Here is a 72,089-nt window from a genome sequence, read left to right as displayed (position 1 = left end):
CTTCGAATGGGTGCGCTTTGACTCTTCTCCTTCATCATCACTTATATTAATGACGGGAAGATTCACTGGGGCTGGGGTAGCTTCTTCTTCTTCCACCACACGAACCTTAGGTGCCAACTGGTAGCGAGGGACAAAAAGAGCTCTCTTCCTTGCGGTAAGACGAACCCTGGCCTTCTGCGGTGGTGCTTCTCCCTTCAATGCGGCTAATTCCTTCTCCAAACGATCCACCTTGTCCTCCAGCTTGCAAATCTTACCACGATTCCGGTCTTCGTGATCTTGGGCTGCTAACACAATCTCAGCGCGGGTCTCATCCATGGCCCACAGCATCTCAACCAAATGCCTTGTGGTAGCATCATTCTCAATTCCTGCAAGTTCAAGGTAGCTGCCACGACCACTTCCCTGGGGTTGACAAGGATGGTAGCGATACTCGGTGTCGGCCAACTGATCATTGTAGCGTTCGCGGAGCTCTCCTATGGTAATCCTTGCCACCTCCTGACAAGCATGAATACAGTTTCCCCCTCCAGCCTCGAACATCACTGATGGGATATCTTCACGATTACTGTTCAAGGTGACCTTGACCCGACACTTCTCTTCATCACGATCATGAGGAATCTGGGCATACAAAGGGGCAGTCCCGAATCCTATGAGGAAAGACATCGTACGCAACTCCAGGACAAATCCCTCAGTACCGAACAAGTACTCAGGCTTGAAGCGTGGCATCTAAAGACAAGTGAAAGGAGGGAGTTAAGATATTTATCCAATTAATAGCACAAGTTTTTGGATTAATTTGAATAAAGTTAGAAAATCAAAGTAAAAGGTAAATAAATAAAGTAAACCAATCTTTGCAAGATAAGATGAAACAGTTGAAAACAAGAGTACAAATTTTGGACTTTTGAATAACAGGTTTCAAAAGAAATGAAATAAAAGAGAGTTATAATATCAACATGCTAAGTTTATTGCAACAAGATTAATTAAAACAATGTTTTAAAACCTTTGCTCGTAATTGGGCCATCAGTACAGTAATAGATGTATAGTACTAATAAGACAGGAATAATAAATAAATTTTGAATGAGAACAATTAAAGGGACTATAACTGCATGTGCCATTAGCTTGGTTTAATTAAAAGAGAGAGAGGAGAACAGTTCTACTTTTTCAATATTTTTAGAGGGCTTCTATGGGTAACCATTTGGCATAACCTAGGGTCAAGGAGGCTCTCATACCAACTTGTCACGCCCGGAATTTCTATCCAAAATTCCAAATGCTTACATGTGTGTAAACCCTCGTCTAGGAATCAGCCGAGGCACACAATAACAAATTGATAATAGAGTACAATTATTACTCTAATTAATAAAGCGAATATAATGTCATTACAGAGGTAGATAGTTCCTCTCAACCAATAAAGATCTAAGCAATGGAAAATAAAATAAACGGCGCAGACGACTCCATCCCACAAGCAGCTTGACCAGGGCTACGCCTAATCATCCACACCTTCAGCATCACTGTAGAACTCCTCCTCCGATGAATGATTGCAAGGTGAGTATATGACATACTCAGCAAGCCACGCAGCAAATATGCAAGTGCAATGGATAACAAAGGATGGCATAACATAGGCTCATTTGCATAAACAACATTTAATAAACATTTGAGAGAATAGTAAAACAGTTGAGTAATTAAGCAATATTAAATCCACACTATACAACACACCCGTGTTGCATAGGCCCAACCATTCTGAACAACCAATCTCGGCTGTAAAGTTCTATCTCCAAACCAGGAATATACCATTCCAAACCAGGAGCTAAACAAGTTATTAACAAGTACAGCATCATTTTTTTTATGATGAGAAGTGTGAAACTAATCACGATAGACATTGTTAGACCCACCCATAACCGCGGGCACGGCTATTCGAATAGTTTTACTCTGGCCAGAGGTGTACCACTGTACCCACAAGACACAACCTCAACATCATGTCAACCATGCGTCGTGATACTTAACAAGTACCCGAATAGAGATTGTGACAATACCCTCTACATAACACAATTCAAAGTAGTGCACCGCTCCTGGATCATAATCACCCCCTTGTAAACAAGGCATGAACTCCCCAACGACCCTCGTGGGCTTATCTCAGCCACTTCACAGTCTCGTGCTCTACTATGAACCATACTATACAGAAAGTAAAGTCGTTGCCCATGCTGGCTTGTGGTTGGCACGGTTAATGTTTTACAACCGAAAATCGTGAACCGGTCCTTAATTGTCATGAGCACGACCATCAAAACCATGCGCTCACAACCCACCATTATCATGTTTTAGTTGGCACATGAATTAATTAACCAATCACGATTGACCATCGTGAACTATAATTAAGCCATCATTAAATAATAGTGAATCATAAGTATCCCCTTTATATGAGCTAGTGTCTCTAAGCATGGCTAAGCATCCTATTCACTTTAGCTAAAACCATATAATGTTCTAGCTAATCCAATTATTAACCAAGTGACAAAGAATAGATAATCAATATCAAAAGGGCTATACAAAGGCAATAGGTTATTCCCACCCAGTGACAATCAAAAATAAATGCAATAGTTGAATAGAAACAATAGCTTTAAACGGGATCAACATGCTCAAAGGGTTGTTTGGGATCTATGTGACTTGCCTTGCTGGCCTTGGAACTCTTCAAAGTCTTCTCCTGCAAAATCGGACTCTCCGGGAACGTCAGAATCTAAGCAGAAAAGAGCAAAATCACCAAAACAGCACATAAACAAGCATGAACAGTACATGTGGATATTTTTAACATGTAGATCTCAATTTTAGAAAAATTTAGAAACTTAAACCAACTAAAACCGAGCTAAGATGAATTAGTTATGAATTTTTAAAGATTAAATCAGATTAAATCATTTATATAGATTTTAATTGAATTATGACGCAATAATGAATTATTTTTGAAAAGAAAAAAGGTATTGCGTCAGCGGCGCGGGTTCACGGTGGACCAGGTGCACGGCGACGGTCTACAAAAACGAACGGCCGAGATCTAATCGATTCAAAACGAACGGCCGAGATCGATCTAATCCATCGCGGTCCACGGGAAACGGCGTCGATGACGTCAGCGGTGACGTCACCACCGGCGGCGGCTCAACCTCGCACGCTCGCCGGTGAACGACGGTGCGGCGGCGCAAACGGAGGGCACCTACGGGTTGCGGGCGACGCGGCGAATCTTACCGAGGCACGAACGGCGGCGGACGACAACCGGACGACGACGACGGCGGTGCTCCGGCAATCCTCGGCAGAAACGGAGAGGTGGACGAGGACGGCGATGGCTTGGCGATCTCGATGGCGGCCTTCCCGAGCGATGACGACGACCGGAGCGATGGCGGCGCACGGCTGGACAAACGGCGGCGACGGCGGCGCAAGAGCTCACGCGGAGGCGGCGCTACAGACGGCGGCGGGCTAAGGCGAGGGTGGCGGCGGAGAGAGGAGGTCTCGGGTGTCCTTAAATAGGGGCTAGAGGGCGGCGACGAAGGCCCACGGCGGCCGGCGACGGGAAGGAAAGATTAGGGTTCGGAGGGGAAAAACGAATCCGATTCGAGATCGAATTCGGCGATTTCCAAAGGAGAATAGACGATGCTTCCAAAAGAGAAAAGATAGAGGAGATCGAGAAGATCGTTTCCCCTCAATCAATTCGACCGGAGATGGAAAGGCGCGGCTGAATTGGAAGGGCGGCGGCGGCGGCTAGGGCGCGGCCGTGCGGTGGGAGGAAGACGACGACCCCGACTGGTGGGCCCCACCTGTCAGCGGGAGGGAGCGCGCGCGAGCGGCGGCTCGGCTACGGGCTGACTTGGGCCGGGGAGAGAGAAAGGGCGGTTTTGGGCCGACTTTCGGCCCAAAGTCAAAAGGAGGAATTTAAAAACCTTTTTCAATTTAAATTATTCATGAAATGCAATTCCATTTATTAAAAATACTTCCTTGGCTCAAATAAATCCTAGAAAAATCTAGGAACTATAGAATCAAGAGAAGTATTTAATAAAATTTTATCTGGGCCACTTTTATATTGGAATTTATTATTTAAAATTAGATCTTTGCTTCTAGGCTTTTAAAATTATTTCTAATAATTCCAATTAAACAATAATTTATATTTTTGGGATTTTTAGGGTGTGACAATTATGGCTGAGAATTATGATCTTTGGAGAAAAGTTTCTCATCCTTATGTGATTCCTGAAGCTATTAATACTGCTGCTGAAAAAACTGCTTTTGAACAAAATTGCAAAGCTCGCAACATTCTTTTGAGTGGTATTTCTCGTTCTGATTATGATCGTGTTGCGCATCTTCGAACTGCTCATGAGATTTGGAATGCTTTGAGTAACTTTCATGAAGGAACAAATAACATAAAACAACTTCGTCGTGATATTTTCAAAAAGGAGTACATTAAATTTGAGATGAAACCTGGAGAAGCTTTCGATGACTATCTTTCTAGGTTTAATAAAATTTTGAGTGATCTTATTGATTCTTCTTATGATACTAATTATCCGCAATCAGAGATTTCTCGTCACTTTTTGAATGGTCTTAATATGTCTATTTGGGAGATGAAAGTTACATCTATTCAGGAGTCTGTTGACATGTCTACTTTGACTTTGGATTCACTTTACACAAAATTGAAAACACATGAGATGAATGTTCTTTCTCGAAAAGTTGATTCTAAGTCGACTGCTTTGGTTTCTTCTACTTCTTCTTTGGATGTTGATGCTTCTTCATCTATGCCTTCTTTTCTTGCTGCTTTTAATGCCATATCCGATGATCAACTCGAACAAATCGAGGAGGAGGATTTGGCTTTGGTCGCTAACCGTATTGCTCGAGCTATGAATAATGCCAGGAACAGGAAAAGATGTGGTCCAAATCGGTGCTTTGAATGTGGTTCAATTGATCATCTTCGTTCGCATTGTCCTAAGCTTGGGAGAGGCAAAAGAGAAGACAAAGATGGTGAGAAGACGAACAACAACAAGCCCAACAACAACAAGTCGAAGGGTACATCCCAAGGGAGGAAGATGGAGAATCTTAGGAAGGCTTTTCAACAAGTTTGGGCTGCCTTCGAGCCACTAAGTGATGTAGATGGTGAAAGTGGAGATGATGATAAGGGGAAGAACATCTCCGATGTTTGCTTCATGGCACGTGGTGAATCTGACATAGAGTTTGAACATAATGAGGTAAGTGCGTTTGAGGAAGCTATTAATATTTTGAGTGAAAAAAAAAGAAGTGTGAGAAGATGTATAGAAAACAGGAATTTATCATTGAATCTCTTAAATCTGAAGTTGCAAGATTAAAATCTCTTATTCCTAATGATGATGATTGCTCAAATTGTGAGGTTTTAATGAATGAGATTTCAAAAATTAGAGATATTAATGCTGCACATGATTTGAAAAATAGATCTTCTCTTGCTCGTAGTTTTGCCTTGCGTACACGCACTTTGGATGAGTTGTTTTTAACTAAAAAGTTGTTGCAAAAATATCAAATTACTTTTCATGCTAGTTTGATGTTTAACATGATTTCTGCTAAAAAGTGAAAACAACCTCATGATGTTTTGGATTGCTCAACATGTAATTTGAATAAGATGAAACTAAAAGATGCTTCAGGTCATGTTGAGTACATGGAAGATGTTGTGAAAAACAACAAAGTGCTTTCTTGCCCCATATGTCGTGAAAGCAAATGTGTCATGGTAGATTGTGAAAATTGTGCTAGTTTGGAAAAAGAGGTTTCTTATTTGAAAAATTCTTTGCAAAGATTTTCTGATAGTAAAAAGAACCTCAACACGATTTTGGATCAATCAAAGGTTAGTACACATAACTGTGGTTTAGGTTTTAATCCTTATGCTCATAATTCTAGATATCCTCCTGTTGTGTTAGGTGTTGGTGCTAGAAGTGGTGAGGTTTTGGTTAAACCTGATGCTAATAAAACTGTGTTTAAATCTGCTGGTATCATGTCTACTATGAATGAATCTTCTTCAAAATCCAATGTTGTGCATGCAAAACCTCCTATTAGTACTATTGTTGCTAAATCTTCTAATGTTACCAATGTGTCTAATCATCGTGAAAAATATATTTGTTCTTTTTGTGGCAAAGATGGCATATTGTTGGTTTTTGTTTCAGATTAGCTCATAAACAGAAAAAGAAGAGAGAGATTGCTTTTGCAAAATCAAAGTGGCAAAAATTTGGTTTTCCCTCGAGGACACCGGTCAGACGGGCGGTGCAGTGGCGGTCAGACCGGCCACTGTACCTCGGTCAGACCGGCCTCGGAGGAATTTTTCTGAAAATTCTAAAATTGATTTTGCACGTGGATATATGCCTATTGGATCTTCTGGTCATGTGTCTCAGTACTGGATTCCTAAATTTTTATTATTGTCTAACCCCGGTACTGAGGCTTCGACTTCTGATTGTGTGTAGGCCTTGGTGGAAAGGAAGGAGAACGTGTGGATCGTGGATTCCGGTTGTTCGCGGCACATGACCGGCGATAAAAATTGGTTCTCCTCCCTCAAAAACTCTTAACTGAGTTTCATTATTACATTATAACTGAAAGCTCTTACACCACTAACTCACAAGCTTCCTAACACTCGAAAGCAAACAAACGCATGCATTTATATCCCACCAATGATGTAAACTACAAGCGAGACCCACGCACACAACCAAACTTAAACAAGCAAACTAACACAACGATCTAAGGCAAAGACTTAACAAGGCGTTCTAGGTCTTCCGGGCATCGGAGTTGATTGAAGGCTCGATCTCATCATCTTGGGTAGCTCCCCACTCAACCTTCGAATGGGTGCGCTTTGACTCTTCTCCTTCATCATCACTTACATTAATGACGGGAAGATTCACTGGGGCTGGGGCAGCTTCTTCTTCTTCCACCACACGAACCTTAGATGCCAACTGGTAGCGAGGGACAAAAAGAGCTCTCTTCCTTGCGGTAAGACGAACCCTGGCCTTCTGCGGTGGTGCTTCTCCCTTCAATGCGGCTAATTCCTTCTCCAAACGATCCACCTTGTCCTCCAGCTTGCAAATCTTACCACGATTCCGGTCTTCGCGATCTTGGGCTGCTAACACAATCTCAGCGCGGGTCTCATCCATGGCCCACAGCATCTCAACCAAATGCCTTGTGGTAGCATCATTCTCAATTCCTGCAAGTTCAAGGTAGCTGCCACGACCACTTCCCTGGGGTTGACGAGGATGGTAGCGATACTCGGTGTCGGCCAACTGATCATTGTAGCGTTCGCGGAGCTCTCCTATGGTAATCCTTGCCACCTCCTGACAAGCATGAATACAGTTTCCCCCTCCAGCCTCGAACATCACTGATGGGATATCTTCACGATTACTGTTCAAGGTGACCTTGACCCGACACTTCTCTTCATCACGATCATGAGGAATCTGGGCATACAAAGGGGCAGTCCCGAATCCTATGAGGAAAGACATCGTACGCAACTCCAGGACAAATCCCTCAGTACCGAACAAGTACTCAGGCTTGAAGCGTGGCATCTAAAGACAAGTGAAAGGAGGGAGTTAAGATATTTATCCAATTAATAGCACAAGTTTTTAGATTAATTTGAATAAAGTTAGAAAATCAAAGTAAAAGGTAAATAAATAAAGTAAACCAATCTTTGCAAGATAAGATGAAACAGTTGAAAACAAGAGTACAAATTTTGGACTTTTGAATAACAGGTTTCAAAAGAAATGAAATAAAAGAGAGTTATAATATCAACATGCTAAGTTTATTGCAACAAGATTAATTAAAACAATGTTTTAAAACCTTTGCTCGTAATTGGGCCATCAGTACAGTAATAGATGTATAGTACTAATAAGACAGGAATAATAAATAAATTTTGAATGAGAACAATTAAAGGGACTATAACTGCATGTGCCATTAGCTTGGTTTAATTAAAAGAGAGAGAGGAGAACAGTTCTACTTTTTCAATATTTTTAGAGGGCTTCTATGGGTAACCATTTGGCATAACCTAGGGTCAAGGAGGCTCTCATACCAACTTGTCACGCCCGGAATTTCTATCCAAAATTCCAAATGCTTATATGTGTGTAAACCCTCGTCCAGGAATCAGCCGAGGCACACAATAACAAATTGATAATAGAGTAAAATTATTACTCTAATTAATAAAGCGAATATAATGTCATTACAGAGGTAGATAGTTCCTCTCAACCAATAAAGATCTAAGCAACGGAAAATAAAATAAACGGCGCAGACGACTCCATCCCACAAGCAGCTTGACCAGGGCTACGCCTAATCATCCACACCTTCAGCATCACTGTAGAACTCCTCCTCCGATGAATGATTGCAAGGTGAGTATATGACATACTCAGCAAGCCACGCAGCAAATATGCAAGTGCAATGGATAACAAAGGATGGCATAACATAGGCTCATTTGCATAAACAACATTTAATAAACATTTGAGAGAATAGTAAAACAGTTGAGTAATTAAGCAATATTAAATCCACACTATACAACACACCCGTGTTGCATAGGCCCAACCATTCTGAACAACCAATCTCGGCTGTAAAGTTCTATCTCCAAACCAGGAATATACCATTCCAAACCAGGAGCTAAACAAGTTATTAACAAGTACAGCATCATTTTTTTTATGATGAGAAGTGTGAAACTAATCACGATAGACATTGTTAGACCCACCCATAACCGCGGGCACGGCTATTCGAATAGTTTTACTCTGGCCAGAGGTGTACCACTGTACCCACAAGACACAACCTCAACATCATGTCAACCATGCGTCGTGATACTTAACAAGTACCCGAATAGAGATTGTGACAATACCCTCTACATAACACAATTCAAAGTAGTGCACCGCTCCTGGATCATAATCACCCCCTTGTAAACAAGGCATGAACTCCCCAACGACCCTCGTGGGCTTATCTCAGCCACTTCACAGTCTCGTGCTCTACTATCAACCATACTATACAGAAAGTAAAGTCGTTGCCCATGCTGGCTTGTGGTTGGCACGGTTAATGTTTTACAACCGAAAATCGTGAACCGGTCCTTAATTGTCATGAGCACGACCATCAAAACCATGCGCTCACAACCCACCATTATCATGTTTTAGTTGGCACATGAATTAATTAACCAATCACGATTGACCATCGTGAACTATAATTAAGCCATCATTAAATAATAGTGAATCATAAGTATCCCCTTTATATGAGCTAGTGTCTCTAAGCATGGCTAAGCATCCTATTCACTTTAGCTAAAACCATATAATGTTCTAGCTAATCCAATTATTAACCAAGTGACAAAGAATAGATAATCAATATCAAAAGGGCTATACAAAGGCAATAGGTTATTCCCACCCAGTGACAATCAAAAATAAATGCAATAGTTGAATAGAAACAATAGCTTTAAACGGGATCAACATGCTCAAAGGGTTGTTTGGGATCTATGTGACTTGCCTTGCTGGCCTTGGAACTCTTCAAAGTCTTCTCCTGCAAAATCGGACTCTCCGAGAACGTCGGAATCTAAGCAGAAAAGAGCAAAATCACCAAAACAGCACATAAACAAGCATGAACAGTACATGTGGATATTTTTAACATGTAGATCTCAATTTTAGAAAAATTTAGAAACTTAAACCAACTAAAACCGAGCTAAGATGAATTAGTTATGAATTTTTAAAGATTAAATCGGATTAAATCATTTATATAGATTTTAATTGAATTATGACGCAATAATGAATTATTTTTGAAAAGAAAAAAGGTATTGCGTCAGCGGCGCGGGTTCACGGTGGACCGGGTGCACGGCGACGGTCTACAAAAACGAACGGCCGAGATCTAATCGATTCAAAACGAACGGCCGAGATCGATCTAATCCATCGCGGTCCACGGGAAACGGCGTCGATGACGTCAGCGGTGACGTCACCACTGGCGGCGGCTCAACCTCGCACGCTCGCCGGTGAACGACGGCGCGGCGGCGCAAACGGAGGGCACCTACGGGTTGCGGGCGACGCGGCGAATCTTACCGAGGCACGAACGGCGGCGGACGGCAACCGGACGACGACGACGGCGGTGCTCCGGCAATCCTCGGCAGAAACGGAGAGGTGGACGAGGACGGCGATGGCTTGGCGATCTCGATGGCGGCCTTCCCGAGCGATGACGACGACCGGAGCGATGGCGGTGCACGGCTGGACAAACGGCGGCGACGGCGGCGCAAGAGCTCACGCGGAGGCGGCGCTACAGACGGCGGCGGGCTAAGGCGAGGGTGGCGGCGGAGAGAGGAGGTCTCGGGTGTCCTTAAATAGGGGCTAGAGGGCGGCGACGAAGGCCCACGGCGGCCGGCGACGGGAAGGAAAGATTAGGGTTCGGAGGGGAAAAACGAATCCGATTCGAGATCGAATTCGGCGATTTCCAAAGGAGAATAGACGATGCTTCCAAAAGAGAAAAGATAGAGGAGATCGAGAAGATCGTTTCCCCTCAATCAATTCGACCGGAGATGGAAAGGCGCGGCTGAATTGGAAGGGCGGCGGCGGCGGCTAGGGCGCGGCCGTGCGGTGGGAGGAAGACGACGACCCCGACTGGTGGGCCCCACCTGTCAGCGGGAGGGAGCGCGCGCGAGCGGCGGCTCGGCTACGGGCTGACTTGGGCCGGGGAGAGAGAAAGGGCGGTTTTGGGCCGACTTTCGGCCCAAAGTCAAAAGGAGGAATTTAAAAACCTTTTTCAATTTAAATTATTCATGAAATGCAATTCCATTTATTAAAAATACTTCCTTGGCTCAAATAAATCCTAGAAAAATCTAGGAACTATAGAATCAAGAGAAGTATTTAATAAAATTTTATCTGGGCCACTTTTATATTGGAATTTATTATTTAAAATTAGATCTTTGCTTCTAGGCTTTTAAAATTATTTCTAATAATTCCAATTAAACAATAATTTATATTTTTGGGATTTTTAGGGTGTGACAATTATGGCTGAGAATTATGATCTTTGGAGAAAAGTTTCTCATCCTTATGTGATTCCTGAAGCTATTAATACTGCTGCTGAAAAAACTGCTTTTGAACAAAATTGCAAAGCTCGCAACATTCTTTTGAGTGGTATTTCTCGTTCTGATTATGATCGTGTTGCGCATCTTCGAACTGCTCATGAGATTTGGAATGCTTTGAGTAACTTTCATGAAGGAACAAATAACATAAAACAACTTCATCGTGATATTTTCAAAAAGGAGTACATTAAATTTGAGATGAAACCTGGAGAAGCTTTCGATGACTATCTTTCTAGGTTTAATAAAATTTTGAGTGATCTTATTGATTCTTCTTATGATACTAATTATCCGCAATCAGAGATTTCTCGTCACTTTTTGAATGGTCTTAATATGTCTATTTGGGAGATGAAAGTTACATCTATTCAGGAGTCTGTTGACATGTCTACTTTGACTTTGGATTCACTTTACACAAAATTGAAAACACATGAGATGAATGTTCTTTCTCGAAAAGTTGATTCTAAGTCGACTGCTTTGGTTTCTTCTACTTCTTCTTTGGATGTTGATGCTTCTTCATCTATGCCTTCTTTTCTTGCTGCTTTTAATGCCATATCCGATGATCAACTCGAACAAATCGAGGAGGAGGATTTGGCTTTGGTCGCTAACCGTATTGCTCGAGCTATGAATAATGCCAGGAACAGGAAAAGATGTGGTCCAAATCGGTGCTTTGAATGTGGTTCAATTGATCATCTTCGTTCGCATTGTCCTAAGCTTGGGAGAGGCAAAAGAGAAGACAAAGATGGTGAGAAGACGAACAACAACAAGCCCAACAACAACAAGTCGAAGGGTACATCCCAAGGGAGGAAGATGGAGAATCTTAGGAAGGCTTTTCAACAAGTTTGGGCTGCCTTCGAGCCACTAAGTGATGTAGATGGTGAAAGTGGAGATGATGATAAGGGGAAGAACATCTCCGATGTTTGCTTCATGGCACGTGGTGAATCTGACATAGAGTTTGAACATAATGAGGTAAGTGCGTTTGAGGAAGCTATTAATATTTTGAGTGAAAAAAAAAGAAGTGTGAGAAGATGTATAGAAAACAGGAATTTATCATTGAATCTCTTAAATCTGAAGTTGCAAGATTAAAATCTCTTATTCCTAATGATGATGATTGCTCAAATTGTGAGGTTTTAATGAATGAGATTTCAAAAATTAGAGATATTAATGCTGCACATGATTTGAAAAATAGATCTTCTCTTGCTCGTAGTTTTGCCTTGCGTACACGCACTTTGGATGAGTTGTTTTTAACTAAAAAGTTGTTGCAAAAATATCAAATTACTTTTCATGCTAGTTTGATGTTTAACATGATTTCTGCTAAAAAGTGAAAACAACCTCATGATGTTTTGGATTGCTCAACATGTAATTTGAATAAGATGAAACTAAAAGATGCTTCAGGTCATGTTGAGTACATGGAAGATGTTGTGAAAAACAACAAAGTGCTTTCTTGCCCCATATGTCGTGAAAGCAAATGTGTCATGGTAGATTGTGAAAATTGTGCTAGTTTGGAAAAAGAGGTTTCTTATTTGAAAAATTCTTTGCAAAGATTTTCTGATAGTAAAAAGAACCTCAACACGATTTTGGATCAATCAAAGGTTAGTACACATAACTGTGGTTTAGGTTTTAATCCTTATGCTCATAATTCTAGATATCCTCCTGTTGTGTTAGGTGTTGGTGCTAGAAGTGGTGAGGTTTTGGTTAAACCTGATGCTAATAAAACTGTGTTTAAATCTGCTGGTATCATGTCTACTATGAATGAATCTTCTTCAAAATCCAATGTTGTGCATGCAAAACCTCCTATTAGTACTATTGTTGCTAAATCTTCTAATGTTACCAATGTGTCTAATCATCGTGAAAAATATATTTGTTCTTTTTGTGGCAAAGATGGCATATTGTTGGTTTTTGTTTCAGATTAGCTCATAAACAGAAAAAGAAGAGAGAGATTGCTTTTGCAAAATCAAAGTGGCAAAAATTTGGTTTTCCCTCGAGGACACCGGTCAGACGGGCGGTGCAGTGGCGGTCAGACCGGCCACTGTACCTCGGTCAGACCGGCCTCGGAGGAATTTTTCTGAAAATTCTAAAATTGATTTTGCACGTGGATATATGCCTATTGGATCTTCTGGTCATGTGTCTCAGTACTGGATTCCTAAATTTTTATTATTGTCTAACCCCGGTACTGAGGCTTCGACTTCTGATTGTGTGTAGGCCTTGGTGGAAAGGAAGGAGAACGTGTGGATCGTGGATTCCGGTTGTTCGCGGCACATGACCGGCGATAAAAATTGGTTCTCCTCCCTCAAAAACTCTTAACTGAGTTTCATTATTACATTATAACTGAAAGCTCTTACACCACTAACTCACAAGCTTCCTAACACTCGAAAGCAAACAAACGCATGCATTTATATCCCACCAATGATGTAAACTACAAGCGAGACCCACGCACACAACCAAACTTAAACAAGCAAACTAACACAACGATCTAAGGCAAAGACTTAACAAGGCGTTCTAGGTCTTCCGGGCATCGGAGTTGATTGAAGGCTCGATCTCATCATCTTGGGTAGCTCCCCACTCAACCTTCGAATGGGTGCGCTTTGACTCTTCTCCTTCATCATCACTTACATTAATGACGGGAAGATTCACTGGGGCTGGGGCAGCTTCTTCTTCTTCCACCACACGAACCTTAGATGCCAACTGGTAGCGAGGGACAAAAAGAGCTCTCTTCCTTGCGGTAAGACGAACCCTGGCCTTCTGCGGTGGTGCTTCTCCCTTCAATGCGGCTAATTCCTTCTCCAAACGATCCACCTTGTCCTCCAGCTTGCAAATCTTACCACGATTCCGGTCTTCGCGATCTTGGGCTGCTAACACAATCTCAGCGCGGGTCTCATCCATGGCCCACAGCATCTCAACCAAATGCCTTGTGGTAGCATCATTCTCAATTCCTGCAAGTTCAAGGTAGCTGCCACGACCACTTCCCTGGGGTTGACGAGGATGGTAGCGATACTCGGTGTCGGCCAACTGATCATTGTAGCGTTCGCGGAGCTCTCCTATGGTAATCCTTGCCACCTCCTGACAAGCATGAATACAGTTTCCCCCTCCAGCCTCGAACATCACTGATGGGATATCTTCAGGATTACTGTTCAAGGTGACCTTGACCCGACACTTCTCTTCATCACGATCATGAGGAATCTGGGCATACAAAGGGGCAGTCCCGAATCCTATGAGGAAAGACATCGTACGCAACTCCAGGACAAATCCCTCAGTACCGAACAAGTACTCAGGCTTGAAGCGTGGCATCTAAAGACAAGTGAAAGGAGGGAGTTAAGATATTTATCCAATTAATAGCACAAGTTTTTAGATTAATTTGAATAAAGTTAGAAAATCAAAGTAAAAGGTAAATAAATAAAGTAAACCAATCTTTGCAAGATAAGATGAAACAGTTGAAAACAAGAGTACAAATTTTGGACTTTTGAATAACAGGTTTCAAAAGAAATGAAATAAAAGAGAGTTATAATATCAACATGCTAAGTTTATTGCAACAAGATTAATTAAAACAATGTTTTAAAACCTTTGCTCGTAATTGGGCCATCAGTACAGTAATAGATGTATAGTACTAATAAGACAGGAATAATAAATAAATTTTGAATGAGAACAATTAAAGGGACTATAACTGCATGTGCCATTAGCTTGGTTTAATTAAAAGAGAGAGAGGAGAACAGTTCTACTTTTTCAATATTTTTAGAGGGCTTCTATGGGTAACCATTTGGCATAACCTAGGGTCAAGGAGGCTCTCATACCAACTTGTCACGCCCGGAATTTCTATCCAAAATTCCAAATGCTTATATGTGTGTAAACCCTCGTCCAGGAATCAGCCGAGGCACACAATAACAAATTGATAATAGAGTAAAATTATTACTCTAATTAATAAAGCGAATATAATGTCATTACAGAGGTAGATAGTTCCTCTCAACCAATAAAGATCTAAGCAACGGAAAATAAAATAAACGGCGCAGACGACTCCATCCCACAAGCAGCTTGACCAGTGCTACGCCTAATCATCCACACCTTCAGCATCACTGTAGAACTCCTCCTCCGATGAATGATTGCAAGGTGAGTATATGACATACTCAGCAAGCCACGCAGCAAATATGCAAGTGCAATGGATAACAAAGGATGGCATAACATAGGCTCATTTGCATAAACAACATTTAATAAACATTTGAGAGAATAGTAAAACAGTTGAGTAATTAAGCAATATTAAATCCACACTATACAACACACCCGTGTTGCATAGGCCCAACCATTCTGAACAACCAATCTCGGCTGTAAAGTTCTATCTCCAAACCAGGAATATACCATTCCAAACCAGGAGCTAAACAAGTTATTAACAAGTACAGCATCATTTTTTTTATGATGAGAAGTGTGAAACTAATCACGATAGACATTGTTAGACCCACCCATAACCGCGGGCACGGCTATTCGAATAGTTTTACTCTGGCCAGAGGTGTACCACTGTACCCACAAGACACAACCTCAACATCATGTCAACCATGCGTCGTGATACTTAACAAGTACCCGAATAGAGATTGTGACAATACCCTCTACATAACACAATTCAAAGTAGTGCACCGCTCCTGGATCATAATCACCCCCTTGTAAACAAGGCATGAACTCCCCAACGACCCTCGTGGGCTTATCTCAGCCACTTCACAGTCTCGTGCTCTACTATCAACCATACTATACAGAAAGTAAAGTCGTTGCCCATGCTGGCTTGTGGTTGGCACGGTTAATGTTTTACAACCGAAAATCGTGAACCGGTCCTTAATTGTCATGAGCACGACCATCAAAACCATGCGCTCACAACCCACCATTATCATGTTTTAGTTGGCACATGAATTAATTAACCAATCACGATTGACCATCGTGAACTATAATTAAGCCATCATTAAATAATAGTGAATCATAAGTATCCCCTTTATATGAGCTAGTGTCTCTAAGCATGGCTAAGCATCCTATTCACTTTAGCTAAAACCATATAATGTTCTAGCTAATCCAATTATTAACCAAGTGACAAAGAATAGATAATCAATATCAAAAGGGCTATACAAAGGCAATAGGTTATTCCCACCCAGTGACAATCAAAAATAAATGCAATAGTTGAATAGAAACAATAGCTTTAAACGGGATCAACATGCTCAAAGGGTTGTTTGGGATCTATGTGACTTGCCTTGCTGGCCTTGGAACTCTTCAAAGTCTTCTCCTGCAAAATCGGACTCTCCGAGAACGTCGGAATCTAAGCAGAAAAGAGCAAAATCACCAAAACAGCACATAAACAAGCATGAACAGTACATGTGGATATTTTTAACATGTAGATCTCAATTTTAGAAAAATTTAGAAACTTAAACCAACTAAAACCGAGCTAAGATGAATTAGTTATGAATTTTTAAAGATTAAATCGGATTAAATCATTTATATAGATTTTAATTGAATTATGACGCAATAATGAATTATTTTTGAAAAGAAAAAAGGTATTGCGTCAGCGGCGCGGGTTCACGGTGGACCGGGTGCACGGCGACGGTCTACAAAAACGAACGGCCGAGATCTAATCGATTCAAAACGAACGGCCGAGATCGATCTAATCCATCGCGGTCCACGGGAAACGGCGTCGATGACGTCAGCGGTGACGTCACCACTGGCGGCGGCTCAACCTCGCACGCTCGCCGGTGAACGACGGCGCGGCGGCGCAAACGGAGGGCACCTACGGGTTGCGGGCGACGCGGCGAATCTTACCGAGGCACGAACGGCGGCGGACGGCAACCGGACGACGACGACGGCGGTGCTCCGGCAATCCTCGGCAGAAACGGAGAGGTGGACGAGGACGGCGATGGCTTGGCGATCTCGATGGCGGCCTTCCCGAGCGATGACGACGACCGGAGCGATGGCGGTGCACGGCTGGACAAACGGCGGCGACGGCGGCGCAAGAGCTCACGCGGAGGCGGCGCTACAGACGGCGGCGGGCTAAGGCGAGGGTGGCGGCGGAGAGAGGAGGTCTCGGGTGTCCTTAAATAGGGGCTAGAGGGCGGCGACGAAGGCCCACGGCGGCCGGCGACGGGAAGGAAAGATTAGGGTTCGGAGGGGAAAAACGAATCCGATTCGAGATCGAATTCGGCGATTTCCAAAGGAGAATAGACGATGCTTCCAAAAGAGAAAAGATAGAGGAGATCGAGAAGATCGTTTCCCCTCAATCAATTCGACCGGAGATGGAAAGGCGCGGCTGAATTGGAAGGGCGGCGGCGGCGGCTAGGGCGCGGCCGTGCGGTGGGAGGAAGACGACGACCCCGACTGGTGGGCCCCACCTGTCAGCGGGAGGGAGCGCGCGCGAGCGGCGGCTCGGCTACGGGCTGACTTGGGCCGGGGAGAGAGAAAGGGCGGTTTTGGGCCGACTTTCGGCCCAAAGTCAAAAGGAGGAATTTAAAAACCTTTTTCAATTTAAATTATTCATGAAATGCAATTCCATTTATTAAAAATACTTCCTTGGCTCAAATAAATCCTAGAAAAATCTAGGAACTATAGAATCAAGAGAAGTATTTAATAAAATTTTATCTGGGCCACTTTTATATTGGAATTTATTATTTAAAATTAGATCTTTGCTTCTAGGCTTTTAAAATTATTTCTAATAATTCCAATTAAACAATAATTTATATTTTTGGGATTTTTAGGGTGTGACAATTATGGCTGAGAATTATGATCTTTGGAGAAAAGTTTCTCATCCTTATGTGATTCCTGAAGCTATTAATACTGCTGCTGAAAAAACTGCTTTTGAACAAAATTGCAAAGCTCGCAACATTCTTTTGAGTGGTATTTCTCGTTCTGATTATGATCGTGTTGCGCATCTTCGAACTGCTCATGAGATTTGGAATGCTTTGAGTAACTTTCATGAAGGAACAAATAACATAAAACAACTTCGTCGTGATATTTTCAAAAAGGAGTACATTAAATTTGAGATGAAACCTGGAGAAGCTTTCGATGACTATCTTTCTAGGTTTAATAAAATTTTGAGTGATCTTATTGATTCTTCTTATGATACTAATTATCCGCAATCAGAGATTTCTCGTCACTTTTTGAATGGTCTTAATATGTCTATTTGGGAGATGAAAGTTACATCTATTCAGGAGTCTGTTGACATGTCTACTTTGACTTTGGATTCACTTTACACAAAATTGAAAACACATGAGATGAATGTTCTTTCTCGAAAAGTTGATTCTAAGTCGACTGCTTTGGTTTCTTCTACTTCTTCTTTGGATGTTGATGCTTCTTCATCTATGCCTTCTTTTCTTGCTGCTTTTAATGCCATATCCGATGATCAACTCGAACAAATCGAGGAGGAGGATTTGGCTTTGGTCGCTAACCGTATTGCTCGAGCTATGAATAATGCCAGGAACAGGAAAAGATGTGGTCCAAATCGGTGCTTTGAATGTGGTTCAATTGATCATCTTCGTTCGCATTGTCCTAAGCTTGGGAGAGGCAAAAGAGAAGACAAAGATGGTGAGAAGACGAACAACAACAAGCCCAACAACAACAAGTCGAAGGGTACATCCCAAGGGAGGAAGATGGAGAATCTTAGGAAGGCTTTTCAACAAGTTTGGGCTGCCTTCGAGCCACTAAGTGATGTAGATGGTGAAAGTGGAGATGATGATAAGGGGAAGAACATCTCCGATGTTTGCTTCATGGCACGTGGTGAATCTGACATAGAGTTTGAACATAATGAGGTAAGTGCGTTTGAGGAAGCTATTAATATTTTGAGTGAAAAAAAAAGAAGTGTGAGAAGATGTATAGAAAACAGGAATTTATCATTGAATCTCTTAAATATGAAGTTGCAAGATTAAAATCTCTTATTCCTAATGATGATGATTGCTCAAATTGTGAGGTTTTAATGAATGAGATTTCAAAAATTAGAGATATTAATGCTGCACATGATTTGAAAAATAGATCTTCTCTTGCTCGTAGTTTTGCCTTGCGTACACGCACTTTGGATGAGTTGTTTTTAACTAAAAAGTTGTTGCAAAAATATCAAATTACTTTTCATGCTAGTTTGATGTTTAACATGATTTCTGCTAAAAAGTGAAAACAACCTCATGATGTTTTGGATTGCTCAACATGTAATTTGAATAAGATGAAACTAAAAGATGCTTCAGGTCATGTTGAGTACATGGAAGATGTTGTGAAAAACAACAAAGTGCTTTCTTGCCCCATATGTCGTGAAAGCAAATGTGTCATGGTAGATTGTGAAAATTGTGCTAGTTTGGAAAAAGAGGTTTCTTATTTGAAAAATTCTTTGCAAAGATTTTCTGATAGTAAAAAGAACCTCAACACGATTTTGGATCAATCAAAGGTTAGTACACATAACTGTGGTTTAGGTTTTAATCCTTATGCTCATAATTCTAGATATCCTCCTGTTGTGTTAGGTGTTGGTGCTAGAAGTGGTGAGGTTTTGGTTAAACCTGATGCTAATAAAACTGTGTTTAAATCTGCTGGTATCATGTCTACTATGAATGAATCTTCTTCAAAATCCAATGTTGTGCATGCAAAACCTCCTATTAGTACTATTGTTGCTAAATCTTCTAATGTTACCAATGTGTCTAATCATCGTGAAAAATATATTTGTTCTTTTTGTGGCAAAGATGGCATATTGTTGGTTTTTGTTTCAGATTAGCTCATAAACAGAAAAAGAAGAGAGAGATTGCTTTTGCAAAATCAAAGTGGCAAAAATTTGGTTTTCCCTCGAGGACACCGGTCAGACGGGCGGTGCAGTGGCGGTCAGACCGGCCACTGTACCTCGGTCAGACCGGCCTCGGAGGAATTTTTCTGAAAATTCTAAAATTGATTTTGCACGTGGATATATGCCTATTGGATCTTCTGGTCATGTGTCTCAGTACTGGATTCCTAAATTTTTATTATTGTCTAACCCCGGTACTGAGGCTTCGACTTCTGATTGTGTGTAGGCCTTGGTGGAAAGGAAGGAGAACGTGTGGATCGTGGATTCCGGTTGTTCGCGGCACATGACCGGCGATAAAAATTGGTTCTCCTCCCTCAAAAACTCTTAACTGAGTTTCATTATTACATTATAACTGAAAGCTCTTACACCACTAACTCACAAGCTTCCTAACACTCGAAAGCAAACAAACGCATGCATTTATATCCCACCAATGATGTAAACTACAAGCGAGACCCACGCACACAACCAAACTTAAACAAGCAAACTAACACAACGATCTAAGGCAAAGACTTAACAAGGCGTTCTAGGTCTTCCGGGCATCGGAGTTGATTGAAGGCTCGATCTCATCATCTTGGGTAGCTCCCCACTCAACCTTCGAATGGGTGCGCTTTGACTCTTCTCCTTCATCATCACTTACATTAATGACGGGAAGATTCACTGGGGCTGGGGCAGCTTCTTCTTCTTCCACCACACGAACCTTAGATGCCAACTGGTAGCGAGGGACAAAAAGAGCTCTCTTCCTTGCGGTAAGACGAACCCTGGCCTTCTGCGGTGGTGCTTCTCCCTTCAATGCGGCTAATTCCTTCTCCAAACGATCCACCTTGTCCTCCAGCTTGCAAATCTTACCACGATTCCGGTCTTCGCGATCTTGGGCTGCTAACACAATCTCAGCGCGGGTCTCATCCATGGCCCACAGCATCTCAACCAAATGCCTTGTGGTAGCATCATTCTCAATTCCTGCAAGTTCAAGGTAGCTGCCACGACCACTTCCCTGGGGTTGACGAGGATGGTAGCGATACTCGGTGTCGGCCAACTGATCATTGTAGCGTTCGCGGAGCTCTCCTATGGTAATCCTTGCCACCTCCTGACAAGCATGAATACAGTTTCCCCCTCCAGCCTCGAACATCACTGATGGGATATCTTCACGATTACTGTTCAAGGTGACCTTGACCCGACACTTCTCTTCATCACGATCATGAGGAATCTGGGCATACAAAGGGGCAGTCCCGAATCCTATGAGGAAAGACATCGTACGCAACTCCAGGACAAATCCCTCAGTACCGAACAAGTACTCAGGCTTGAAGCGTGGCATCTAAAGACAAGTGAAAGGAGGGAGTTAAGATATTTATCCAATTAATAGCACAAGTTTTTAGATTAATTTGAATAAAGTTAGAAAATCAAAGTAAAAGGTAAATAAATAAAGTAAACCAATCTTTGCAAGATAAGATGAAACAGTTGAAAACAAGAGTACAAATTTTGGACTTTTGAATAACAGGTTTCAAAAGAAATGAAATAAAAGAGAGTTATAATATCAACATGCTAAGTTTATTGCAACAAGATTAATTAAAACAATGTTTTAAAACCTTTGCTCGTAATTGGGCCATCAGTACAGTAATAGATGTATAGTACTAATAAGACAGGAATAATAAATAAATTTTGAATGAGAACAATTAAAGGGACTATAACTGCATGTGCCATTAGCTTGGTTTAATTAAAAGAGAGAGAGGAGAACAGTTCTACTTTTTCAATATTTTTAGAGGGCTTCTATGGGTAACCATTTGGCATAACCTAGGGTCAAGGAGGCTCTCATACCAACTTGTCACGCCCGGAATTTCTATCCAAAATTCCAAATGCTTATATGTGTGTAAACCCTCGTCCAGGAATCAGCCGAGGCACACAATAACAAATTGATAATAGAGTAAAATTATTACTCTAATTAATAAAGCGAATATAATGTCATTACAGAGGTAGATAGTTCCTCTCAACCAATAAAGATCTAAGCAACGGAAAATAAAATAAACGGCGCAGACGACTCCATCCCAAATTGTTGAGGATTCACAAATTTGCTTTGGTTGAGGATTTAAAGTACAATTTGCTTTCGGTTTCACAAATTGTTGATGAAAAGTTTGAGGTTCATTTTAAGAAAACTGGAAGTAAAGTTTTTGATTCTCGTGGTGATTCTATGCCGAATATTTCTCGTTATGCAAGAGTGTTTAAAGCTGATTTTGAAAATCCTGTTTCACCTGTGATAACATGTTTGGTTGCTAAGTTTGATAAAGATGTGATGTTTTGGCATCGTAGACTTGGACATGTTGGTTTTGATCATCTCACTAGGTTAAGTGGTTTGGATCTTGTTCGTGGTTTGCCTAAACTTAAGAAAGATCTTGATTTGGTTTGTACACCGTGTCGTCATGCTAAGATGGTTTCTACTTCACATGCTCCTATTGTTTCTGTGATGACGGATGCACCGAGACAGCTGTTACACATGGACACTGTTGGTTCGGCTAGAGTGCAATCCATTGGAGGAAAGTGGTATGTGTTTGTTATTGTTGACGTTTTTTCTAGATATTCTTGGGTTTTCTTTATGGCAACTAAGTACGAAGCTTTTCAACACTTTCGTGGTTTGTTTCTTCGATTGAATCTTGAATTTCCTGGTTCTTTGAAAAGAATTCGAAGTGATAATGGTGGTGAGTTTAAAAATACTTCTTTTGAACAATTTTGCAATGAAAGAGGTCTTGAACATGAATTTTCTTCTCCTCGTGTTCCTCAACAAAACAGTGTTGTTGAAAGGAAAAATCGTGTTTTGGTTGAGATGGCTAGAACGATATTTGATGAATATAAAACTCCTAGAAAATTTTGGGCTGAGGCTATTAACACCGCTTGTTACATTTCAAATCGAGTTATCTTGCGTTCTAAACTTGGCAAAACTTCTTATGAACTTCGATTTGGTCATCAATCCAAAGTTTCACATTTGCGTGTTTTTGGTTGCAAATGCTTTGTCTTGAAATCTGGAAATTTGGACAAGTTTGAGGCACGCTCTATCGATGGATTGTTTCTTGGTTACCCCGCACATACTCGTCGCTACCGTGTACTTATTTTGGAGACTAACAAAATCGTTGAGACTTGCGAAGATTCTTTTGATAAGGCTAGTCCAGGTACTAGACCCGAAATTTCAGGTACATTGTCACAGGTTCAAGGGGAGGATGGTCGTATTTTTGAAGACGAGAGCGACGACGACAACGACGACGACGACGAGGTCGGCTCGGCCGGTCAGACCGGGCGCCAGGCCGGTCAGACCGGCGCAGGACGTGCGGTCAGACCGGCCAGGGTCGTCGGCTGAGGGTTCTGTTGATGCTGATCGAGATGGTCCTCCGGAAATTCCTACTTCGACCAGTACTGATACAGAACGAGGATCAACTTCAGAAGTCACTGCTCCTTTGCACATTCAACGACGACATCCGCCGGAACAAATTATTGGTAATATAGGTGAGCGGACTACAAGTTCTAAGGTAACGACTCATGATGTTTGTGCAAATTCTACATTTGTTGCTTCTTTTGAACCCAAAGATGTGTCTCATGCATTAACTGATGAATCGTGGATTAACGCCATGCATGAAGAACTTGAAAATTTTGAGAGAAATAAAGTTTGGACTTTAGTTGAACCACCTTCTGGACATAATATTATTGGAACCAAGTGGGTTTTCAAAAATAAACAAAGTGAGGATGGTTTGATTGTGAGAAATAAAGCTAGACTTATTGCTCAAGGTTTTACCCAGGTGGAGGGTTTGGATTTTGATAAAACTTTTGCTCCTGTTGCTAGAATTGAGGCAATTAGACTTTTGTTAGCTTTTGCTGCTTCAAAAGGTTTTAAATTGTATCAAATGGATGTTAAAAGTATTTTTCTAAATGGTTTTATACAGGAGGAAGTTTATGTGAAACGACCACCAGGTTTTGAAAATTCTGATTTTCCCAACCATGTTTTTAGATTGTCTAAAGCTTTGTATGGTTTGAAACAAGCTCCTAGGGCATGGTATGATAGGCTTAAGAACTTTTTGCTTGCGAAAGGTTTTACAATGGGAAAGGTTGACAAAACGCTTTTTGTTCTTAAGCATGGTGATAATCAATTGTTCGTTCAGATTTATGTGGATGATATCATCTTTGATTGTTCAACTCACGCTTTGGTTGTAGATTTTGCTGAGACTATGTGCAGGGAATTTGAGATGAGCATGATGGGTAAGTTATCGTACTTTTTGGGATTGCAAATTAAGCAAACACCTCAAGGTACTTTTGTGCATCAAACGAAGTATACGAAGGATCTTTTGAGACGGTTCAAGATGGAGAATTGCAAGCCAATTTCAACACCAATTGGGTCTACAGCTGTGTTGGATCCTGATGAAGATGGTGAAGCTGTTGATCAAAAGGAATATAGAAGTATGATTGGATCTTTTTTGTATCTAACTGCTTCTAGGCCAGACATACACTTTGCTGTGTGTTTGTGCGCACGCTTTCAAGCTTCTCCTCGTGCTTCACATCGTCAAGCGGTCAAGCGAATAATGAGGTATTTGAATCATACACTTGAGTTTGGAATTTGGTATTCTACTTCATCTTCTATATGCTTAAGTGGATATTCCGATGCTGAATTTGGTGGTTGTAGAATTAATAGGAAAAGTACTAGTGGAACATGTCATTTTCTTGGTACATCATTGATTGCATGGTCTTCTAAGAAACAATCTAATATTGCTCCATCAACTGTTGAATCTGAATATGTTGCTGCTGCTAGTTGTTGTTCACAGATTCTTTAGCTTTTATCTACTTTGAAAGATTATGGTCTTACTTTTGAGTAAGTACCTCTCTTTTGTGATAACACAAGTGCTACTAATATTGCTAAGAATCCTGTTCAACACTCACGCACAAAGCACATTGATATTCGCTTTCACTTTCTGAGGGATTATGTTGAGAAGGGAGATGTTGAATTGCAGTTTTTGGACAGAAAGTTGCAAATTACTGATATTTTCACTAAACCTTTGGATTCTAATCGCTTTGCTTTTCTTCGTGGTGAATTGGGTATAATTCATCCTTTTGGCATGGTTTGAGGGGGTGTTTGTACCTCATGGTTTTATCAAGCAAAAATATGACAATGAGAAAAATTGATAAAAGATAGCTTTGTTTATGCATATGGTATTTTCTTGTGCATGCTAGCAATACTTTGAAGGTTTATTTGTCTCTAGCATAGCTTGTATGTATTATAGTCTTTTCATGAGATTTAGATTTTGCTTTTAAGGGAGATGATGCATGACACTTAAATTCTACTTGAATTAAGCAAATATGCAATGTTGATGCTAGTATATGGTTTGATTTATAAATGCTATATATATATATATATATATATATATATATATATATATATATATATATATATGCTTTATTGACTTGTTATTCCTCAAATAGTTTTAATTGCTCATTGTGAAAAGAGAATAAAAAATATGAAAAAAATGAATACCGAATCCTTGGAAACAGTCTTGACGACAAGGACGTATTCGATGTGAGCAAAATAATGGGTGCCGAATCCCTGGAAACAGTCTTGACGACAGGGACGTACCCGGAATAAGAAAGAGAAAAATATGAGAACAAAGGCTCAAGAAAAGAAAAAGTTAAAAAAATTTCTCTTTGTTAGTTTTGTGCAGAATGCTTATTTGAGAAAGAGTGATAAATGCAATAGGTATATGTGTTTAGTGTTTATTCTTTAACCTATGTGCTTGTTAAGATGTTGCATTATAAATCCAATGAAATCATGAATTTTGATTGTTGATTCAAGCTTAATTGTAAAATCTTTGGTTCATGACTATACTTTAATGCATGTTTGTTATGTTATAGATGGGTTCATCTTCTTTTTATTGCAACACATGACTTGATATGCTATATGTATGCTAAGCTCTTGAACATTAATGAATATAATTCTTATGCTTGATGAAAATTTTTGGATATTTTGGAGAAGCAAGATGAATTTTTGAAGAGTTGTTGAGAAGAGCATGTTTTTGGTTCAATTGAGAATTTCTTTCTTTTAAAAAGGGGGAGAAGTTTTCTTTTAGATTTTTGAGAACGATGTGTACGTTTGTACGAAGTGTGCTTTTTACCACTTTTGTTTTTAATTTTCCAAACACTAAAACATTTTTATGGATTTGCCAATGTGTTCATCAAGGGGGAGATTGTAAAATCAAAGGTGTTTTTTATTATTATTCTGTGATGAACAATTGGGCATTGGAGATTATTGGTTTTGTTATTTGGAATTTATTCACGAAGTGGTTTTGGAGATGATTGGATTTCACAGGTGAATCTATAGGTTATCATTTTATATGGACAGGTCAGACCGGGCAGGTGTTGCCGGTCAGACCGGCGGTGATCGAGTGGTCGGACCGGCCAGCCCGCGGTCTGACCGACCGACTCTGTGTCGGTTTCGGTTTCGGGTTGTTTATTTGGATATCCGTGATTATTTCATGATTATGACTTCTAGATGGATACTATACATATGTAATACTGTTGTTTGCTACTAATGAGTCAAGTTGGAGATAGCTTGGTCTCGGAATATGGTTTCTTTGTTTGTTTCATGTGTAGGTGACTCGATGTCTCGGGAGAGTATTTGCGGTGATGGACCGGGAGTCGGCTTGGGGATAAGACGACGTCCGTGGTAGTCAGAGATCATGCGGGATACTAAGGCTAGAGTTGATGCACGTGGTTGATGGAGATTCCATATGGCATACGATGGAGTTATTGTGTGCGTATGGGATGCGGAGTCGAATTTGGAAGGAGTCCAAATTCGGACGATTGATTATGTAAAGTTTCTTTCTTGTACTAGAGGGTTTTCTAAGGTGCTTAGGACTCCTAGTATGAGTTTGGTTTGTCGCTTTAGGCTGCCTACCTCGGGTATAAATAGAGGGGGAGCGTGAGGCTTCCCAGTATCGCTTTTGAGAGCAATTGAGTTGAGTTTTGAGTTAGGGTTTCGAGTTTAGTCGAAATTTTTGGAAGGAGTGCTGTTGGTGCACTTTGTAAAGACAGAGAGAAGTAATAAAGTCGTCATCCACTTTAAGAGTTATTCTATTTGTGTTTCACTAGGTTTCGGCGGTTCAACCGGCGACGTACCGGCGGTTAGACCGGCGGTATCGCGGCGGTCCAACCGGCGAGAGTACGGCTGTTGTCACATCCTGATTTTTGTTTCAGGATTTATAAATTATTTAATAAATTAATAATATAATTTATATTAAATGATCTTTAATTTACAAGTGAAGTAAAATGTGGGAAATAAAATTTCCTAAATCTAAAGCATGGATGGATTTAATTTTTATTAAATTCTCCATGGTTAATTATACTCTCTGAAATTTTCTCGGATTTTTCAGAGCTCAATTCCTAAATGAAACAAAGAACAGTTCAGTAATTATTTGATCATTAATGATCTAACTATAATTGTTAAGAGCTTTTCTTGTTTAAAAATCCTTAAATTATAAATTGTTGTTTAAAAGGAATTATTAGAAATGATTTTAAAAGTCTAAAAGAGAAGATCTAATTTTAATTTGTTAAATCTCAATATAAAATTGGGCTAGATAAAATTTTGTTAAATACTTTGCTTAATTCTAGAATTCCTAGATTTTTCTGGGATTTTTTTGAGCTAAGGAAGTATTTTTAATAAATGGAATTGCATTTAAGAAATAATTTAAATTGAAAAAGGTTTTTAAAAGTCTTCTTTTGGCTTTGGGCCGAAAGCCGGCCCAAAACCCCTCTCTTTCCCTCTCTCTCTTTCCCTCGGCCCAGCCGGCCCAATCCGCCGAGCCGCCGCTCTCCTCTCTCTCGCTGTCGCTGACAGGTGGGGCCCGCTTGTCAGGGTCGTCGTCCTCCTCGCGCCGCCGCCGCCCGCAAACCCTAGCCGAGAGCCGCCGCCGTCTCCTTCCAAATTCGGCCATGTCTTTCCTTCTCCGGCCGAATTGGTTGAGGGCAAATGATCTTCTCGATCTCCTCTTCCTTTTCTCCTTTGGAATCTTCGCCTAATTCGGTTTGGAAACTTGTGGATTCGAGGTCGAATCGGATTCCTCTCTTTCCTCCGAATCTTCAACCTTTCCTTCTCGTCGCCGGCAGCCGTGGGCCTCCGCCGCCGCCTTCCAACCCCTTTATAAGGACCCCCGATGTCTCCTCTACCCGTCGCCCCCTTCGCCTTCGCCTCTCGTCGTTGGAAAAGCCCTAGCACCGTGTACCCTAGCTTTGCCGTCGCCGCCGCCGCTCCAGCCGTGCGCCGCCGCCGCTCCAGCCGTCGCTGTCGCTCGGGAAGACCGCCGTCGGGTTCGCAAGGTCGTCGCCGTCCTCGTCCGCCCCTTCGCCGCCGCCGAAGACCGCCGGAGCGCCGTCGCCGTCGTCGACCCGAAGGTTTCCGCCGCTTCTTCTTCGTCGCCGGCGCCGTCCTTTGCTCCTCCGCCGTTGTTTTGGTCACCGGTGAGTTCGCCGCGTCGCGCTCTACCCGTTGGTGCCCTCCGTTCGCGTCGTCGAGCCGTCGTTCGCCGGCGAGCGTGCGCCGCCCGAGCCGTCTGCTCCGCCGAGCCGCCGCCGCTGTCGGTGACGTCATTGCTGACATCATCAGGGTCGTCCGCCGTGAGCCGGTCGTGGACCGTTCGATCTCGGCCGTCCGTTTTGGATAGGGTTGATCTCGGCCGTCCGTTCCCGTGAACTGTTGCCGTGCACCCGGTCCACCGCAAACCCTAGCCGCTGACGCAATAAACCTTCTTTTCCTTTTCAAAAATAATTCATTATTGCGTCATAATTCAATTAAAATCCATATAAAGGTTTTAATCCGATTTAATCTTTAAAAATTCATAACTAATTCATTTGAACTCAGTTTAATGTGGTTCAAGTTGCAAAAATTATATAAAATAAAGATCTACATATTAAAATTGTCCATAAATTGAATTAAATTTATTTAATTCTTTTTAAATGGGCTTTAATTAGATTATAATCTTGTAAAATTTATAATAAATTCATTTGAAATCGGAATGAGGCCGTTCAAGTCTCATAATTCATCTAAATTTATGATCTACATGTTTGTTTACTTTTTATGTACTGTTTATTTGGTTTTTATTAGTCTTTTTCTTCGTTTTGCGTGTTAGCTTGTCGTTTCCGTCGTTGCGAAGGTTCGCAAGTGCGCCGGAAGTATTCAAGAAGATTAATTGAAGACCGATTATTGCAAGGCAAGTCACACAGATCCTAAACACAATCCTTTGAGCATGTTGATCCTATATTTAAATTCTCTATTTATTTCAACTGTGCATTTATTTTCAAATGTCACTGGATGGTGTGAACCTATTCCTTTGTTATGGCCTGTTTGCATTGATTACCTTATTCCTTGATACCTTGGGTTATTATAACTTGACTAGTTGGGCTTTATATATTGGTTCAGCTAGATATTAGATATGATTGCTTAGCCATGCTTAGAAACATTAGCACACAATTGGGATAACTAATGTTTCACTATCACTTATGGTTATATTTAATGGTAGCTCACCATGGTCAATCGTGATTGGTTAATTAATTACTTGCCAACTAAAACTTGATAATGGTGGGTTGTGAGCACATGGTTTTGAGAGTCGTGCTCATGACAATTAAGGACCGGTTCGCGAGCTACTGTTGTGAAAAATTAACCGTGCCAACCACAAGCCAGCGTGGGCAACGGCTTTACCTTTTGTATAACATGATTCATTGCGGAGCACCAGGTTGAGAAGTGGCGGAGATAAGCCCACGGGGGTCGCTGGGGAGTCCATACCTTGTTTTATAAGGGGGTGATTATGATCCAGGAATGGTGCGCTGCGGTGGATTGTGTTATGCAAGGGGTATTGTCACAGCCCCTTTCCGAGGTACCGTGGTGGTACTGAGGCACATGGTGACATGATGTGGGGCCGTGTCTTGTGGGTACAGTGGTACACCTCTGGCCAGAGTAAAACTATTCGAATAGCCGTGGCCGCGGTTATGGGCGAGTTGAGCAATGTTTTTCGTGATTAGTCCCACACCTCTCACCATAACTATGGATGTTACCTGGTAATAATTTGCTTAGCTCCTGGTTTGGAATGGATAATTCCTGGTTTAGAGATTAGATCTGTACAGCCGGGTATGGTTGTTCAGGATGGTCGGGCCTGTGCAGCATGGGTGTGCTGTTCAGTGTTGATTAAAATTTCTGATTAACTACTCTACTGTTTTATTTCTCTTAAATATTTTGCTAAACGCTGCTTTTGCAAATGAGCCTATATTATGCCATCCTTTGGTATCCTTGTGCACTTGCATATTTGCTGTGTGGCTTGCTGAGTATGTCATATGCTCACCTTGCAATAATCAATCAACCTCAGTTGAAGAAAAAGGATCCGGAAGGAGAAGACGTTTGGCTTATACCCCAGTTGAGCTGCCTGTGGGAGTGGAGCCGGAGCTTCGCTAGGTTTTATTTTCCGCTGCAGTTTTCTTCATGGTGAGGACTAAGTGCCTCTTAAGTAAGTATATATTTGTTTAGTTAATTTGATGAATCTGTATATTAAATTGTCAGTTTGTGTACCTCGGCTGATTCCTGGACGAGGATTTTATGCACAAATAAGTTCGGAAATTACTAGTGAATTTCCGGGCGTGACAGCTGTCAGACCGGCGGCGACAGGAGTCGGCGACAGGCGATCTCGGCGGTTCGACCGGAGTTCGATCTCGGTCAGACCGAGGTTCATTAGGCGGTTAGACCGGCGCAACACCTTTGGTCAGACCGTGATCCGTCGAATTCGAGTGTAACTTTTCTTTTCCGCTAAAAGTTTTCGGTTTTTGGGTATACCAACCATTCAACCCCCTCTGGGTGGCTTAGTTCTTGCTATTCGATCCTACAAGACATTGATGCTCGACACATGTTTTTATTTTCCAAAAGTTACTTTTGACTCTTAATAGTTAGTACATTGAAAGGTCACCAATAAATAAGAAAAAAAATATCAGTCATCGCTTAACAAGTTAACAAAGTTTGGTCAGGCCGCCGCTAGACTTCAACGAAGTAATTAACAGCAATCAGCAAGTGGCCTAATTGCCAACCTAGATGATGCGACATTCCAGCAGCAATTAAGTGGCCTCATCCTCCCAGCAGTAAGGATATGATTGGAGCAGTTTTTGCGAATTAGTCTTTTTATTCAAAACAAATTCTAGAAATGGACCACTAGCAAAACATTTTGCTGAAATGCATCATTCAAAATAGCACGAAGACGTGTATTTGGGAAGTTGGGAATATTAAAATAAAATCATTGTGGTCTGTCTGTAAGATTCGTTGAAAAAGAGGCACACTAACTAGTACAAAGGATTATGCGTGACGAGCTGGATTATAATAAGCTGACATAAAATAAGCTGTGAGTTGATTATATTTTTTATTATTGAAGGTATTTAGGGGTAGTGGGTCTTTAGTCACCCAATAATATAAAGAAATCTCCTCTAGAGGAGATTATTAGATTATATTAATCTGGCTTATCTATTATAATAACCTATCATAATAATCTACTTGTTTATTACAGTTACTCTTAACAATCCAGATTATAATAATGCTAATCTGAGTCTAGCTAACTCTCAGCCTCATGTATAGATATATCTATCTCCTAACTCAACATTTCCATTCGGCTCTCGCTCCTTTTCTTGGCGCTTATATTTTTCTTTTCACATCAAACTAGCTTCTCAAGCTGTTTAGCTACATAGAATTTTTTTTCCTCTGTACTCTCGGATTACTGATTTTCAGCTTGGACAAGTACTGCTTTTCTTGATCTTTTGCTTTACATGGAGGAATTATAGTTTTTCTCCATACTATCCCTAATAATCATATCTCATCTTCCAATAGGAGGGTATTACTATTGATTCTGCATCTCTCTTCTACCCGCTCCAACAATTTGAAGCTAGTAAACTTGTCGAAACTAGATTTCGGCAATAATAAAAGGGGGTGGCTATCAAGCTGGAAAAGTGTATGGGTTTGGAGACAAAGGATTTATACAGGTTCAGGCCTTCTTATAAAAGAAGTAATACCCTACTCCTGTCCGGGGATGAATCCGCCGAGTGTGTTATTGATTGTATGATTTGAAGAAAATCAACATCTGCCCCTAGAGGCACCCGAACCCCCCTTATATATGGGAAGGAGTCCGTGTTACAAAAGATAATCTATATCCCTAACGGAATATACAAATACAGGTAAAATACAGTCGTAACCGACTAAGTCTCAAGGTGTTTCCTTGATGTACAAGTTAAGAAACAAACCCGAGATACAAATAAGATATTCTATATATATTCGGTATCCTATATCCAGTCCAAATATCATCGCCATGTAGATATGGGATATCCATAATCTCCACAGTAGCCCCCGAGACCTTTGCAGTCAACCATCATAGCCTTCTCAAAGATAATAATCCGAGTGCTTCAAACTTTTCATGCCAAGGCCTGCCGAGTAGCGAAGACGAAGACTGTAAAGGGCGAAAAGATAAAGAATATGGTGCATCGAATAGATGCACCTAATTAGGTGTAGCCCCCAACTATGTGATTAGTTAACAAACTAAACATATAGTTGAGAACAAAATAATAGCATAATCATGCATCATATGACAAAAGCATATGCGGCGCCTAAAGAGGCATTCTAGCCGACTGCTTTTTAGCCATAACAAAAGAAATCCGAGTGGTTAACACTCTAAAAGGTTCACGAATGAACACACTTGACAGGCATCCGAATAAAAACTCTAAAGATTACCCACCAAGTATTATAAAAATTATGGTAATAAATAAGTCTAATAGCCTAGGCCATGACTATTTACCATAATGAAAACAGGCATATAACATACCAGGGAAACGACTATGGTAAAAACAAGTCATTCCAAGTTAACCCAGACAGCTTTTGTAGCCTAAAAAAGCTTACAAAAACAGCATAACGCCTTTCTGTCGGGCACCTTTTAATTTGCATTGCAATAATTCCAAAGAATTATATGACCGCGTAAAAAGGATTTTATCAGCATCGGGCAACACTATTGTGCACATAAATTGCCAAAGCAAAAAATGCCTAAGTCCCTAAGGAACACAATGGGCCACGCTGTTAAAAGTATTGGGCTGAGGTACTGTTCAGGCCTAGGCCCATTTGCACCTCCGATACCCTTAACAAGAAATCCGAGATCCAAGCGACGCTTCGTCTTCCCCGCCGGAACGCTCGCCATTTTCCCCACTCCCCGCTACAGTAAAGAGCTGCGCCGGCGAACTAGGGTTCACCAATCCACCCAAATCCACCTTCAAAACGTGATCAAAATCCTTCTCGTGATCCACCGCCTCAATTCCTCATCTCTCCCAAGCCATCCCTCGAATCAAATCAGCGCATTTGAGAAAAATCGATGGCGGAAGAGAGAGAAAGCTTCGAAAGCCAATGGGCGCCGTCCGACGTGACGGAAGAGAACCTGAAGGAGATGGTGGCACACGGCGTTCTCCCTGTCAAGGATATCATCGGGTGGCGGCCAGCGTGCGGTGAGGCCTTTCCAACCCCCGATACACACGAGGTCGTGGTCTTCTCTCATTTCTTTTATGGCGGATTTGCTCTTCCAACCTCAAAGTTCTTCCGTGGGATACTGAATTTCTATGGAATCAGCTTACATCATTTGAATCCGAACTCCATAGTCCATATTGCAAATTTCGTCCATGTCTGCGAAGCTTTTTTGGGCATTAGACCTCATTTTGCTCTGTTCCGCCGAATATTTTTCCTTAAGCCTCAACCGAACAAAAACAAACCATGCGTAGTTGGAGGGGCTGGATTTCAACTGAGGGGCACTCTGAGCCAAAAGTATTTCTCCATGCCTTTCAAGACTTCGAACAAAGGATGGCACGCCAACTGGTTTTATATTCAAAATCCCGAGCCCGCTCTTCCTGAGTACTCCTGTCTTCCCCCAGTATACCAAGATACATGGAACTCTCTCCCCATGGGAGATGAAGCTGCCCAAGCCTTAGAACTGATGGAACGCATGCTGAAACTCAAAGAGCAAGGCTTACAGGGAGAGCAAATCACTCGGCATTTCATTAAGTGCCGATTAGCTCCAATCAAAGAAAGATCCCGCACAGCATTTGAATTTGACGGCAAGCATGATCCAAACCGTGAAGACCCAGATTCTCTGGATTTTAAGATCATGAAGGAGAGGATGTACAAGATATTCTCGAACGCTATTGTCGTCAGCTACTCACATCAACTGCCAGTCGTACCATACAACGCATTCAATCCGCCTCCGCAGGTATGCATCTGAAATCTTCAACCCATGAGCAAAATAATATCTTGTCTTCATGTTGAGTTAACTAACCACGGAGGCATCTCATTCAGGAATATGTATTGATGAAATCTGATCCCCCAATTGCTCAGCGCCGATCTCCTCGCCAGCACACCATTCAAGGAAGTGGGGGGCCGACAATCAGGTCAGACCCACAACCTCAAACCTCCAAACCGGCTGGGCAGACAGGTCCTCGCAAGAGAAAGCTGGTGCTTAATGACGACGAGGGCGATGACAGCAACAAATCTGGGGACAAGGGCTCGCCCAACAAACTCCCAAAGCATACCATGCCCAGGAAAAAATTGGCTGGCCGTCAAATGCCAAAGATTAGAACATCTTCCAGGTATAAACCTCTCGATACCATTTTATTTCGGCATGCTTCTCTCATAGAAATTATGCTAAATATCGAAAGGACACTTTGCAGGAAACCGTCCGACATAGATCCAACCGGAAAAGACCCTGATCCGGCTGTGACAGAGCCAAATATATCCAAGGATGCTGAGCCGACTGCTGAAAGCCAGCTGACTGCCGAAAGCCAGCCGACTGGCGCCCATGCTTCGGATGACAAGGCCAATCCGAGTGACCAGCCGCCGACTGGAAACCAGTCGGCGACAACTGAAACTGCAACAACCCGAGAGCCCCCAACTGGAAACCAGTCGGATGTAGGTCCTGATCAAGAAATCCCTGAAGTTGAAGCGCAAGCGACAGCTTCTCAAGGACCAGAAGCTGGTAATGACTCGATGATTGGGTCTCCAGATAAAGAGCAAGGATCACCTCGCACTCAGCCAGGCACATCTTCAGGTAACTCATCTTCTCAAGTGATGCCGTTCTGAATAACTCCAGCTTGTTCGTCTAATGTCTTGGGAATACATCAGGTCCACTAGGCGACGACGAAGAAGAAATTCTCCGCATAAAGGCAGCTAATGACTCTCGTCCTCCTATCTTACTCAAATGGTGGGACGAGAACTCTCAAGTTTCCGGCATTGTTATAAATCGCCAAAAAGAAGATGAGGAAGTGTGCCAGCTGAAGAAAGTACTTGGAGAAGCCACTCGCATTGTGAATGTAAGTCTTCTAGGTGACTGCCTTTGATGACTTTGTTTTCTCGTTAGCAAAACTAATCCATGAACCACCGTGCAGAGAATCCATCTTCGTAATGAAGCCAAGACTGCAACCTTAGAAAAGCTGGTTCCACACTTGGGAACTCTTGAAGCCGTTAGGGAACAGCTACACGAGGCCAAGGAGCATGCCAAGAAAACGGAGAAGGAATTAAGGGAGCGAATTGCACAGCTCCAGGACTCCAACTTCGAGCTGAGTGGTTCATCAAAAGGTAATCTCTAGATCTGTCCCATTTGTGCTGTCATAACTGGATCCTCAAACATTTGGACTTCAAACAGCGCAAGCCACCAGGATGGCTCAAATGGAGAAGCAAATAGAAGCCTTGAAAAAAAACAAAGCAGAACTGGCTGCGGAAAGGGACTCAGCCTTGAAGGAGGTTGAAGGTACTGCCAACTGACAATTTGAACTTTCCTCTCTTGAATGCAGCAGATTCTTATTATAAATGTGTTTTGTAGACCGTAAAATCAAATCTCAAGCTCAGTTTGATGTCCTGGTTGGTAAGATCAAGAAGCTTGAAGGAGCAAGAGACGAAGTCGCCAATGTCGCTACACCACTTGTCCAAGCTATGTTCCTTAATAACAGTGGTCCGAGTGCACTTGACGCAACCGAAATCTTTGACAAGCTGAGAGTTGCACCGGATGTATACTTCAAGAATATCAAGAAAGCTGGAAGTATGGGAGCTAGTATGGCATTGGCGATGACCAAATCCTTGTACCCGAGGATTGAAATTGATACCATTGATGGCTTTGCAGACGGGACAAGTGAAGAAGCTGCTCTTGATCTTATCAGTAATGCTCAAAGTGCGGCTGACAAGATTGCAAGTGATGTTGTAGAGCAATTCCACAACAACGACCTTCAGCCGAGCAATAATAACTCTGATGATGAAAGGACTGATTCTGACTGAGTATAAATGTAGCAAATGGAGGCTCAATTTGTACAATACTGGTGTATTTATGCTGTGCTTGATAGTTCTAACCAAGTCTTTGATTTCTTAAAAGCTTTTATCAAGCTTTGTTGAGCCTAAAACCCAAAGAAGCTATTAAAAACTTTCAGTCCTCGCAGACTATGTAGAAAAAATCAAACAAGGCAATGATAGACCAAGTAAGCAAATTAAATTGATAAAAAATCACACTCCATTATTATGATGATAGCCCCCGACTGACAACGGCAAGAAGAAAACTTGGTGTTGACAGTCAAAATAGGGAAATACAATGATAAGCTTAAGCATAGAAACGGCGAAGATGTTCAATATTCCAAGAGTTGTCGACGAGAGTACCGTCTTCGCGCTTGAGTCGATAGGAACCTGGCCGGGTAACTTCAGAGATGATAAACGGCCCCTCCCATAAAGGAGATAACTTGTGCCGATCTCGTGTAGTTTGAATTTTCCGCAAAACCAGGTCGCCGACTAAAAAGGCACGGGATCGAACATTGCGATTATGATAACGCCGCAACCCTTGTAAGTATCGAGCCGACCGAATCAAAGTTTGGTCAGGCCGCCGCTAGACTTCAACGAAGTAATTAACAGCAATCAGCAAGTGGCCTAATTGCCAACCTAGATGATGCGACATTCCAGCAGCAATTAAGTGGCCTCATCCTCCCAGCAGTAAGGATATGATTGGAGCAGTTTTTGCGAATTAGTCTTTTTATTCAAAACAAATTCTAGAAATGGACCACTAGCAAAACATTTTGCTGAAATGCATCATTCAAAATAGCACGAAGACGTGTATTTGGGAAGTTGGGAATATTAAAATAAAATCATTGTGGTCTGTCTGTAAGATACGTTGAAAAAGAGGCACACTAACTAGTACAAAGGATTATGCGTGACGAGCTGGATTATAATAAGCTAACATAAAATAAGCTGACATAAAATAAACTGTGAGTTGATTATATTTTTTATTATTGAAGGTATTTAGGGGTAGTGGGTCTTTAGTCACCCAATAATATAAAGAAATCTCCTCTAGAGGAGATTATTAGATTATATTAATCTGGCTTATCTATTATAATAACCTATCATAATAATCTACTTGTTTATTACAGTTACTCTTAACAATCCAGATTATAATAATGCTAATCTGAGTCTAGCTAACTCTCAGCCTCATGTATAGATATATCTATCTCCTAACTCAACATTTCCATTCGGCTCTCGCTCCTTTTCTTGGCGCTTATATTTTTCTTTTCACATCAAACTAGCTTCTCAAGCTGTTTAGCTACATAGAATTTTTTTTCCTCTGTACTCTCGGATTACTGATTTTCAGCTTGGACAAGTACTGCTTTTCTTGATCTTTTGCTTTACATGGAGGAATTATAGTTTTTCTCCATACTATCCCTAATAATCATATCTCATCTTCCAATAGGAGGGTATTACTATTGATTCTGCATCTCTCTTCTACCCGCTGCAACAATTTGAAGCTAGTAAACTGTTCAGTTTACAGGTCCCCTTGACTGTTACAGGTATGCATCGTTTCATCAAATTTGTACATATGATTTTCTTATTTACCTCAAGCCTCAAGGTGTGTTATACAACACAATTCCTAGATTTTCTATATGCATATGTCCACAGAAAAGATAATACTGGTCATATGTTTGTTTTTTACGTCTGGTTAAACAAACAATCCTAGAAAAACTATTATTATAGGCGGTCAATAATTCATTTGCACAAGTTTAGCTAACCAGCATGTAGAAATTAAATAATTTGTATTGGAGGATTCCACAACGGTATGTGGATATCAATTTCCAGTTCTATTAAGAACCCACCCACGGAAATGAATTTTCAACTTTTTGTTAATGTAGGCGAAAGAAAAACACATTTTACCAGGCAACTATACACTGTCACTGGTCGCAAATACGAAGTCACAGTGATTTCTTACACGAAATATGCATTTTATCAAAAGTCACAGGTCGCAAATCAGAAGTCACTAATACCTATTTCATATTACAAATATTTTAAAATGGAATTATCACCAATAACAAAGTTGTTGATCTCGGCCAGCTCTTTAGTTTTTAATATAGGGCATATCTCCCGCTGAGGCTGTTTGAAAACTTTTTTTAAAAAAACATTTTTAGAGTTGTTTCTATTTCTAGACACGGTTTGTTAGGTTAGCCGTCAGCACTAATCATTTATTCCGTTAGTTTTTCAGAGGTTCTCCCGTGGAAACAAGTTGCTTTAAAATATTAAATAAATCTATTTTTCAAGTTTCATATAATTAAAACTTACTTAATCCAGTGCTAATGATTTTCTCGTTTTTGTTCGCACTTCTCTCCGGATCAAACGTAGCTAATAGTGTAGACAGTTAGTTACAGGGTCTGCCTGTCAAAACCGTTACTCATTATTTGAAAATGCCAAAACTTTGAAAATTGATAGAAATTTGATTTTAAGTCCAGTATTAGTGAATCAAAGTTCTAGCTCTCAACAAGATCTATCTCTTTGAGACTGTATAGAGTCCAAATATTCGTTATAAGCTCTTAGATCTATATTTGGAAACAAATTTATGAATTTTTTGAATGCCCTTAAATGGAGATGTGTTCTGTAATATGTATTGAATTTGTAAAGCTCGATGAGATTCTACAACTTTATAACTTTACTGGTGATAATTTTTTATTTGATGTCATTTATCCTCCCAAATATGCTAAATGACATGAGGTAAGGTTATGAGAGGTAATCCTCTTTACCGCCCATGTGCATGCTTCACGTGAAAAATTGCGTGACTCGTTGTTTTGTGAAATGTGAATTATTTTATTGGTTTTTTTTTCATACAACATTTAAAAACTAGAAATACATTTTTCTCACGTGACTGGAATTTATCTGTACAAAATCGTTGATTTCTACTTGTCTTAGTCATAGGCGGTTGGCTAAACGCCTGTAGGAATAATGGGTTACCGTCTTACCGACCTCCTATACAATTTTTTTATGTACCAATCATTATTTCGACTATTCTTCCTGAACTGGAGCTAGGTTATACTAAAATGATAATTTATTTAACAGAAAATAGTAGTCACTATAAATTGATATGTTCCAAGTTGATAAAACTACATTCATTTTTGTTTTTTATTAAATTATACTCCTTGTATCCCAAATAAGGTTTAACCACTTTTTACTTATGTCTCATCATATAAGACAGGCAGGCATGCATACATTAATTATCACCTCTTAGTTCTTTAAATTTGGTTTACTTTAAATTCTCCACCATTAAACCCCCAATCACATTGTTTGCATGTATGGATGTGATCCAATCAAGGAGGTGATTAAATTCTTTCTTGTTCTTTGTGGTAGTAGTGGTTGAGCCTTATACTTTTAGATGGAGAGAATAAATATATACTATAGGCACCATTAGTTTTTTTTTGTCTGTACTATGTTCCACATTTTTCTGTAACTCTATGGACCGAATCGTCTTCACGCTTGAGTCGATATGAACCCGGCCGAGTAACTTCAGAGATGATGAAAGGTCCCTCCCATAAGGGAGATAACTTATGTCGACCCCGTGTAGTTTAAATCTTCCTCAAGACCATATCTCCGACTAGAAATGCACGTGATATGACATTGCGATTATGATAACGACTGAATTAATGTTGCCTCACGAGCTTCTTCCAATTGGTTGAGATCATCCACTCGGTCTTCCTCGTAGCGTTCCTCTTTAACATTGCGAAATCTCATGGACTCAAACTCCACTTCGCTTGGCAACATTGCTTCTACTCCGTAAACTAAGAAAAACGGCGACTAGCCCGTAGCCCGACTGGGCGTAGTGCGCAAAGACCAAAGTACTGACGGCAGCTGCTCAACCCATTTGCCAGCATAGGGACGCAGTCGGTTAAAAAACCGTGCCTTGATGCCTTGAAGTACCACACCATTGGCGTGTTCAACTTGACCATTGCTCATAGGATGCGCTACAGAAGCATAACATATCTTGATACTAAAGTCTTCACAAAAATCTTTAAAAACTCCACCAGTGAATTGGGTACCATTATCTGTAATGATTCGATTCGGCACCCCAAACCGATGCACAATGTTGATAAAGAAGTCTCGAGCTTTGTTGGCTGTAATAGTTACAACTGGTTTGGCTTCAATCCATTTGGAGAACTTATCAACAGCCACAAAAAGTTGATTAAATCCTCCGGTAGCCCTTTTGAAAGGACCAACCATGTCAAGCCCCCAAACCGCAAATGGCCAGGAAAGAGGGATGGTTTGCAACTCTTGGTCCGGCAAATGAATTTGCCTAGCAAAAAATTGACAACTTTCACACGTTCGCACAACCTTCTCGGCATCAGACACCGCTGTAGGCCAGAAAAAACCCTGTCGATATGCTTTGCCGACTATCGTTCGTGCTGCCGCATGATTTCCACAAATGACAGAATGAATATCTTACAACAATTGCCTACCTTCTTCTAGAGAAATATAGCAATGTAGGATTCCAGATGGACTCTTTTTGTATAAATCGGCCTCAATCATGACATAAAGCTTGTTGTGTCGAGAAATCCGCTCGGCTTCATTCTTGTCTTGAGGCAACTCTTGCTGAGTTAGAAATTTGATGATTGGCTCTCTCCAGTCGGCATCAATTACTCCTACTTCATTAGCCTCTCCATCTCCGACTTTATCCTTTCTTGATACTGTCAGCTCATAGAGATGCTCGACAAAAATATCAGAAGGAGCTGCTTCTCGTTTTGACCCAAAATTAGCTAATCTATCGGCTGCTTCATTGTTGTGTCTAAGCACATGAGTTAACTCTCGACCATCAAATTTATCTTCCAATTTGCGGACTTCTTGTCGATATGCAACCATATTGTCGTCGAGACAGGACCAATCTTTCATGACTTGATTGACAACCAACTATGAATCACCACGAACCACTAGATGTCAGATCCCTAGGGATACAACAATCTTCAGCACATGGAGTAACGTCTCATACTCTGCCACATTGTGGGATGCAGAAAAGTGTATCCACAGCACGTAGCTTAACCTTTCTCCAGTCGGAAAAATCAAAACGACCCCTGCTCCGGTGCCCGATAGTCTCTTTGACCCGTCAAAATGCATAGTCCAATACTCCAATTTCTCCACAGGTGTGTCTTCTTGACACTCGGTCCACTCGGCAACAAAATCTGCTAGTGCTTGAGATTTGATTGAAGTTCGCAGCTTGAAAGATAAATCCAAAGACATCAACTCCAAGGCCCACTTCGCAATACGTCCAGTTGCCTCTCGATTATGAAGTATGTCACCAAGTGGAAAAGATGTGAGCACCGTGATCGAGTGACTCTGAAAATAATGGGATAATTTCCTGACGGTAATTAAGACACCATATAATAATTTATGTACCTGGGGATATCTTATTTTGGAGTCGGCCAAGACCTCGCTAACGAAGTAAATTGGTCGTTGAACTTTTTGAACATGGCCGTCCTCTTCTCGCTTGACAACCAAAACCGTGCTTACCACTTGCGATGTTGCTGACACATAAAACAACAATGGCTCTTGCGGGTGTGGTGACGCTAGGATTGGTGGAGTTGAGAGAAATCTTTTGAAATCATTGAAGGCTTGCTGAGCTTCGGGTCCCCATTGTAAATTGTCAGTCTTCTTGAGCAGTTTGAAGAAGGGCATCCCTCGCTCGTCAAGTCTTGAAATAAACCGACTGAGCGCCGCCATGCATCCAGTTAGCTTCTGAACGTCTTTCTAGGAACTAGGCGGTTTCATGTTGAGGATGGCATTGATTTTCTCCGGGTTGGCTTGTATGCCCCTATGGGACATCATAAAGCCAAGCAGCTTCCCTGACGGTACTCCGAAGGTACACTTTTCAGGGTTCAACTTCATCCTGAAAGCACGGATGCTAGCAAAGGTTTCCTCCAAATCAGCAATTAAGTCATCCTTCTGCTTGGTCTTGATGACTACATCATCAACTACATCATCTGAGTTGAAAAACATCTCTGGATTATGTGTTGATAAGTTGCTCTAGCATTCTTCAATCAAAACGGCATGGTAATGTAGCAGTAAGCTCCAAATGGTGTGATGAATGAGGTCTTCGAGCAGTTGGATTCCTTCAACCTGATCTGGCGGTATCCCGAGTAGCAATCCAAAAATCTGAGTAACTCGCAGCCGGTTGTTGAGTCAACTACCTGGTCAATGCGAGGTAACCCAAAAGAATCTGTAGGATATGATTTGTTGAGATCTGTATAGTCAACACACATGCACTATTGTTCTATTTTCTTCCGAACTAAGACTGGGTTTGCCAGCCATTCGGGATGTAAGACTTCTTTGATGAAGCCTGCCGCTAACAGCTTGGTTAATTCTTCCTTGATTGCATCCTTCCTATCCTGAGCGAATCGGCGGAGTCGTTGCTTAATAGGTTTAGCATCGTCTTTGACATTTAAAGAGTGCTCAATCACCTCTCTAGGAATACTAGGCATATCAGATGGTTTCCACGCAAAAATATCTTTATTAGCTTAAAAAAAGGTGATGAGCGCGCTTTCCTATTTACAATCTAACTCGGCGCTTATTACAGCAATTTTAGATGGATTAGATGGATCAAGGGGGATCTTTTTGGTCTTGGCATCGCCTTCTCCGGAAAAGCTTGAAGGTTCATCACTGACAGATAGCAAGAGATTGCTACAATCGACAGGTCGACAACTAGAAGTAGGCATCTCTTGATCACCTGAAGGCAACTGGTGAGAGATCGCTACAACCGCTGGTCGACAACTAGTAGTAGGCATCCCTCGATCACATAAAAACAACCGAAAGGTGGCGAGAGATCGCTACAATCGGCTGGTCGTCAATCAGGAGTAGGCATCTGTCGATCACTTGAAGGCAACTGATAGGTGGCAAGAGATCCCTACAATCGGCTAGTTGACAACCATGAGTAGGCATCTCTCGACCACCTGAAAGGGTGCTAGTGTTGGCTATTATATGTGCATCTCATGTAGCCAGCATGACTCACATACCCAACTTATAGCATACCCGGATGTCCGTTCGCAATCATGTCAGGTGATCAAGCCGACAACGTTTGCGAGGAATTATCCGTTAACAACCTATTCTCAAATAGTGCAGCCGTGGCCTGCACTATACGTGAGATAAGTCGTTAATCTTTGCTGGTAGGATTGGTCCGACAACTCCGCATTTGTCGAGAATGTTCTCGATAATGAGTTGTACTCGACCACAACCTACTCTAGTGCTCAATTGTTTCTGAAAAATATTTTCTATAAGAAAAGACATATATGGCAGAGAATATCGAGTACGTACTAAAAAAAACTGCATGAATCTTCTAGTATTATCAGGATATAACTGGCAGATTCAGATTAAATATCGCGTACTATGTAAACGTAAACAAGCATGACTTATAACATGAACATAGCGAGCCCCCAATATTAGACCATAGTTAGTCTAGTATAGGAAACACTCGCACAATAGATATCGTATAAAAAACATGCTCTAGGTAAACAGAATAAGTTATGGATCTGACAATATCGCATCGAACTGAAAAATAGGTACATTAAATTGTTTATAAAATATTACGTACCTTTGTAGATAATTGCCATATGTATCTACGAAATTAGTAGATTAATTTAAAAAATCAATCTACCAATTACCTTGATGCGTAATCGTTCGACATCATATATATTTGAAATCTTCTGGTACGGTGCGTGCCTAGGACCTTTGGATGATCTCGATAGATCAAATGGTTGGCGATGACGATTCCGAGCTAGTTGGGGGGCGTACTCTGGCCGGGTCAGATCTCCCAAGGTGAAAGTCGTTGAAGTATCCCTCGTTGAAAAATCCACGGTGGCAATGACTTGATGAAGCTTTAGGTGACGAGGGTCCTGATACGTCATAGAACACACTTCGTTCGGGTCGTATACCCCTACAGCCAAAGTCGTCGAGTAATTTATTGTCGGAGAATCCATCTCTTGAACCTATCTCGCCGAAACCTTGAAGCACCAAAATCCCCTACCTGGCGCGCCACTGTCGATGTTGTAGATCACGACTACGGTATTTGCATAGTATGGGGATCGTTGGTGCCAGATTGTGCGCGAGATTGAGGTAAAAGATACGAAGACAAGGATTTTTATACAGGTCCGGGCCCCTTAACTAACAGGTAATAGCCCTACTTCTGTTGGTTGAAGCCAGTGTTGCTCTTATCCATCAGAGTCACACAAGTATAATATTTGGGATAGCCTATCCAGTTGTCGTCAACTCGGCGGCATGAACCAACACTCTTAGTCGACGACAGGGTAGTCTTCCTCCTCGAATATGGACTTGGCGAGATTAGAGATAGTGCTAGATCTCACTTGATAGCCCCCGCAGCAACATATTGGGTTTGTCTAGGTTCATCTTCGATGTCGTTATCTGGCGGCGTGTATTTGTGTCTATTCTGGCTGAGCGTGTTGATCTGTCTTGGCTTGTCTTGGTCCGTGTCCTCTCTCTCCTCCTAGGGGTCTTGTATTTATACCCACAGATATTCTCTTGTCCAAGTAGTACTAGAAAGACAAATATGGATGCGATCCAAGTAGTCCCTGTAGTTTCCATGTAGAACTATGCTTCTCCTCTCTTATCCGGAGCACATTCCGTATGCGAGGCATGATTCCGTATATGACTTGCTACATAGTGAGTCCTGCCGAGCATAACCCAAGACTATTGGGTATGTCTTACCCATAACACTGTAGTTTTGTACGAAGTTATTTTCATGTTTTTTCAACCTGCTAAGGCTACTTCATTGATACTTATGTAAGGGAAATCTTATTTTCTTTATAGTTTATAGAAAGATACTTTTCTGGAGCAGAACTGCAATGCACTGCAAACTCATTGTTTAGGAATCTGAGTATACATATGTTGCCCAGAGTGACTTACCTTGGAACATGTTATATCTGCAGGTGTGCATAATTAAAAATGGCACAAATTTTGGGTGGTCTAGTCAACATTGTTGTAACACCGATCTATAATGCTATATTCAAACATGCATTGTATCCATTCAAAGTTACCAGAAATGTGGAGAATCTCGAGAAGGCTACAAAGAAATTGATTGCTAAACGTGATGATGTTGAGAACAAGATTAGTAACGATGAGAGAAGCGGCATGAGAATAAAAAGTGAAGCAAGAAGATGGTTGGAGGACGTCAATACCACCATATCTGAAGAAGCGGATATTAATCAGAAATATGAAAGCAGGGGAATGACTTTCGGCGGATGCTCCATGAATTGCTGGTCAAACTACAAAATCAGCAAGCGTGCATCGCAGAAGCTCCTTGAAGTGAAGGAGCATTATATAGCTGATATGAGTGTCGTTGGAGATCAACCATCGCCAGAACCTGTTCAAAAGATCCCTATTCCCTGTGATCATGTAATGGACAATGATAACAATCTTCGTGAAGCTCTGGACTATATCAAGAACGATCCAGTTGGGATAATTGGGATATGGGGTGTAGGTGGAGTTGGCAAGACCCATCTCCTGAACAAGATCAACAATTCATTTCTTGGGGACTCTTCCTTTCATTCTATCATCTATGTTATTGCCTCTAAAGAGTGTTCTGTGCAGAAGATCCAAGCTGAGATTGTCAAGAAACTTAACCTACGGAAAGATGACGATGTAAAATTCCAAGCCCACATCATTTCTGAATTTCTCGACGGAAAAAATTTTCTGTTATTGTTGGATGACCTCTGGGAGAGGATTGATCTTCTGGAAGTTGGCATACCAACACTAGGAATTGAAAACAACCTCAAGAGGAAGGTGGTCCTCACAACAAGATCACAGGATGTATGTGGTCAAATGGAGGTGAGGAAACAGATAAAAGTTGCTTGTTTACGAGATGAGGAAGCATGGAAACTATTTCTGGAGAAGGTCGATGAAGAAACTCTCCCTTCCAGTTCTCTAATTGAACTTGCAAAACAAGTAGTGAAGGAACTCAAGGGCTTGCCATTGGCTCTTGTAACTGTCGGAAGGGCAATGTACGCCAAAAGGGACCCGGTGCTATGGGAGCATACCATTGATTACATGAAAGGGGCATGTCGTGATAAGGACGGTCCCCTCTCTATGGAAACTGTTTTCAGGCAACTTAAGTTCAGTTATGATAGTTTACGGAATGACACCCTGAAACGTTGTTTCTTGACTTGTGCATTGTGGCCAGAGGATGTGTTCATAGCTACAGATGAACTCGACCAATGTTGGATGGGCTTAGGTCTGGTGGACAAGGATGATATACAAAGTTCCTACAGAGAAGCATGTAACGTAAGAAGTGAACTTCAATCTGCCTGTTTGTTGGAGAGCTGGCATACTTCTCGTGTAATCACAATGCATGATGTGGTTCGTGACATGGCTCTATGGATCTGTTGCGGTTGCAGTGAAAAGAACGACAACTGGGTTGTCCATGCACAAGTTGGCAAAAATTTATCAAGAAGAACCATCCCATGGAGCAAAGCTGAATGCGTCTCCTTGATGTGGAATCGCATTGAAGAATTGCCTCCCATGGATTCAAATTATTTTCCCGCAAAACTCAGGACATTATGTCTTCAAGGCAATCGTTTGGATGGAAGGATAGTTGAAACTCTTAAGAATTTCACTGCACTCACATATCTGGATTTATGCTCGAATTCCCTCACTAACATACCAGGGGAGATATGTGCCTTGGCCAATTTGGAGTATCTCGATTTGGGATATAATTCAGGAATATGCGAAGTCCCCACCTGCTTTAGAGAACTCAGTAAGCTCAAATTCTTGTATCTGTCATGCACTAACGTATGGAGAATTCCAGAGGATGTCATATCTAGCCTTAAAGCACTGCAGGTCATAGACTTGACGCCAAAACCCAAACCTTGGAATCGGTACGGTAACAGAGAAAACCACGCGGATCATATGCCTTCAGTAGTACTAATCCAAGAGTTAACCAAACTAAGTAAGTTAAAAGCAGTTGGCATTACTGTTGAAAGTGTTTCTAGTTATGAAGCACTTAAGGAATATCCTAACCTACCTATTAGGAGACTTGTTCTAAATATAGAGGAACGAGAGTCAGTGTTCTATCTACTGACTGGTCCTTTGTCAGATCACTTGGCTCAAATGACCTTACATAAGTTGGAAATTTATCGCAGCAGCATGGAGGAAATAATAATAGAGAGACACGAGAGTGGTGGCCATTTGGAACAAAACTATAGTTTTGACGCTCTGAATCAGCTGGACTTACAATTTTTGGAAAACCTGAAAGTTATTACGTGGAAAGGAATACGTCCGGAATTGCTTTTCCATAGGCTCACCGTTCTGTATACCATTGACTGCGACCAGCTGGAAGATATCTCGTGGGCGCTGCATTTACCTTTTCTGGAAGAACTATGGGTGCAAGGTTGTGGCAAGATGAGACATGCCATTCGGAACATATCAAAGCAAGAGAGCTCAATGCAATCGATTGATACATTCCCGCGCCTCGTTTCTATGCTATTTGCAAATAACGATGGGTTGGTCAGCATATGTGATTCAGATGTGACATTCCCATCCCTAAAGAGCCTGAGGGTCACAAATTGTGAAAATCTTAAGAGGCTTCCTTTTCGGCGGCAGCAGAGCTTGCCACCCAAGTTGCAGGTTATATACTCCGATAGTGTTGAATGGTGGGATAATCTTGAATGGGAAGAAGAAGGTATCAGACCAATGCTGGAGCCCCTTCTTAAAATCGTGTCATAATGATTACGCTGAGCAGTCCTGTGATGTGTTTCATCCATGGTTAGTATCTCCCCCCGTCTCTCTCCATCTTGTACATATGCTACAAATTATCGCAGAACAAGTTGTTGTAATTAGGGACTTGAGACGCGACCCCCGCGTCGTTCTCGCGCGGGCGGCTCGGGGGCGAAACCCTAGCCGCCCACGCCGCCACACCCTCATCCCCCTCCTCCACCTCGCCGCCGCTGGAACTCGCCGGCGGCAAAGCCGGCGGCGTGCCGAGAAGGCGGCGGCGTGGCCCAAACGGCTCGGCGGAACCGGCCCCTGCGCGAGTAGGACGGAGAACGCCGACGATGGCGCGGCCGGAGGTGGAGACGGCGGTTCGACTTGGGGCGGCGGATCCGGCGCCCCTATGGCCGGATCTGGCTTCCCCACCCACGGATCCGGTCGGCGCGGTGAGCGGCGCGACGGAGGCGGAGTGGGCGGCGAGCGGCGCGTGCGTGCCCTGCCGGCGCGGCGCGCGGCGTGGGCGTGCCCTGCCGGCGCGGCGGGCGGCGAGACGGGCAGCGCGACGGACGCGGTGTGGGCGGCGGGGGGCGCGACGCGGGCCCTGGCCAGCGCGGCGGCGACGCGGGTTGGGGTTGCTGCGGCGACGGCGCCTGCTCCTGCTCTGCCTCGTGCCCCCGCCCGGTGTCGTTGTCGGATGGCGTGTAGGAGGAAGGCGAGGCCAGCGGGCAGGGCGAGGCGGCGGCCGGTGGTGTGCGAGGTGGTGCTGGCCAGACACGCGGCCTTGGCCCAATGGCCGGTGGCGTGAGACTGTGGAGCTGGTGCGCGAGGAGCAAGTCGGCGGTGGTGACCGGGTCATCAGGTGGCTGGCTGCCATTGGTGACCTCAGTGGCTTTCGGCAGCACGCAGGAAGCGGTTTGGCAGTGAAGAGTTCATCCTCTGTATTGCCAGCTTGACCTGCGGGGTGGTAGACTGAGCTTGGGTGTTGAAGGGATGGCATGGTGGTCCGGCGATGGTCGTTGTGCAGGATAGTTGTGTGGGGTTTTGATGGGAAACCGCTGGCGAAAGCCTTGCCAGGCCATGGGCCAGCATGACGACGGCGACGCCATTTGGCGCCGTTCCCCTCCTTGGAGGTGTCGTCCTGGCGTTGACCCCTCATAACACCAAGAACCCTCTGCGCGCAATGGTAGCCTTGGTGGACTCCTGCAATGTCCCCGAAGCTCTTCAGGTCTAGGGTGTTTGACGAGGCCTCACTTCCTTGGCTTCGTTCCTTGCTACAGCGGGTGTTCATCACTCTTATCTGGTTACTGTGGGGTAGTGTCGGAGCTGCTTTGCTGGGGACGAAGCTTGGCAACGATGACACACTGCAATCTCTTTATAGGATTGCTGATGCTAGCTGTGTGTAGGAGTGGTTCCTTGGTAGCTTGGGCTGATGTCCTTCGTGGGTGTCGTTCTTGTTTGTTCATTTTGGCGTTAGGATAGCATCGCATTGAAGTCGAAGCTGTTGTGTCACTTGGGTGGCAAGCTTGGCAACGATAACATGTGTAGGCTGCCGTGTCATCTCAATTGGCAAGCTTGGCCGATGCCTTGTGTCGGGCTCTGTCGTGGTAGCTTAGGATAGGTTAGCTGTTGGTGTGGTGTTGTAGTTGTGGTTTTCGCTCAGTTTTCCCTAATTAACTGAGCACTGTAAGGTTTGATCCCGTTTTCTCCTCAAAATAGGATATCTTCTTCTTAATATAAAACGTCGGCAATGGCCTGACCGTTCGAAAAAAAAAGTTGTTGTAATTAAGTAATTAATTAGGATAGTTAAGGACACCTACCATGATTGGCACAATGAGGGCACATCAGACTTTCTTAGTTGCGTGTGCCGTATATTTGATATGCACAAAACTAGGATGTGCCACACGGATTGTTAAGTACGTGCTACTATGTGTTTTAGAGAAAGAATGTCATATCTTTGTAATTTGATCTGTTTGTCAGTACTAGTACAAGATGACAAATACCATTGTGCATTTGTGCTTGACGTGCATACATTCAGAACTAACAAAATCATTATGTACATTTATTTTTCTAAACAACAAGGGGTTTCATTTTAGCTGAAAAAGCTACATGCTCAATGCGGTTATGAACAGGGAAAGACAGTTCAATTTTTTTTTTTACCTCTCAAGTAGTAGAGAGACGTATATACCTCTCGAAGAAACTTAACCTTTTAATTTTTATCATCTTGGTTAAAAACAAAAAATGTTTGAACTCATCAAAACATAAGCCAACATTGAACAAAATTTATTTGTATGGGCGTGTGTGAATAGAAGAAGAATACACGTCAGGTGTCTGATGACTATTCTTAAAATTAGAAAGGTAGCCCGCGCATTCGCGTGGGCATGTATCGTATGTTCCGCTTGAGACACTTAAAGGAGAGGAATATTAACCGGAAAACACGTGCCATACTTTAGAAGTATGCTTGCTTCAGAAATTTTCTTGTTGGCATTGCTGAGATAATTTTCTAACCTATTAGTGTTGTTCTAATTATCTAAGGCAATTATTATGCAATGGTTAATGCAATAGTTGTTTCAAAGTTTATAGCACTTCACAAATGGCAAAAGATCATTTTCCTTGCTCAGATTATTTGAGCACATTACTTTTAAAAAGCTCATGAAGCAATCAGATTGTTTTATCTATCTGGTCTTTATGTAGCGGCTTGGACTATTCAAATGTGAGTCAGTTCTTTTGTTTATATAGTGTATATCTAATTTAGTTATTGATGGGTGTTCTCAAACTATTTCATATTTTTTATAGCAATTCAGATAACATGTAACGGGGCAGTGATGTTTCTCCCTCTAAATAATTATGTACTGGCTTGGACTATCCATATTCGAGCTATTTGTTTCTTAGGTACTATATATCCAATTTAGTTATTCATGTTTGAGAAATAATATTGGTGCAACAAGTGTAGTTGAAATATTTTGTAGCTTTTTATGGCAATTTGGACAACATGTAAAATGGCAGGTGTTGTCCATCGATAAAAAAATATTATTTCATACTTGAATTTATAATTTGTGTTTCAACACCATTAATTTTGCTTTAGCTATCTATATTTATGGAATAATATATAGAATGACATAGTATATATTGATAGTTTTTATCGTATTTCGTTGCTATTTGGATGACATGTAAAATGCATGGATCGACTATTTCTGAGTGATATATTTCTAATATAGAAAAGTATAGGCATATGGACCTTCAATTATTCATCTAATTATAAATAGAAAAATAGTTATAATAGAAATTAGACATGTACCTTAAAATTTATTGTCGTTTTAAAATGTACAACTATTTATTGTGCTTCTCTTCTAGTTTGATAGCTAAATAATTGAAAGGGGGAGAGGAAATAGATCCGTCGATAATGGTTGAAAAATAGATGTAATTTACATGGAAGCTGATGGTATGTGGTTTCACTTTTATTCGTTGGATCTTTTCTAATTTTGAAAACATGGCGCGTTATGATTTAAGAGTGTTTTATAGGGCGTTTAACATATCTTTATTATTATTATTATTATGTAGAATGATTTAAGATGATATAATACATATTGATTTTTTAAAATATTTGATTGTAATTTGGTTATAATGCTGATAGGGGGTCTATGTTGTATTTTAATTCTGACATGTGGTGATTTATAGTACTTTTGAGGATATTTAATGAACAATTAATGGAATTTTATTACGTAGAATGATTTAAGATGATATAATGCATATTGTCAATTTTTTTAGTGTTCCATTCATATGTAGTTACTATGCAAAGGATAGGATCGGGGTATCTATGACGTATTTCAAATTTCACAAAGTAACATATATGTAATATAGATCTTGAATTATTTATTTAATTATAAATAAAGTAACAATTAATATATATATATATATAATTGATCATTTAGCTATGTAACTATTAATTTTTTAATATATTTTGTTGTTAATTTGAAAATAGTAGAGGAGATAATTGAATGGGAGTTGAGAGGAGGGAAGGGAGATGGCAGTACATGAATATGGCAGGATGAGGTAGTGCATCAATTTGTTTTTTTCTTCAAATGTATTTATTGGGACACTGGTAGAGGAAGCGGGGGAAATATTTGTAAATGGATGTGCTGTTTCAGTTATTTAAACCTAATAAAGGGAGTGATTGTTAGCACTATTTTGACTGAGAAAGGCCTAAAAAGACTATAGCCCTTCTTTGTTTAAGGTTAGGCTTATTGGTTTAGGCTTTTATGTTAGTTTACTGGCTTATATGATTTATAGCCTAAGGGTTGAATGTCTATCTCACATAAGCCAAACAAGAACTTCTCCAACTTAGCTATTAGATTTTGGCTTAATTGTAACACCCCAGGTAACCACGTACCTAGAGTGCCACACCAAAAAACACTCAAACCACTAACTTCCAAAATTATTAGAAATTTTGGCAGAGTCTCCCCTATAAATACAGACATCCACAACAGGCAATTATAAGTTGAACTAATAGCAATATCATTCCCATAATACGATCCATCCTTATAATCCATGGGGAAGAAACTATTAGAAATCTAAAAGATTATTACAAGACCAAACCAGGATATAATTTAAGTGTCATTATGGACCTAAGCAATATAGTTTGATAGTGTTCAAGTAGATGTGTATATAGGGGTGCTACTTCCCGCCCATACATGTCGGTCTCAATGCGTACCTAAAACCAAATAAAACACAAGAGTGAGCATAAAATACTCAGCAAGTACAGTATGGAACTAGAAAACACATATACACATCATTGACAATAAAGCATGAACATAAGGCTTTCTTTCTTTGATAGGAAACACATTTTCAAACACCAAGTCAAAGAAGATAGTAGTTCCCATCCCGGGCTGGCATGAATTGAAATAGTAGTTTCCATCCCGGACAATAGTGAATACATCCTAGCATTTGCCGGCAAAGCCGAGTAAGCGTGATCAGCGCTTACCCACAGGAACTTGAATAAAGAACCAAATTGCATTCCCATGACTACGCATGGTACTTGAATAATTGAAACCAGAATCAAAGAACCAAATTGAAACACATCCATGGCAACCAGGGAACTTGAATTATTTAAACAGAACCAGAATCAATATTATTAAAACAAGAATAACATCGTACGCATAAGATCAACTTGAAATCTAAATGGCGTGAACAATAATATGAACATAAGCAGTTACTTATCACGTTGAAATATATCAGAAATAAATAGATAGAGTAAACAATCCATGAATCACACAATTAGTTCGTCATGCAGTTGCCTCCAACAAAGGATTGGTATCATGCACGATCTGATGCACCACCACCTAATCACAAACAAAACCTTAGCAAACACATATTCAAACATGCGTGTAAAATAATGAAAAAGGTGAACCTACTGCCCCATCCTATCAAAACTCAATAACTAGGAACGCCGCTTGGACTATACACAAAACTGCTGCTTCAAACCTTTATATCTTGAAATATGAAAAGGCTATGACTGAAAATGTATACATTTTGAAAATCTACAGAACAATACCTACAACTTTCATGTAGAAAGCATATTTTTATTCTACCATTTAAATCGACTAATATGCGCTTGAAAGCAGGCTTCAGAATCTGTCTAGAATTTCAGACTGTCCACACTAAAACAACCATAACTGGAGTTCTACTTGCCCAATCAGGGTGTACTTTACCAATATGGAAAGCTAAGAAAAACCTCTACAACTTTGTCTAAAGGCGGCCTGGCTGATTCCACTGTTTAACCCCTCCAAAAACAGTTCAATCTACTAGTATCCAGATTATGACAAAAAACAACAGTCATACTAAAAAAATTATATCTCCTAAACCACTTGAGATAAAATCACGCCCTTTGGCTAGAAGATATATCCAAACATTATCTACAACTTCCTAGTTATACACTTTCACAGAAAATAACATTTAGAGCCCCGAAACATCGAAATACTGAAACACTGCAAATCTGCCCACATGCAGAACTGCAACAAACCGAACCACAACTACCCAAACTCCTTCTCTAGCCTTCCCTAACTACAAATTAATGCACTAAAGCCATGCTAGAACAACTGATACAACAAGGAGATAAGTCTCACCTATAGTTTCTTTAGAGAACTTGTGAGGAGACAATACGGGAGACTCCGGTCTAACCCCTCCTTCTACTCCTCTCCTCCTCCTCGTTCCGTTTTTCTACTTCGCTTCTTGATCCAAGCTATGAAGGTGGAGATCTAGGGAGAGCAATTTGCTGTAGATGGAAGGAAGGGAGGAAGGAGGCGCGGGCCAGGGTGAGGGGTGGCGGCACTATGAGGGGAGGTGGATTCGGTTCCTCTCTCTAGGTTTTAGGGGGAGAACTAATGGGCTGGGTTTATGGGCCTTCTCATGTTGGCCCACTTCTAAAAATATTTTTCTTTTATTTATTTCTGTTAACATCTTTATTTTAACAAGTCAACCCAAACTAAAAAAACCTAAATATCTTTTAATATACGGGGTATTATATTAATAGTGTTAGAGTGGTTTATGGCTTAAAAAAACAAACGAAAACACTGATTGTTTGTTTAGGCCCGGATTTTTTTCTTATAAGTTTGCTTATAAGCCTAAACAAAGAGGGTCATAATATGGTTGCTGTGATAATTTTTAAACTAAAATATAATTAATATGTGACACAATATTTTTTTAATAAATAAAATAGATGTTCCATGTTTTATATAGTCATCTATAAAGATCGATCCGAAAGGCCTAAAAGAGTATAATATGGTTCTATGTGATAATTTTTAAATTAAAATATAATTAATATGTTAATATTAGAGATAAGATGGATGTGCCACGTTTTAAATAGTCATCTATAACTATAACGATATAACGATAAGAATAAATAGTTTGTTTTTCTATATCTTATTCGTATGTACCTATGTACGTACGTATTTTTTCTGTCAATTAGTGTATGTGTTTTTTTTTGCCTTTTTCTTGGGTACATACGGATATATGCATTTTTTTCCTTTTTTCTTGCAGCTTTTTTTTTTATCCGCTGCAGGAGAGGTGGAAGAAAAGCGTACGTACACAAATGGCTCGATGGGTGGGGAGTGGGGATTAGTAGGTTGATGGGCTTATTAGGCCCGTTATTTTCAATTTTAATTATTATATATATGGTATAAAAAGGAGGAGGAAAAAATATAGTACGTACTCCCTCCGTACTCGTAGAGGAAGTCGTTTAGGACAATGTTTATAATTAAGTCAAACCTTAGGAATATAAATCATGAATAACTCTCAAGTTATTGAGTTTGGAAATGTAAAAATTATATGAATAGATTTATCTTGAAAAATAGTTTCATAAAAGTATACATATATCACTTTTCAATAAATAATTTTATAGAAACATGAAGTCAAAGTTGTGTTTTGGAGACCGTGTCGCTGTCCTAAACGGCTTTCTTTACGAGTACGGAGGAAGTACACTGCTACGGAGGGATCGTACTATACGTAAGTTGGACGGAGGGAGATTTTGTTTCCTCGTAAAGATAAAAATCTAACCATTCAAAACTAATGAACTAATGGGTCCACCAATTTAAATAAAAATCGACGGTTAGATTTTTTTATTTTATTAGAGTGACCTGTGGTGACTTGAGAGTGTTTATATGATGACACATGGCAGCTTAAGCATTTGTAGGAAATTTAATAGACTTTAGCATATAATAATAGATAGATTACGGTTACGTGTCAGGAAGAACCCACCTACAATAATTCCAGATATACCTTGTTCTAGCTGTAGATATTACACGCCGTATATGCTATGCAATTTTTAAGTGACGATGAGACTTGAACGATTCAATACTTGGGATGTGTTTTAGTTGCTGCTGTTGTCGTATGTCAATCTTCTATAACTACCTCTTTCTAAAAACCAGGTTCAGTTCCATGCCAATTCCGATCAAAATACGTTAATTCCATGAAACCAACCGGCTTACAGATAAAGTGCAGAGTCCAATCGAGATTATGTTGCATATGCAACCAATTCTACTACGAATCCTGATTGATGTGGTTTCTTCATACACAAGGAGATACGCAACGTATTCCGCTTAGATACCTAGCCGAATTCGTGAAATAAATAGAGACCACTAACTAACCTGATTGCCGCGCGCAATCACCTTTAATTACAGCCTTCCAGGAGGAGAGGAATTAACCTTTCTTCTCCATCAATCTCAGCGTCGTCCGTGTTCGACCGATCAATGGCGGCACCCGCAGCACCGCAGGAGACCAACGCCGCGGCCGGTGAGATGGTCACGCTGATCAGCTCGGACGGAGCTCGCTTCGAGGTGCCGGAGGCGGCGGTGAGGCTGTCGCAGACGGTGCTCGACGAGATGAAGAAGGACGACTACAACGCCATCAACGGCATCCCTCTCCCCAACGTCGCCGGCGACGTCCTCGCCAAGGTGGTCGAGTACTGCACCAAGCACGCCTCCGCCGCCGCCGCCGCCATCAACGCCGACACGGCGAAGACGAGCAAGGAGGAGGAGGAGCTGATGATGAAGAGCTTCGACGACGAGTTCATCCTGGTGGACAACCACATGCTGTACAGCTTGCTCACGGCGGCGGACGCCATGCGCATCCAGGGGCTGATGGACCTGGCATGCCAGCGATTGGCGGACATGATCAAGGGCAAGACGTCGGAGCAGATGAGGCAGACGTTGGGGATCACCAACGACTTCACGCCGGAGGAAGAAGAGGAGTTTCGCCGGGAGGACGAGGAACAATGGCTCTGATCCTATTCTTACATGTATTAGATCGATGAGCAACTTTAAGTATATGCAGTTATGCACCATGTCTTAGTTAATTACCGGTTAGGTAGTAGTATTAGTTAATTACAGTCTATGCAGGTTCGTTCATAATATGTTCAACGTTAGATGTAAAGGAACTAATTAGTGCTATAAGTTGTTACTATATTTTTCTATACTGCAATGCGAGGGACGGTGTCACGTACTCACGTCTCCAACGGGATCGCTCGCCCCTTTTCCATTGCAATTCTCAAGCTGTCACATTGGATAAAACCGCAATCAATACTGCCTAAGGACCTAATCGCAGACAATACTGCCTAAGGACCTAACCGCTGTCAATACTATCCAAGGACCCATAGTGTCTTAGTTTTGTACATTAAGGGATCTCATATATCTAGTTTTTGGGTTCACGGACGATTTTATAACTTGGTGACAACATAAGAGACGTCATGCGAACTTTTTCCAAAGTGCACACAACTCGTGATCGTTAATGAAAAAATTAAAAATCTTAAGGCTTCGATTCATCCGTCGTTTGAGTTCGAGTCCTTAAAAAAACCCCAAGTTAGATCTCCAAATCAATAAATTAACAAGACAACAAAAACAACACAAAAAGGCAAATTTAATCTAGAGCTCATGAATTTCATCGCCAAGAAACCTAATCCCCATCGTATGATGATTACAAATCAACATCCCAATTCACAAAATCCTCAAAATAGTCACAAATCAAAATTGCCGCCACGCTGGAGAGAACCACCGTCGGCTCCACGTCGGGGAGGTGAGTGGGCAGCCAGGGAGGGGAGGGCAGCTGCTGCCCCCACGCCGAGGAGGGGAGCAGCCGCTGCCACTGCCACGCCGAGGAGGGGGGAATAGCAGCCGCTGTTGGCTCCACGTCAGGGAGGTGAGGGGGCAACTGTAGGATCGAATCACAAGAACTAAGCCAACCAGAGGGGGGTGAATGGTTGGTATATCCAAAAACCGAAAACTTTTAGCGAAAATAAAAGTTACCCTCGAAATCGACGGAAGTCGGTCTGACTGAGATTGATCTGCCGGTCTGACCGAGTGGAAGCCGCCGGTTTGACCGCCGTGTGCCCGCCGGTCGGACCGCCGCGATGCCGCCGGTCTGACCGCCGGTGCGCCGCCGGTTAGACCGCCGAAACCCGGTGAAACACAAATCGAAGAACTCTTAAAGTGGATGACGACTTTATTACTTCTCTCTGTGTTTACAAAGTGCACCAACAGCACTCCTTACAAAATTTCGACTAAACTCGAAACCCTAACTCAAAACTCAACTCAATTGCTCTCTAAAGCGATACCGGGAAGCCTCACGCTCCCCCTCTATTTATACATGAGGTAGGCAGCCTAAAGCCACGAACCAAACTCATACTAGGAGTCCTAAACACCTTAGGAAACCCACTAGTACAAGAAAGAAACTTTACATAACCAAACGTACCAAATTTGGACTCCTTCCAAATTCGACTCCGCATCCCATACGCACACAATAACTCCATCGTATGCCATATGGAATCTCCATCAACCACGTGCATCAACTCTAGCCTAAGTATCCCGCATGATCTCTGATCACCACGGACGTCGTCTTATCCCCAAGCCGACTCCCGGTCCATCACCGCAAATACTCTCCCGAGACATCGAGTCACCTACACATGGAACAAACAAAAAAACCATATTCCGAGACCAAGCTATCTCCAACTTGACTCATTAGTAGCAAACAATAGTATTACATACGTATAGTATCCATCTAGAACTCATAATCATGGAATAAACTCGGATATCCAAATAAACAACCCGAAACCGAAACCGACACAGTGTCGGCCGGTCAGACCGCGGGCTGCGCCGGTCTGACCGGGCATTACACGCCGGTCTGACCGGCTACCAAAGCCCGGTCTGACCGGTCCACATTAAATCCTGCAGATTCACCTGTGAAATCCAATCATCTTCAAAACCACTTCGTGAATAAATTCCAAATAACAAAACCAATAATCTCCAATGCCCAATTGTTCATCACAGAGTAATAATCAAAAACACCTTTGGTTTTACAATCTCCCCCTTGATGAACACATTGGCAAACTCACAAAAATGTTTTGGTATTTGGTGGTAAAAAGCACACTTCGTACAAATGTTCACATCGTGCTCAAAAATCCAAAAAAAAACTTCTCCCCCTTTTGAAAAGAAAGAAATACCCAATTGAACAAAAAAACATGCTCTTCAACTCTCCAAAAAATCACCTTGCTTCTCAAAAAAAAATCCAAAAATTTTCACATTACTTCTCCCCCTTTTGACAATGATTTCATCAAGCATAGGAATTATATTCATTAATGTTCAAGAGCTTAGCATACATATAGCATATCAAGTCATGTGTTGCAATAAAAAGAAGATTAATCCATCTATAACAGAACAAGCATGCATTAAAGTATAACCATGAATCAAAGATTTTACAATTAAGCTTGAATCAACAATCAAAATTCATGATTTCATACGATTTATAATGCAACATCTTAACAAGCACATAGGTTGAAGAATAAACACTAAACACATATTATTTTGCTCACATCGAATACGTTCTTGTCGTCAAGACTGTTTCCAAGGATTCGGTATTTATTTTTTTTATATTTTTTATTCTCTTTTTCACAATGAGCAATTAAAGGTATTTGAGGAATAACAAGTCAATAGAGCATATATATAGAGCATTTATAAATCAAACCATATGCTAGCATCAACATTGCATATTTTCTTAATTCAAGTATAGAATTTAAGTGTAATGCATCATCTCCCTTAAAAGCAAAATCTAAATCTCATGAAAAGACTAGAATACATACAAGCTATGCTAGAGACAAATAAACCTTCAAAGTATTGCTAGCATGCACAAGAAAATACCATATGCATAAACAAAGCTCTCTTTTCTCAATTTTTTCATTATCATATTTTTGCTTGATAAAACCATGAGGTACAAACTACCCCTCAAACCATGCCAAAAGGATGAATGACGCCCAATTCACCACGAAGAAAAGCAAAGCGATTAGAATCCAAAGGTTTAGTGAAAATATCAGCAATTTGCAACTTTGTGTCCAAAAACTGCAACTCAACATCTCCTTTCTCAACATGATCCCTCAAAAAGTGAAAACGAATATCAATGTGCTTGGTGCGTGAGTGTTGAATAGGATTCTTAGCAATATTGATAGCACTAGTATTATCACAAAAGAGAGGTACTTTCTCAAAAGTAAGACCATAATCTTTCAAAGTAGATAAAAGCCAAAGAATCTGTGAACAACAGCTAGCAGCAGCAACATATTCAGATTCAGCAGTTGATTGAGCAACACTAGATTGTTTACTAGAAGACCATGCAATCAATGATGTACCAAGAAAATGACATGTTCCACTAGTACTTTTCCTATCAATTCTACAACCTCCAAAATCAGCATCTGAATATCCACTTAAGCATATAGAAGATGAAGTAGAATACCAAATTCCAAACTCAAGTGTATGATTCAAATACCTCATTATTCGCTTGACCGCTTGACGATGTGAAGCACGAGGAGAAGCTTGAAAGCGCGCACACAAACACACAGCAAACTGTATGTCTGGCCTAGAAGCAGTTAGATACAACAAAGATCCAATCATACTTCTATATTCCTTTTGATCAACAGCTTCACCATCTTCATCAGGATCCAACACAACTGTAGAACCAATTGGTGTTGAAATTTGCTTGCAATTCTCCATCTTGAACCGTCGCAAAAGATCCTTTGTATACTTCGTTTGATGCACAAAGGTACCTTGAGGTGTTTGCTTAATTTGCAATCCCAAAAAGTACGATAACTCACCCATCATGCTCATCTCAAATTCCCTGCGCATAGTCTCAGCAAAATCTACAACCAAAGCGTGAGTCGAACAACCAAAGATAATATCATCCACATAAATCTGAACGAAAAGTTGATTATCACCATGCTTAAGAACAAAAAGCGTTTTGTCAACCTTTCCCATTGTAAAACCTTTCGCAATCAAAAAGTTCTTAAGCCTATCATACCATGCCCTAGGAGCTTGTTTCAAACCATACAAAGCTTTAGACAATTTAAAAACATGGTTGGGAAAATCAGGATTTTCAAAACATGGTGGTTGTTTGACATAAACTTCCTCCTGTATAAAACCATTTAGAAAAGCACTTTTCGCATCCATTTGATACAATTTAAAACCTTTTGAAGCAGCAAAAGCCAACAAAAGTCTAATTGCCTCAATTCTAGCAACAGGAGCAAAAGTTTCATCAAAATCCAAACCCTCAACTTGAGTAAAACCTTGAGCAACAAGCCTAGCTTTATTTCTCACAATCAAACCATCCTCATTTTGTTTATTTTTGAAAACCCACTTGGTTCCAATAACATTATGTCCAGAAGGTGGTTCAACTAAAGTCCAAACTTTGTTTCTCTCAAAATTTTCAAGTTCTTCATGCATGGCGTTAATCCACGATTCATCAGTTAATGCATGTGACACATCTTTGGGTTCAAAAGAAGCAACAAATGCAGAATTTGCACAAACATCATGAGTCGTTACCTTAAACCTTGTAGTCCGCTCACCTATATTACCAATAATTTGTTCCGGCGGATGTCGTCGTTGATTGTGCAAAGGAGCAGCAACTTCTGAAGTTGATCCACGTTCTGTTTCAGTACTGGTCGAAGTTGAATTCTCTAGAGGACCATCTCGATCAGCATCAACAGTATCCGAACCCGACGAACCTGGCCGGTCTGACCGCTCCTCATGAGCCGGTCTGACCGGAGGTGTGCCGGCGGTCTGACCGGCCTGGCGCCCGGTCTGACCGGCCGAGCCGACCTCATCGTCGTGGTCGTAGTCGCTCTCGTCTTCAAAAATACGACCATCCTCCCCCTGAACCTGTGACAGTGTACCTGCAATATCGGGTCTAGTACCAGGACTAGCCTCATCAAAAGAAACTTCACAAGTCTCAACAATTTTGTTAGTCCCTAAAATAAGTACACGATAGCCACGAGTGTGTGCGGGGTAACCAAGAAACAATCCATCGATAGAGCGTGCCTCAAACTTATCCAAATTTCCAGATTTCAAGACAAAGCATTTGCAACCAAAAACACGCAAATGTGAAACTTTGGGTTGATGACCAAATCGAAGTTCATAAGAAGTTTTTCCAAGTTTAGAACGCAAGAAAACTCGATTTGAAATATAGCAAGCAGTGTTAATAGCCTCAGCCCAAAATTTTCTAGGAGTTTTATATTCATCCAACATCGTTCTAGCCATCTCAACCAAAACACGATTTTTTCTTTCAACAACACCGTTTTGTTGAGGAACACGAGGAGAAGAAAATTTATGTTCAAGACCTCTTTCATTGCAAAATTGTTCAAATGAAGCATTTTTAAACTCTCCACCATTATCATTTCGAATTCTTTTCAAAGAACCAGGAAATTCAAGCTCCAATCGAAGAAACAAACCACGAAAGTGTTGAAAAACTTCGTCCTTAGTTGCCATAAAGAAAACCCAAGAATATCGAGAAAAATCGTCAACAATAACCAACACATACCACTTTCCTCCAACAGATTGCACTCTAGCTGGACCAACAGTGTCCATATGTAATAGCTGTCCCGGTGCATCCGTCATCACAGAAACAATAGGAGCATGTGAAGTAGAAACCATCTTAGCATGACGACACGGTGTACAAACCAAATCAAGATCTTTCTTAAGTTTAGGCAAACCACGAACAAGATCCAAACCACTTAACCTAGTGAGATGATCAAAACCAATATGTCCAAGTCTACGATGCCAAAAACATCACATCTTTATCAAACTTAGCAACCAAACATGTTATCACAGGTGAAACAGAATTTTCAAAATCAGCTTTAAACACTCTTACATAGCGAGAAATATTCAGCACAGAATCACCACAAGAATCAAAAACTTTACTTCCAGTTTTCTTAAAGTGAACCTCAAAATTTTCATCAACAATTTGTGAAACTGAAAGCAAATTATACTTTAAATCCTTAACCAAAGCTACATTCTTCAATTCAAAATTTTCATTTACCTTAACCAAACCTGTAGCGACAACGGCACTGGTAGAAGCATTAGCAAAGACAATTGATTCAGTCTTGGATGCCTTTTTGAGGGAGGAGAAGCAATTTTTATCACCGGTCATGTGCCGCGAACAACCGGAATCCACGATCCACACGTTCTCCTTCCTTGCCACCAAAGCCTACACACAAGCAGAAGTCGAAGCCTCAGTACTAGGGTTAGATGATAATAAAAATTTAGGAATCCAGTACTGAGACACACGACCAGAAGATTCAATAGGCATATCAATTTTGGAATTTTCAGAAAAATTCCTCCGAGGCCGGTCTGACCGAGGTACAGTGGCCGGTCTGACCGGGGGCCGGTCTGACCACCTCTGTACCGCCGGTCTGACCGGTGTCTGGTCTGACCGAGGCTCTGCAGCCGGTCTGACCGGTCGCCGGTCTGACCGCGAGATCCACTGCGGTCTGACCGGTTTCCTCGAGGGAAAACCCGATTTTTGCCACTTTGATTTTGCAAAAGCAATCTCTCTCTCCTTTTTCTGTTTATGAGCTAATCTGAAACAAAAACCAACAATATGTCCATCTTTTCCACAAAAAGAACAAGTATATTTTTCACGTTGTTTAGACACATTGTTAGAACAAGAAGATTTAGCAACACAAGCAGAAACAGGAGGTTTTGCATGCACAACATTGGATTTTGAAGAAGATACATTCATGGTTAACATGATACCAGCAGATTTAAACACAGTTTTATTAGTATCATGTTTAATCAAAATCTCACCACTTTTAGCACCAACACCTAACACAACAGGAGGATGTCTAGAATTATGAGCATAAGGATCAAAACCTAAACCACGGTTATTTGTGCTAACCTTTGATTGATCCAAAATCATATTGAGGTTATTTTTACCATCAGAAAATCTTAGCAAAGAATTTTTCAAATAAGAAACCTCTTTTTTCAAATTAGCACAATTTTCACAATCTACCATGACACCTTTGCTTTTACGACATTTGGGGCAAGAAAGCACTTCATTGTTTTTCACAACATCTTCCATGTACTCAACACGACCTAAAGCATCTTTTAGTTTCATCTTATTCAAATTACATGTTGAGCAATCCAAAACATCATGAGGTTGTTTTAACTTTTTAGCAGAAATCATGTTAAACATCAAACTAGCATGAAAAGCAATTTGATATTTTTGTAACAACTTTTTAGTTAAAAACAACTCATCCAAAGTGCGTGTGTGCAAAGCAAAACAACAAGCAAGAGAAGATCTATTTTTCAAATCATGTGCAGCATTAACATCTCTAATTTTTGAAATCTCATTCATTAAAACCTCACAATTTTCACAATCATCATCATTAGGAATAAGAGATTTTAACCTGTTAATTTCAGATTTAAGAGATTTAATGATAAACTCCTGTTTTTTATATATCTTCTCACACTTTTTATTTTTTGCACTCAAAATATTAATAGCTTCTTCAAAAGCACACACCTCATTATCTTCATACTCTGTGTCAGATTCACCACGCACCATGAAGCACACATCGGAGACGTTCTTTCCCTTATCATCATCTCCACTTTCACCATCTACATCACTTAGTGGCTCGAAAGCGGCGCAAACTTGTTGAAAGGCCTTCCTAAGATTCTCCATCTTCCTCCCTTGGTTAGAACCCTTCGACTTGTAGTTGTTGGGCTTGTTGTTGTTGGTCTTCTCACCGTCTTTGTCTTCTCTTTTGCCTCTCCCAAGCTTAGGACAATGCGAACGAAGATGATCAATTGAACCACATTCAAAGCAACGATTTGGACCACCTCTTTTCCTGTTCCTGGCATTATTCATAGCTCGAGCAATTCGGTTAGCAACCAAAGCCAAATCCTCCTCCTTGATTTGTTCGAGTTGATCATCGGATGTGGCATTAAAAGCAGCAAGAAAAGAAGGCATAGATGAAGAAGCATCAATAACCAAAGAGGAAGAAGAGGAAACCAAAGCACTCGATTTAGAATCAACTTTGCGAGAAAGAATATTCATCCCATGTGTTTTCAATTTAGTATAAAGTGAATCCAAAGTCAAAGTAGACATGTTAACAGACTCCTGAATAGATGTAACTTTCATCTCCCAAATAGACATGTCAAGACCATTCAAAAAGTGACGAGAAATATCAGATTGTGGATAATTAACATCATAAGAAGAATCAACAGATCTAAGATCACTCAAAATTTTATTAAATCTAGAAAGATAGTCATCCAAAGCCTCTCCAGATTTCACCTCAAATTTAATGTACTCCTTTTTAAAAAGATCTCGACGAAGCTCTTTAATATTATTTGTTCCTTGATGAAAGTTTTTCAAAGCATTCCAAATCTCATGAGCAGTTTCAAGATGTGCAACACGATCATAATCAGAACGAGAAATCCCACTCAAAAGAATATTACGAGCTTTGCAATTATTTTCAAACTCAGTTTTTAAAGCATCAGTATTAATGGCTTCAGGAATCACATAAGGAAGAGAAACTTTCCTCCAAATATCATAATTTTCAGCCATAATGTAAGATTGCATCTTACAACACCAATGAGGAAAATCAGTTCCATCGAAAACATCAGGCTTAGTTGAAAACCTAGCTGGAGTAGCCATGGCAAAAACTTTAGATCGATAAAAATCCAAAGAAGAAAACGAGGCTCTGATACCACTTGTAGGATCGAATCACAAGAACTAAGCCAACCAGAGGGGGGGTGAATGGTTGGTTTACCCAAAAACCAAAAACTTTTAGCGGAAATAAAAGTTACCCTCGAAATCGACGGAAGTCAGTCTGACCGAGATTGATCTGCCGGTCTGACCGAGTGGAAGCCGCCGGTCTGACCGCCGTGTGCCCGCCGGTCGGACCGCCGCGATGCCGCCGGTCTGACCGCCGGTGCGCCGCCGGTTAGACCGCCGAAACCCGGTGAAACACAAATCGAAGAACTCTTAAAGTGGATGACGACTTTATTACTTCTCTCTGTGTTTACAAAGTGCACCAACAGCACTCCTTACAAAATTTCGACTAAACTCGAAACCCTAACTCAAAACTCAACTCAATTGCTCTCTAAAGCGATACCGGGAAGCCTCACGCTCCCCCTCTATTTATACATGAGGTAGGCAGCCTAAAGCCACGAACCAAACTCATACTAGGAGTCCTAAACACCTTAGGAAACCCACTAGTACAAGAAAGAAACTTTACATAACCAAACGTACCAAATTTGGACTCCTTCCAAATTCGACTCCGCATCCCAAACGCACACAATAACTCCATCGTATGCCATTTGGAATCTCCATCAACCACGTGCATCAACTCTAGCCTAAGTATCCCGCATGATCTCTGACCACCATGGACGTCGTCTTATCCCCAAGCCGACTCCCGGTCCATCACCGCAAATACTCTCCCGAGACATCGAGTCACCTACACATGGAACAAACAAAGAAACCATATTCCGAGACCAAGCTATCTCCAACTTGACTCATTAGCAGCAAACAATAGTATTACACACGTATAGTATCCATCTAGAAGTCATAATCATGGAATAAACTCGGATATCCAAATAAACAACCCGAAACCGAAACCGACACAGCGTCGGCCGGTCAGACCGTGGGCTGCGCCGGTCTGACCGCGCATTACACGCCGGTCTGACCGGCTACCAAAGCCCGGTCTGACCGGTCCACATTAAATCCTGCAGATTCACCTGTGAAATCCAATCATCTCCAAAACCACTTCGTGAATAAATTTCAAATAATAAAACCAATAATCTCCAATGCCTAATTGTTCATCACAGAGTAATAATCAAAAACACCTTTGATTTTACAGCAACCGGGGAGGGGGGAGGGGCGCAGCTGCTGCTACCACGCCGGGGAGGGGAGCAGCCGTTGTCGGCTCCACGTTGGGGAGGTGAGGGGGCAGTAGCTGCCACCATGCCGGGGAGGGAAGCAGCCGCCATGGTGGTATTGATGAAAAATTTGCGCTCGACTGATGGTGTCGGATCTGTGTTGGCGCAAACTAAATCTATAACAACAACAGCTTGGGAGATCTGCTCAGCTCCAGTGCAGCTTCAAAAATTAATGAGACGCAGACGTGCCAGTCAGTTTGATCCTATAAATGACAAGATATGTACACAACATATTAAATAGCCGATCGGTTGACAAACCGATGGAGTAGTTCCAGCCGATGTCGATAGGGTTTTGAACAATCGGCTATATGTCCAATGTAGATAACGATATAAAGACAATCAGCTAATGATAATGTAATATGACAATAATATAATCCAATATAAATCAATCGGCTAATAATGATATGATAGAATAAGTGATCCGATGGTTAAAGCATACATCGTCTGGTGTTTCGATGTTATTAAATCCAAATGATTAGATAAACAATGAAACCTTTGTTGCAATCACCTAAAACCAACTTGTATACAATCCTTGTAAGCTAATGCAACGTTTAGATAACTCATCGGCTGAAACCCCGATGAAACCCTTATTATAATGGAAAAAGTACGAATTACCCCCCCCCCCCACGAAGTATAGCGATTGTCCGAATTACACCCCTGAACCATAAAACCGGATATTCTTCACCCCCAACTATGCAAACTGGACGAATTACCCCCCCAACCCAATCCGCGGTGGTTTTGATCTACGTGGCAGTCCAGTCAGCAATTTATTTATTAAAAAATAGGTGGGTCCCACCTGTCAGTTTGTCTCTCTCTCTTCTATCTCTCACTCTCACTCTCTCCTCCTCCAACGGCGATAGCGGAGGCAGCGAGCGCGGCGAGGCGAGGCGGCGGTGGCAGCAGAGGAGGCGAACGCGACAGCGGCGGTGGCGAGGCGAGCGGCGGGGGCGAGGCGAGATGTGGGGGCAGAGGAGGCGAGGCGGCAGCGGAGGAGGAGGCAGGGCGGTGCAGGGGCAGGCACGAGCGGCGGCGAGGCAGGGCTGCGCAGGGGCGGGTGCGAGTGGCGGCTGGGTGCCGAGCGGCGGCGGATTCTCTCCCCTCTCCCACCCGGGTGCCGAGGAGGCCGTCCTCCGTTGCTGCTCCGCTCCTGACGGGGACGTAGACCTTGGGAATGGCAAAGTCCGCGACGGCGATGGCGAAGTCGGCGCCGGTTAGGATACCTTCGGAGGCGGTGGCAACGCGAAGGAGGATGTGGGCACAAAAGGCCGTGGGCATCCAGCCGCTGTCGCCTCATCTCCTCTGCCCCCGCCGCCTCGCCTCCTCCGGCCCCGCCGCCGCCGCCGCGCTCGCCTTTCCGCCGCCGCCTCACCTCCTCTGCCCCCGCCGCCTCGCCTCCTCCGGCCCTGCCGCTCGCCTCTCCGCCGCCGCCGCCGCGCTCGCCTTTCCGCCGCCGCCTCGCCTACTCCGGCCCCGCCGCTCGCCTCGCTGCCGCGCTCACCTCCTCCTCCGCCGCCGCCGCCGTCTCGCCTCGCCGCGCTCGCTGCCTCCGCTGCCACCGTCTAAAGGAGGAGAGAGAGAGAGTGAGATAGAGAAAAGATAGAAGAGAGAGAGAAACTGACAGGTGGGGCCCACCTATTTTTAATAAAAAAATTGTTGACTGGACTGCCACGTAGACCAAAACCACCGCGGATTGGGTTGAGGGGGATAATTCGTCCGGTTTGCATAGTTGGGGGTGAAGTCCGGTTTTGTGGTTCAGGGGTGTAATTCGGACGACCATTATACTTCGGGGGGGGGAATTCGTATTTTTTCCTATTATAATCAAAGACAGGTTAATCTTTATGATTCTAAGCATGACTAGAGATGATGCGTCACAAAGTATGCTAAGAAGTATAAAGTCTAAACAATCAAGTCTTTGACTAATTTTCAAGGTGGTGGATACCTTAGCTAATCTAATCTGGAAAAGCAATTTAGCCGATACCGGCAAAAGCCCTAAAGCAGACCCCAGCCGATACAAGTAAATTGAGCTACCAGACTAGATTAACCAAGACATATGATAAATAGGTAGGCAAATATATCAACCTAACCAGAGCGATCCAAGAGATCGAAGCGATGTAGCCTTGAACAACACCAATGTAGCCGATACAATTGCTAGGGCCAGCGGAATGTAGGACTTACCCCTTCGCAGGAGATCGAAAAGCTGATGCAGCCCGCATCGGGTGCCAAGTTCCGCTGGATGATAAATAAAAAACCTCGGAAAAGAGGGTAGCGATGCGCCGAGAGTAGTTTTATTGATCGAGAGATAGTTTACAATGACCCCGGGTGTACATATTTATTCCCATGGGTAGATACTAGTCCTTCTTGGAAAAAAAAACTTTCCTAAAGATAAAAGGAAAACATAAAGTCCTTATCGAACACTAAACACACTTTCCTAAAGATAAAAGGAAACTAACATATTCTTCCTAATTAATAGATAAACTGTTATGCCGCATCCTCCTTGAACTCGGTCTCCTCTAGATAAACTTCCTTTAATTGATCAATTTCCTTAGCCGAATCTACAAAGATCTGACTATTGGCGACTTGATAATTCCTATTGGGCGAATCTAGGACTCTAAAGCCGATACTGACTCTAGGCCGATGATGACTTCAGGGCTTACCAAATTTTGATGTTGGCAGGTGGTGAGAGGGAGCAGCAGCCGCCATCTGCTCCATGTCGGAAAGCGGAGGGGGCAGTCGGGGAGGGGAGACGCAGCCGCTACCACCGTGCCGGGGAGGGGAGGAGCAGCCGCCGCCATGCCAAGAAGGGGGAGCAGCAGCCGCTGCCACCTTTTAGGTTTGAGGAGAAGAGAGAGGAGGCGTAGAAAAAGAGGAGGAAAAAAGAAAGAGGTGTGTGGGTGGAGTAAAGGAGGGGAGGGAAAAAAGAAGAGGAGACGTATGGGCGGAGAAAAAAAAAGGTTCGCTCAGCTCAATTAGATAAGATCGTGTCGGTTTGTTAACTGGAACCAGCACCTATGATACCTACAACTAAATTAATTGTGGTATCGGTCTTTTTAGAAAACCGATATCTACATTGCTGGTTTTTAACCAGGACCTAAAGTTACGAAAGATTCCAGTTCTATATTTTTTTCATCCCGTGAAGATGGGGAAAAGGTCCATAGGTACGGTTTTAAATTAACCGGCTTCTACTGGATAATAAGTATTGACATATATCAGATATCTGTGAAAGAATAAACTCATTCTCCATTGATCTTTACCTCCAATTGCAACGCACAAGCATTTTTTCCTAGTATACTAGTAGAAATCGCAAAAGATAACACAAAATTCATCAGTGTGTTATCGATCGATATCGCCAAACAATATATATAACACTTCCAAGAGTCAAAGCATCGCCATCTATATCCATCAGCCTGTTGGGTTAGATTTGAAGAAAACTTGAGAGCCAAATCAATGGCGATGCATGGCGACGGATGGTGGCAAGATGGTTGAGTTGATCAGCTCCGACGAAGAACACTTTGAAGTGGAGGAGGCGGTGGCAAGACTGTCATAGACAGTGGTGAACAATACGAACAACAGTGACCACCACGCTGGTGACAACGGGATTCCCATCCCTAACGTCGCCGACAACGTCATCGCCAAGCGGTACTGCATGAAGCACGCCACCTTGAGCTCTGGCACCGGCGACATGAAAGCAATGCACGAGGACGAGCTCAAGAAGTTCGACAGGGTGTTCATCAAGGTCGACAACGACACGCTGCGGCGCTTGATCAGCGCAGCCAATGTCATGGGCGTCAAGGGCCTGATAGATCTAGCCTGTCAACGTGTGGCCGACATGCTCAAGGCCAAAAGGCTGAAGAAGATGAGGCAGACGTCCGGAATCAACAATCATGTCAGAGAAGGAGAAGATCCACAGGTTGGATGAGAATGAATTTTATGCTCCACATATGTTAATTTTTAACAGAAATACTATACAACGGTATACCATTCCAACCAAAAAGCTGATATCATGATGACATTGACATGCAGGGTATCATGTCTGATACCGTAGGTATCACAATGATGTTAGCATGATACTTAGGTATCAGATCTGATACCTACGGGGCATCATGTCTGATACTGAACGTACCAGATCTGATACCACAAGTATCATACTGACGGTCTGGAAATATGTTACTGGAGGTATCAAATCTGAAAATCATGTTGACCTAGCTATATATTCCATTAGAACGGTATATGGTTTTTTAGTCATAGTGCATAAAAGAATAATTTTCACAGAAAACCCCGATCACCCAAGTACAGGATCATAAGCGATCCATGAGAATGCCCGCTTGCAATAAGTTTGATCTATGGTGGGAGGCACGGGTCGCCTATGTAAAAGATTTATCATAGGTGGCCCCAGTACGCTGGCCACCTGTGAAAAAACATCTATTTTCAACGATGAAAGTACTCCAACGCAAGACTAAAAATAAAAAAAGCTTCGAGAGTGGGTAAAAGATAACATATTTAAATCCATCGTGTGTATTATATTTAGTTCCCTATGGAGGCTACAAAATCTCACATTAATCAGAGAAAAAGAAGAGAGGAGCTTGAGTAGAAATGCATTTAGAAATTATTGAAATTCGGAATAAAAGATATTGAAAGAAGAGTCCATGTAGAACACAATTAGAGATTAATTAAAATTCGAAATATAGAATAAATTATCAAATAACAATAGTAAGAATTCAAGTAAGATTACAATTTACAAACAACAAAAAATGGAAATAAAAAATTAGAAATATTGAAAGGTTTACTCAATATAGAACACAATACGAGATTAACGAAAATTAGAAATAAAAACTAAAATTAATTACGAAATTAGAAAAATATAAATAAGAGTTCAACTAGGAATACAGTTTATAAATAACTAAATCTGGAATAAAAATAAAGACTATTAAAAGAAGAGACCATCTAGAACACATCAGGAGGTTAATGAAAAGTTGGAATAAAAAAATAAATAAATTCCAAAAATAGAAAATAATTATAAGAGTTCAAGTAGGAACACAATTCATAAATAACAAAATATTGGAATAAAAATATGAAAAAAAATAAAAAATAGTCCATCTAGAATACAACGATGATAAATTGCAATAAAGAGTTGAAACAACATGCTCGTAACAGGGTTTCCCAAACCGCCGGGGCCCGGGTTACCGCGCCCCGGCGGTAAGCACGGTTACTGCACGGTAACCGCGGTATCCGTGAAAAACCGTACAAAACCGTGCAAAATTTATCAAAAATTCAAATTATTTTTTAAATTTATCTAAATTTAAGGAGGTTACCGAGGTATTTATATTACCGTACCCCCGCGGTAAGCCCGGTAACCGCGGTAACCGCACGGTTACCGGCGGTAAGGTAAAAACGAGCAGGAGTAGGGTAGTGGCAGTTGATGGGACATAGGAAAACTATAAAAAAAATCCTAAATAGAATCACAATGATGATTAAGAGGGGGATGATGGAAGGCCGTTAAGTAACCTATCACGGTGGTTGGCGGGACTT

At 41.6% G+C, this 72,089-nt stretch overlaps 2 protein-coding genes across 5 annotated transcripts; both read left to right on the top strand.

Annotated features, from left to right (window-relative positions):
• The first annotated feature begins 37,310 nt into the window (after positions 1-37,310).
• On the top strand, positions 37,311-56,817 carry LOC4346585 (SKP1-like protein 5). Of its 4 annotated transcripts, none has more exons than XM_015756599.3 (4): positions 37,311-37,471; positions 37,562-37,658; positions 45,051-47,880; positions 56,044-56,817. In XM_015756599.3, exon 3 carries the CDS (start codon positions 45,067-45,069, stop codon positions 47,839-47,841), a length of 2,775 nt encoding a protein of 924 aa, XP_015612085.1. In that variant the 5' UTR covers positions 37,311-37,471; positions 37,562-37,658; positions 45,051-45,066; the 3' UTR covers positions 47,842-47,880; positions 56,044-56,817. The 4 variants fall into 3 exon arrangements, with proteins under 4 accessions (XP_015612085.1, XP_066160253.1, XP_015612090.1 ...); XM_015756604.2 differs by having other exon boundaries at positions 55,998-56,817; XM_066304155.1 differs by lacking the exon at positions 56,044-56,817 and having other exon boundaries at positions 45,051-49,789.
• A 12,882-nt stretch (positions 56,818-69,699) lies between these two features.
• On the top strand, positions 69,700-70,479 carry LOC136351860 (SKP1-like protein 5). The gene is made up of 2 exons (XM_066304293.1): positions 69,700-69,710; positions 70,134-70,479. Exons 1-2 carry the CDS (start codon positions 69,700-69,702, stop codon positions 70,477-70,479), a joined length of 357 nt encoding a protein of 118 aa, XP_066160390.1.
• The last annotated feature ends 1,610 nt before the right edge of the window (positions 70,480-72,089 follow it).

Source organism: Oryza sativa, chromosome 9, assembly GCF_034140825.1.
Source record: "Oryza sativa Japonica Group chromosome 9, ASM3414082v1".
In the NCBI taxonomy this organism is placed as follows: domain Eukaryota; kingdom Viridiplantae; phylum Streptophyta; class Magnoliopsida; order Poales; family Poaceae; genus Oryza; species Oryza sativa.
Note: the sequence above shows the minus strand (reverse complement) of the source record. Positions and strands in the feature narration are given on the sequence as shown.

Bases quoted from the DNA above. Each gene is read 5' to 3' on its own strand.
- LOC4346585 (XM_015756599.3), top strand. From the start codon at position 45,067: ATGGCACAAATTTTGGGTGGTCTAGTCAACATTGTTGTAACACCGATC.